This window comes from Bombus bifarius, unplaced genomic scaffold, assembly GCF_011952205.1.
Source record: "Bombus bifarius isolate JDL3187 unplaced genomic scaffold, Bbif_JDL3187 scf7180000009949, whole genome shotgun sequence".
NCBI classification, from domain to species: Eukaryota; Metazoa; Arthropoda; class Insecta; order Hymenoptera; family Apidae; genus Bombus; species Bombus bifarius.
The window spans coordinates 138,043-210,131 of NW_022885435.1; the positions used below are offsets into that span (position 1 = coordinate 138,043).

At 35.5% G+C, this 72,089-nt stretch overlaps 2 protein-coding genes across 3 annotated transcripts; one reads left to right on the forward strand and one right to left on the reverse strand.

Moving 5' to 3' along the window:
* The first annotated feature begins 2,101 nt into the window (after positions 1-2,101).
* LOC117215958 lies at positions 2,102-29,183 on the forward strand. 2 transcript variants are annotated; one of them, XM_033462513.1, is made up of 4 exons: positions 2,102-2,252; positions 18,780-19,039; positions 23,537-23,656; positions 26,616-29,183. In XM_033462513.1, the coding sequence occupies exons 1-4, from the start codon at positions 2,229-2,231 to the stop codon at positions 27,172-27,174; spliced, it is 963 nt and encodes a 320-aa protein (XP_033318404.1). In that variant the 5' UTR covers positions 2,102-2,228; the 3' UTR covers positions 27,175-29,183. The 2 variants fall into 2 exon arrangements, with proteins under 2 accessions (XP_033318404.1, XP_033318403.1); XM_033462512.1 differs by lacking the exon at positions 2,102-2,252 and adding an exon at positions 6,699-7,329.
* A 12,121-nt stretch (positions 29,184-41,304) lies between these two features.
* LOC117215968 (endocuticle structural glycoprotein ABD-4-like) lies at positions 41,305-45,135 on the reverse strand. Its single transcript, XM_033462525.1, has 4 exons — positions 44,933-45,135; positions 43,901-44,082; positions 42,322-42,583; positions 41,305-41,575 (listed from the first exon to the last, which is right to left on the reverse strand). Exons 1-4 carry the CDS (start codon positions 44,942-44,944, stop codon positions 41,477-41,479), a joined length of 555 nt encoding a protein of 184 aa, XP_033318416.1. The 5' UTR covers positions 44,945-45,135; the 3' UTR covers positions 41,305-41,476.
* Positions 45,136-72,089: the final 26,954 nt, after the last annotated feature.

Below are 72,089 nucleotides of genomic sequence, written 5' to 3' on the forward strand. Positions count from 1 at the left end.
TAATATGTATATATATTATATAATATATATATATATATTATATATATAATGACGGATATATATATACATATATATATATTATATATATATAGTGTGTGATTATTATATATATATATATATATATATATATATATATTATAATCATACACTATATAGATTAATTATTACATTGAAAAATTAATGCTGTTGTGAAAAGAAAATTGTAAGTATCTATATTTGTAAAATACATTCTGACGCTATAAAAGATACTTATACGTTACAAACTGGAATCTTAAAGTTACCGCAATCTTTAAAAGATCTTACGTTCAGAATAAAGTGAAATCAAAATTGTATGTACATGGTAAATTCACAATTATTTTTCGTTTCTGTTTCTAATCATATATACTGCATTATTTAACGATATAGTTAAATTGTTTTACGATATTTCAATCATAGGAAGTAAATATTATAGTGCTGTAGGATAAAGTAACAAGATTTTCTTCTGATTAAGGTTTCGTTACACGAAACGATCCACTTTTGGTAATGAGAGATACTTGAATCCTGCGTGGCAAACCGGTTGCAAAACTAAGTAATATTCGAACGCACCATACTAAATGAATCGTCGATTAATGGAAATCAACATTTTTGTAATTTTCATTATAACAATATTACTGACATTTCCCAAATTAAGAGAAATTCAAATACAACCTTATTTGAATTACACAAAGAGGAAAGATATTAAAATGAAGTACTATGCTATATACATGCATACATGTATGTATCGTTAAACACTAAACTATATGTGGAAAAATGGTATAGTATCGCTGGATAAAAATGAGAAAATTGGTGTTAAAAAATATGATCAATAAATTGTTCAATAATGAAATGCTACCTAGGCTGCTTTACCAAATTTTTTTTAGTTGGATCAAATTTTTATAAAACTGTTTGACAGATTATAGAGGCAGTGGAGGAATACTTTAATGAAATAACGAAAAATTTAGATGGAATAAATTAATGGACAGATAGGTGGAAATATTGAAGGCAAGTTAATATATATTTTGATTGAAACGATTACAAAACTTTCCGGAAAACTTACTAATTTAACTTGTTAATCATTTGTAATTGTAAAAATATGTGCAATACACGTGTATCAGTATTACGAGAAAACAATCCAGAAATAATTCAGATTTGCGTATAATTCTCCAAATAACAGTCACAAAGTATAATTATAGAATAAAATATTAAGAACTGAGCTTATAGCATTCTTCCCGAACATCGTCGCTTAAATAGGACGTTGTATTTGCATGTTTATAAATTATTATCCGGATTTCTGCTTCCTAAATCGCTTTCGTGTTCGAGTTGTAAATGTGACTCTTAGATTAATTTTATTGCGAGTACATTATTAGTTCGTAGAAATCAAATAAATGAATTTTTCCATAATTGAGATCCAATTAAATCGCTTTCTCGCACTCGCAAACGATAGATTTGCTGCATTTCTTTGAAATTCTTGGGCCTGATTTGAAAATAAAATTTACAAGAATTGCTCGTTTCATGATATCTGATACACCATTTCATTTATCCAAGAAAATAATTGAAAAAGTTTGTATAAAATAAGAGAATAGAAATTTATTTATATACTGTCATTTGTCACGTGTTTAATTGCGAGAGTATGAGAATATGGCACATAAGTTGTGACATTCTCATAGAATGATACTAATAGATACGTTTAATAGAAATAAATTTAGAACTTATACATAAATGTTCTTTCTCCTTATAATATTTTTCTACTAGAAAATGTTGACGTAATGAGCATACTAATGTATAGTGTAATGTAATAATGTAATGTACATGTATAATGTAACGTAAAAATGTATAATGTCTCTATAAGCGACGTAACATTGGAGTCAACAAAATAAAACAAAATTCTATTGTACGGTACCGTTTGACTACGTATATGTATTGCGCTGTAATACGAATATATGTGAAACACACAATCATATTGTAATCCGTAAAGGAGAATTGCGAAGGCGTAGGTCCGGTCTGCTCTCCCAAGTACGGATACGTAGGTTTATTTACGTAGGCCTTTAACTGTGATTCAACTTCAACTTGGCTGCGGTGGATCAGTAAGTGGTTGTGATTAGACTCGAGAGGATTGTTTTCTATACTTTTACCAATAACAACTAAGATTAGTATTTCATTTTTAATACATATTTCATTGATATCCATTCTATTCAGTGAAAATAAAAAGGATGCTGCTGTTATTGCTACATGTGGTAAGTATTTCCCATATCAAACATTCGTTAAGTATCATAGTTTCAATATTAATATAACGTAAATATAGTTTCAGATCTGATATTTTTCTTTCTATCTAATATTTAACATACAAAACGCTACTGTAATTGAATTACCCCTATTGTTAATGTTAATTCTTATTAAGAAAATTGCATGTTTTTTTGCTGAAAATTATATATGTTTGTTTATATATTCATTCAAGTTAGATACATTTCTTACTTTAGTAGTATCGATTTAAAATCAATCATTTTTGTCATTTTTCCAATTTAGATTTAAATATCCTTTCCTGAATTTTAATATACGAAAATCGTTTCTTCTCGTTTCTTGCAAAGTGTAAGTAAAAAGTTATTTCTCGCTTAACGACTGCGACGTGAGTATGCGTTGGATATTTTGTCCTTTTTTCGGTTTTAACTATTTGGTTACGTTAAATTAGATATACAGGGTGTCACCGAGCTGGTGGTACAAACCGAAAGGAATTGAATCTAAAACTAAATCGAAAATTTAGTGACAAATATGCCATAAAAATATCTGTCCTAGGTATTAGTAATATGGCTAATTATCGACTAAATATGAGCAAACGATCAGCAGGTTATTCTAAATGCGAAAATAAACGAAGCATGTGGAATAAAATTGTTTCGTTTAAGGGATCATCTTCAAGAAAGTACAGTATGAACATGTTTAGTTAGGAATTAACCTAGAACTTATTTCACACGTAGAATAATCTCCTATTGACTATTCTACTCCTGTCCAGTCGGGAATTAGCCATATTCAAGTATACCTGATTTCCAAACTCGATAGTCTCGAAAATGGAGCTCTGTACGAATAAATGTCACTGTACAATCTTGTTTTATCTTTTCATGTAGATCTTTTCGACTTGTACCGCCAATTCGGTGACATTCTGTATAACGCGAGCGATAATCGAAATAACATTCGGTTTTAAGCTGATTTTAAGCATTTGTATTGCATCTGTGAAAATTATACTATAGTTTAAACCTGATTAAACTGAGTACGTAAAAACTTATTGACATATTGTTTCACTACGTGTCTCTATTAATTTTAGAACGTATATATATCATTGGGATTATGATAAAAAATTTAGAGATTTAGTAATGTGTATCCATTAGGAAGTATAGCCACTTATACATACTTATTTCTTAATATCGAAATTTGTTCTTTCAATAATTTTAAAATATTCCAATCCAGCCAGTCCAAAGACAATACTTTTATCGGTTGATCTCAATGAAATAACGATATGATACATCCTAAACTCTATATGAGTGAGCGATTCTGATATTACTTCAAACTGTAAACGTTATATCAAAATCGTCCATTTGCCTATTCGCAAGTATCTTACTTTACGTCCGCTTATAATTAAAAATTTATTTTTGTGTTCAACCTTTTTCACATTTTCACAATTTTCTGAACTTCATTTCGATTAATACAGATTCTAAAGCGATTTATAATCTATCGTAAAGAATTACCTTTATTATACTTAAAATCGTCGATAAAATATGAAATAAATCGAATTAGCAAACGAAAGAAAAAGTTATATTTTCGCTACAGGTATTTGAATTTTGACGTATTATTATAAGAGAGCTTTAATAGAGATTGTCATAATTTTGATAAAGAGATGGAGATCTATGGATTGCTTACACACATACGTAAAATGATTAAAATATCTGTCAAGACGCGTGGTACGATCAGAAAACTTATTTATGTGGAAATAACGAAGAATAAGACAAAAGCGTAGAATAAAATCTTTTCATTTAAAGCCTTGTTTTCGAGAAAATCAAATTTAAAAATTCACCGAGTGCGCGTGTATCGGACTAATTCTTGATTAAATACGTTTAAACTCGATTTTCTAGAAAACGAGGTTTTAAATAAAGAAATATTTATTCGATATATTGGATTTATTTCAACTACTATGAAATGTTTGAAGTTAACAAACTGATATTTATCGTGGAGATGGATATTAAAATCATGGACAATATGTACAATATGTATTTTCGCACAAAGACCGACTGCGAGATTATGTTTCTGATTCTATCTATTTCCTGGCAATTGTTTATTCTTACTGGTAATGAGAAGTTTTCTCAATGTTGTCTTTTGTTTTCTTTATAAATAGACGGCATACAGAATAGAAAGAATACTGATCGCTGATCCTTACACGCTTCGTGAAAAGCTTGACAGGATTATTATGTCGATAATAATAATTTTTATCAAGAATCAAGAATCAAGAAGCGTAAAGATTGCTTATAAAATAAACATTAAATTATACTTTTAACTCGCTATTGTTTTCACTCATGTAGACAATTTCGCGATGTTACAAGTCAAAAAGAATACAAAATTCTGTAAATGACAGCTTTTAAAATCACGCAAATTTTATGATTTTTTCGTAAAGATATCATCTCCCTTGTTAATGAATATTTACCGTGGTTATTAAGTAGAACATACACGTTGCACGCACAATGACTTTCATATATGTTATTTGATCGAAGTTATTTCATGTAAGTTATTCGATTATATATACACCTTTTAAAACATGTTTTTCGTATTGTTATTATTTATCAGTAAATGTGTGCATAATTTAAGAAATATATTTTTCTATCATTCTTAATAAATGAATTGTTTTAATAAAATATAGGGTAATTTAACATTTTTTAAATTCCTATTATTTAGTTGATATCGACTAACATTACTCGCTAATAAATATTTGTAAACGAAAAGCAGATTAATTAGAATATTCTACTTTCTATAAAGTAATACATTGTCACAAAAAAAAAAAAACCAAATAGTAGCAGCAAAAATTCAAATGGAAGAAAAAAAGAGAAAATTAGAACATATGCAACATTAACACGATACACGTATAAAAGTTTCACTGACAAAGATGACGCTTCATATATACGCACACAGTTGTACCAATTCAACGTGTACAAGAGTCTCAACTCGTAAAAGTGAAAGCGATGCAAACGAAGGAGAAAATATGATCGTGAAACTCGACCAATTGATCGCTATAAAAAGATAAATTGGGCTTTCCTGCATGTAGCTCTGATAACCTTGTTCGACTTTCATTATTGGAAATTCTATAAACGAAAGAATCCTTTTCTTTCGTTGTACGTAAATTTAAAAAACTGTACATTATTCGTTTTATTATCGTATATTTACAATTTTAAAAATGAAATTTTCTGCAATAAATTCATTAATGTGTTCATTGGCAATGAACTTTCTTAAAATAAAGGATCAATAGGAGTTGATTCGTCGCATATGTACCGTATCGTGTAATTACGAGATTGTAACATTTTTTGTTCATGTGCAGCTCTGCACTTGACCACAGTGTCATTTTATCTTTCAAATCAGTATAAGTACTATAAGTACTTACCTATAAGTAGTATAAGTACTATTTACCTATGTCAGGTAGGCTCGTCTATCGATCGGTGATTATACACGTCATGATCGATCTTTATTCAACAGCAATCCGAACTTCCTGCACAGAAATATTTATAGTACTTCATCTGACCCTGACTAAACTAAACGCAATGCTATTAAAGCAATCATATAATGTAATACCTGGATGCACGTAACTATGTCGTTTCAACATACATAGTTGTACATCGTTTCAATTCTTGCGATATATATCGTACAATTACTTTTTGTCCTCATCAAATACAAAATTATAATCTAAAACTTGAGTTTCTATACAGTTACGAGAATACATATAGACCGCGTAATAGTATTTTATAATAGCGAATTAAACCTTGATAGACGCTTTATATTATAATGAACATTACGGATGAATATGATAATACGAAGATAATATAACGCAAGCTACACAATACAATATATAGTTGAACAATATAAATTAACACGTAAGAGAACAAACACATTGATCGATTTACACTTGTGATACCAACAATAAGTCATTCAGTGTCAGCGTAACGAGTATGTAATGTGATCTTCAATTTTCTACATTTAACAACTTAGGGATAGAAAATTAGTTATACAAAAATATGAATAGCGTTACGTGGCCATTGCAGTACTTACAAATCTATAATGTAGTATGAAAGCAAGGTATTTATTAATTATATTAACTACGTATTTCGAAATTCGAAATATCGAACATAAGTTATAAAATAGTTATTTAAATGTTATACGGGCAAATATAAAGAAACGATATGAAATATAAAGAAATATAAAAGCACTAAATCAACATTCGATCATACGAAACATGACGATATCTTGTTGCTGCCTCGTTATAGGTAACAAATATAAAATGGAAAAGATTAGCTATTGTGCTTAAATAGAAAATGAGATGAAAATGATTTTATGCAGGAAAACCCGCGCCAGTTCCTTGAAAGAGTAGGGGAATGACGGTAAAGCAAAGAGTGGAGATCCATAGAATGGTCGGCGATAGCTTTGAAAATACAAAGCATCCACATCGTCTCAGTCCCCGTATCGCGTCTGCTCCGCTCACTTCGTTCAAATCCGTGCGGATGATTCACTGTGGTACACATATATCGATTTCCTTTTTCTACTTCATTTTCACTTTTATCTATAAGTTCATTTACAAATAATAAAAGACCAACTGAATAGATCACACAAGCTATTTAAAGTAGAAGATATATTCGACAAAATTCAGATAAAAAATATATTAAAATTCCATTTTAATTTTTGCACTGCAAGGAAAATGAAAAATGTTGTTTAAATTTTATCGCTTTATGTTTGAAATCAAGAATGTCCGTTTTTTCTAAGTTTTATGTATCAAAGAAAGGATGAGCTATGAAATACTTTATATGATTTGGTTAAAAATAGTAGAGTCTTGTGTCATTTCACTTTCCTTTACTGAATTCTGAGAATGTACAATCTTTCAAAAAGTATCGTTAGACGACGAAATATCCATTAGCTTTGAACAATTTTATACGTGATTTATAAAAAAGAAGAAGAAACACGGAAAGAAGGGGAAGAAAAAAGAACAGCATGGTGATATAATTCTACTGTAGTTTTATAATCATTGCAACGACTATGCTTTTGTGGATATTGAGCTGCCTGAACCTGTTAACGGTAAGCTGAATTCTGAGACTTTTATAATTAATTGCCTTAGATATAACACGTCTCAAATGCATCTCTTGGCTGCATTCTTCGCATTAAAACACGCAGGAAAAACATAAATACAATTTCGTATTCGTATCCTAATTAATGTATCAGGTGCGCGTAACAAACTTTTATAGTATAGTTTAATAGCACATATACTATAGTGGATAGTTTAATAGAATTAAAACAATTATTCGAAACCTTTATTTCTGACCAACAGAAAATGTTGAAAACTATATTTCATGTACAAATGATGAAGCAGCGTTTCTTTATAAAGAGTGTATTTAAAATGCAAAACGAGTTCGGTAACTGAACTGGACTTAACTGTTTTTTTGATTGTAGTCAGGGAAAACTGTAAAGGAGAATTTTTCATTGTTTACCAAGCTCTATCGCCGTGCAGTGCGATTTTTTACAAAAAGACACTAGTACATTTGTATTGATTAATTCCACGTGCCAATACTCTTCAAAACATATAACTTTTATCTAACTTTCCAAAATACCTAATCATTACTTTAAACATTTTTTCACTCGTTTTTCTTATATTTTCCCTCATATCGATCAGCACTCATACTTAAACAGTTCCTTTAATTCATTCTCTTCCTATTTTTTAAAAAGTCCCACAAGAACAACCGAAGGAGATTTAAGTTTAAACGAGGGTGCGAAATCATTTTTATCGCTTTTTCTCATTTTGTACCTACAACTAGGCTGTGTATAATCTTTCCTTTTTTGCTCAAACCAACAATACTTTCTTCAATTGTGTTCTCTTCTCCTAAAATATGTTCACGGCAGTTGTACACGATTGGCGTATTCGCGACGATGATCTCTGCTGCAGGATTTGGATTTTTATCGCGCTTGATGAGAACAATAAACACATCCACTTTCTCGTTACTTGCAAAACCTATCTTTGCGACTATACACTGACGCGATCTGACATAACTTTCGATATTGCACTAGTTAATAACTGAATATGATGATAAGTCTAGATAAGTCTGAACACGAGGCATCATAAATGACACGAGAATTCTCATTAATATCACTGTTAGTAAACATAAACAACGACGCGACGTGACATTTCAATTATCGATGAACATTCTATAAAATTTGACATATCTGACAAAATATTAATTTCTTTGAAATTGTATTCTAATACTTGTTTATGCAGATTGCCAAGAAGAATCAGTTAAGGCAAAAAAATCACAGGGTTTCATCTAATAAAATGCAATTGCTCTTTGCAACTGCACCGGCGCAGTTCTGAAAGAATACGCTGCGGTAAAACCCGATAAACAATGCAAAATTCTCTTTTACATTTTTTTGTATTTGGGATAGGAACATATATGGCCAGCATATATGCCCCGTTATTAGACTAATCCTGTATCCAAAATACATGCAAAAAAGTAGAAGCAACCATTGTATATTTAGAACATATTTAATAACAAAAACGGTGAAAATTTGCTGTTTCTAATACGTATACGTATGCTAGTATCCTCGTATTTATATAAATATTCTACTTAAAACAAATTACTTTTCCATATACTTTTTTTAAATACCTTAGTTATCTACAAATCTTTATGTGTTTTTTCACATATATACATCGGTTGTTATTCTTGTTTACACAATTGATAAATCTAAATGCGTTTAAGAATGAAACATCAGCTAATTAATTCCGCGTTTTAATGCATTGTACTATTACATAGTGCTTCATTTTTATTACTATGGTATAGTATCATCGAGCAAATGTTAAGACGTCTTACGATTATAATAATCTTATTATAATTATTCTCATTATATTAATACATATTACATATTGTCATGTATGACATAAATTCCCACTCTTAATTACCCAATAATATCCACATAACATAAGTTTTCACACAACATTCGCTCCCATGTAAGCAGAGTTTGGTTGAACATACATGTGTTTATAGACCGTGAAAAACTGGCGAGTAAGGAAGAAAGGACATTATAAATACATATACATATATCATCTAACTCTGCCAACCTTAATTACTCTCTTATTTGTCACGATACAGAAAAATGTTTCAAGAGAAAGTTATTGTACATGCATTTCAGGAGGAAAATTAGACTGTAAAAGTGAATGTCATTTCAAGGTCACATTTTCTGAGATTTTGACTAGTAGTAATGTCACTTAAAGGATATGGCCTATTTTTTTGTTTACCACTAAATACGATGTCCCATGACATATCACTTGAAATAATTTGGGTCAAAAATTCCGCAAGCAATTCATTGAGGTACAAGTTCAAGGAAGGTGAATTACTGAAACAAAATGAAAGAAATTTTCGTCATTTCAATATTATCGGACATGGTTGCATACGTTCTGCTCTGATATTTTTGGTAAACGAAAAAATGGGTCGTTTCATTAAAAAAAGCATTACTACTAACAAAATCTCAGGACATACGACTTTCAGATGATTTTTACCTTCAGAGCTCAATTCCTCCCCTGAAACACAATAACTTTCACGCAAAATAATTTCTTGCATCGTGACAAATAGGAGAGTTATTAGAAAGGGTGGCGGAGATAAATGTGGCCTCCTGTGTATGCACGATATATCTGCGTACATATATATCTTCTTTCCTAACGTTTAGAGTTTCTTGTAATTTACAAGTATTATCGTTCCTTAACATTATATAACTAAAAATTTGTACATTTCTCCTGTCTTATATAAATCGCGAATAAGTAAAAGCAATAAATACTTTTGAACTTGAGCCTTTAAATATTATATTACATGCATCAACTATTACTCATTATTTTAATACACAATAGTATTTATTTATTATTGCTTAGTCTGTGCCTTTCGGCTTTGGACGAAGCAATAATTGGTTTTACACCTCTTATACCTATTTCGCTTCTTATATATCTACCTCCCCTCTTATCCACTCTATTATATTGCACTCCTTTAATTATTCTATCTCTAAAAACTAAAACTAAAAAAACTAAAAACTAATGACTAAAAACTATTTCAACTTTGGGCTACCTCCTTGCTGTGCTTCCTTCCTGTCGTTCCTCTCCGTCTTGTATTGTCCTTCTCTTCTCTATTATTGCTTTTAGTTCTGTTAGACCTTCTCCAGTCTCATTTGGTGTTTTTTTTATGTCCTTTGTTGTTATTGTCGTCTATGTCGTTATTTCACATTTTTCTATTACATGTCTCAGGTCTTCTTTCCTTTCACATAGTCTGCATCTTTTTTCTCCCTCTTCTTTCCAGTATTTCCTTGCTTTGGTCTCATTTCCACATCTTAATACACAATAGTAATTATAGTGTTTGCAATAATATTTCTTCTCGCCCTGTTGTAATATGTCGTCTCTTATGTAGTATTTACAATTTGAAAGTCATGAATTTTGGGAAACATGTTCCTCAATGTTTCTTATATTTTATTTTTAATTCCTTGCAATTGAGGCGTTTAATATATCGACAGATTTTTTCCTTAACCTTTAATTAAAATTAATATTAAAAAAATATTTATACCGGTTGTGTAAGAAAGTATATTTATAAAAATTTATATCACGATAATATTTAATAAAATTAAGTAATACAATAATGTAATTGAAAGCGCAAATAAACATATAAATATTTGCAATTATAATACCTAATATTTTTGTATTTTCCGATAAAATAAACATAATAAAATATTACTTTAATATTAAAAGTTACACATATCTGGTATGTAACGTATAAAAGGGACAACTTGATGCGCTTATATTCTTAGGACGTATGGCAAAACGTTGTTGAGTAAAATGCACTAATAATTAATGCAACGTGTTATGCATGTCAAGTTGAAATTGCGAAGGTCGTAATTGAATATGGAAAACGAATGGACTCTCGATGAATGTCAATTTTATTAATGAATAGGATTATTGCTGTGACACACATTTGAGTATAGAACTAAAATTGATCTAATTACGTACATACAACGTCCAATAATACACAATGAATACTATTAGCAAGTAATGTATATTCTAATGTAAAGCAAATTCCCTCTTCGAAATTATCAGTCATATTTTTTTTGGAAATTAATCATTAATTCGTTTAATCTAAATATTAATTTTCATATGTTTAGAAACGTACATTTAGAAACTTGCAAAACGTACAAAGTATATATCATTTATAAAGTTCCATAAATTTACAAATTGCATACAGTAGCTGTAAAAAGTGTTTGGCTATATGATATTGAAAAATTAAGAAGAGCTTCGTTAACCGCTTCCCGTGCCATTTAGTTCGACGAAACTCAGGCCCAAGCGGTAGACATCGACGCGCGCTAAACAGACCAGACTGATGCTCGTAAACAGTCGCAATACGAACAGAAATGTAGAAACTAACATTCAGTCACGATCGTAACGGGCAAAAAAAAAAAACAGTCCGCGAGCTCGGCTTATGTTATGTTATGTTTACGTTTGGCCCAAGTATCTGGTCGCTAGTCAAACTCGCGATATTTATGTTTGGCCCAAGTATCTGGTCGCGAGTCAGACTCGCGATATTCGTGTTTGGGTCAAAATCTTCATCGCGAGTCTGACTCGATAAAGTACGGGAAGGACTTAATAAATAGTTGAAATCAAGAGTGCCCTGATTTTAACGGCAAAACTTTGTTGGTATACTCTGTGGGGCAAAAGAATTAAAAAAACGTAAAGCAGATTATTTAAAACCTTATTAGAAAATAAACGTTCTCTAGTCTACTTGCATATACGAGCCATGTTTATTGTCTAAGATCGTCAAAGATAGCGTAACTTTCTTAGCATTTCCAGAGGTAACTGATACGTTGTCCCCAGTATCTCAAAATATTCATTGCCTTTGACAATATAAGATTGACAGCGATTGAAAGTAGAATTTATTACCCTGTGCAACTCATTTATATTTCGTCTTGTCTCAGTAAACGCGTTACTAATTCTCTTAATAGATTCATGGCGCGAATTCGTATTTCGTATTTTTTCTTAATTAGGCCCATAATATATACCGTCAATGTTCCACCGATATAACTTGGTCCCAACTTTTGATAGATACTAAATGTGTATAAACTCACAATTTTCCTTATTATAAATGGATGTATATTCCGTTCCACTGAAAGTAAATTACAATTTTAACCAATCATATCTTATAGTGACATCTAAAGTAAGCGTCGAAACCGCTAAATTACTGTTAGTAAAGCATTGTCTGTACGATCCCTGTCAGTTATTTTCTCCGTCACCTTTCCCTTGCTTCCGTTGTCCCCAATACTGCAGATCTCACTATTCTTTGTACTGCCTCGTTTTATCATTAACAATCTGTGTATACGACATTAAAGATAATTTTGCTGTTAGCAATACATTTCTAGAAGTACATTACAAAAAGAATCGAATATAATTGCGCACGCACATCTTCACATTTGTCTCATAATGTTTATATATTATATAAACACATATATATTAAATTTATATTAGTTATATTAAAAATATCTTCCATCCCACTGAAAGTAAATTACAATTTTAATCAATCGTATCTTATAGCGACATCTAAAGTGAATTTATTTTATTATTGATGATTTTAGTGTACATATATTTTATTATATCTCAGTTTTATAATAATAGAGGTAGGCTTCTTCTAATCTTGTAAGAATACGATAAGTCAAGATACAAAACACGAAAACGAGTTATTCAAATCGACATTATCTGTTTTCAAAGAAGAGAAGACTGCAAAATGTTGTGCCATAATTTAACTTGTGCATGTCGTTGGAGAAATGAAAATTTATTTCCATCTTTAATAATTCACAATAAATAAATATACATCTTGCTTGGTCGACAATGCACATTCACATATTTATACAAAGACATGGTCTTTTATTATAAATTATGATTGATATATTATTATATTTATTTTTCGAACGACAGAATATATTGTCCAATCAAAAAAAGTGGTATCCCTAAAGCATCTTGTTACCGTGATCACCAAAATAACGTTATAAATTGATTTGAAATTCTTATTCGAAACATGTTTTCTTATTATTGAGAACAAATTATGATTCCCTATTTTATCTCGAATCTCGTAATGGTTAGAGTAATTTTGTAAACTATATATATATATATATATATATATATATATATATATATATATAACAATTTCAACTACTATAGCTTTTGTAATTGTTTTACTTTCGATTATATTACACTGCATGTGCAGATCTCATTATAATCCTTTCGCAACATGATATTGCACACTCTAATATCGTATCCACACAACTGTCCATAACAGCTTGTAAGCAACAGTGTGAACGCGACATAAGGAATAAGAAACCAATAATTATTCAATCGAGACATAATAGAGCAGTTATAAAAGTATAATTAAATACTGGAATAATATCATGGTTATAATGTCACTTAATTGCTACTTGCAGCTTCCATATTTTCTTAATAATAATATATACTGATAAAATTGTAATTTTGAGAATTATTCAGAGCGCTTATTCAGCAAAATTATACAGTCTGATATTCGAGAAGAATAAAAAATAATAATACAGTAAATGTAACGATAACGATAAACATTAGCGTGCCATGAAAATTATCGGAAAGAAACAGTTCTTTTATAGCACAATACAATGTAACGATTATGTCTAATTTATTGGTCTTCTGAATAGAAAATTGCGAAAATTTCATTTCTGAAACAGCCATAGGCTATCTAAAAAAGCAAATGATTTTAATGCATTGTACATTTATTCTTAGGGTAAATATGTCAACTTTTATGTGATAGCAAAATCAATGCAAAAGATACTTTGTGTATCTCTATATACTTATCATCATAAAAAAAATATTAGAATTTTTATATCAAAATATGTTACGAACATTTACTTCTTATAAATGGAATCATGCGTATACGTACTTATTTGTACCAATCTTATAGTGAATTTGAAACAAATCCAACCGTTATACATGTGTCATAAAAAAGAAAGAGGAATACGTTAATTTTGAAGTGTTTGTTTTCTGATGAAGCAAATAAAATCCATCATGTTGGGAAAGAATAAAGCAATGATAGCTTTTTAACATAAATGTATGTTACTTTGATTTGTCCGACTTCTTTAAAATCATTGATAGATTATTTAAATACAAAATTTGGAATCTGTAGATCACGTTATTGCGTCATGTTAGTATACGTAATACTTCTTTAAATTAAATATCTTTTCTCAATTATATATTGGTAAACTCAACATTGTTGAAGATATTTCTACATTATTAAAGGTCTTAATATCGATGTATAAAAGTAATTCATAGTTGACAAACGATACTTATTCAAATATTACCTTAATCCGTTAGACTGCAGCATCACACAACATCCGTCAAATTTATGTATTATATTTTCGTATCTCTTTTATCCCATACAAAATATTTACGATAAAACATGTCTGTTGACAGTTTCGTCTTATAAGACAATCGCAAAGTCACAAATAATGTACTACAATGTCCCAACAATAACACGTTCTTTATCGGTTATATGTTGTGTTTATTTCTGCATAAAGCAGTTTGTCCCTCTCAAATTGTAAGAACAGATAAGCAAAGTAAAAAAGAAAATCACTGGCCAAAAGGTGCATTAAATAAATACATTATACGTAAAATAAAATACTTTTTTCTAAACTGTATTCAATTGATTTCCAATTTTATTTTCGAATATTATTTGAATAAATAACACTATAGAAGGTACAGTGAACCAAGCATGGGAATTTTCGGCTACCCGAGACTTTTATCCTTGTCAACATATACAGTATACAGCAACGCTTAATGATATATTGTAATATTAACACTTAAATGATTGACGAGTAAAAAATCAACAAATAAAAGAAACAATATCAACAAACATATGTGTAGTAAGAATATTGATTGTAATAGCAATATTACATCAAGAAATACAAGAGATGCATGTGCATGTATCACATTTTTCAAGAAAAGTAGATGTAGTATACGGAAAACTAAAAGTTTATTCATAACTTTTAAACAATAGACCATTAGAACATTGGAAATTGCCTCCTACATTAAAAGAAAATTAGAATATAATGCATTATATCAATATAAAATTAGAATATAATTTCCCTAAATCATCCGAAAGAAAAATCATATTGGCTGAGAGCCACAAATTCTTCCTATTTAGTTTCGTCATTGTAAGTATTGTAATTCGTGTGTATTATGTCAAGCTTCCGAAAATCGAGAATCAATCCACTGAATCCATTTGGGATGAAAGAGTAACACTTATTTTAACATATGTATATCTACCTATTTTTAATCCTCCACGAATATTTAGATATTTTTATATACAGGGTGGTTGGTAACTGGTGGTACAAGCGGAAAGGGGGTGATTCTACGCGAAAGAAGAAGTCAAAAATATAGAATAAACTTTTTTTTTTATTTTTCCATCGAGACAACGATCTACAGTGAGATCCGTTATAACGAGACGTGATAAAGTGCACGCGCACCGAGCGAAAATTCAAAATCGATTTTCTCGAAAACAAAGCCTCAAACGAAAAATTTTTATTCTATATTTTCGACTTCCTTTTTCGCGTAGAATCACTCCCTTACCGCTTGTACTACCAGTTACCAACCACCCTGTATATCTGTCTCAGGATAACGAGTCGAACCGGAACTCCACTTGAACCGAGACTTGCGCTTATTGCTAAATCAACAATACACCTACCTATCAAATCCGCAACTACCAAGAGTTGGATGAATTGCAGTATCGTCTTTATAAACGAATTTTTCTCTGGTACTATTTTTGCCGAATAGGCAACATGGCTATAGTAGTGCAACAGTACGAACCCATAGCCCGAAAAGGACAACCATACATTTTAGACGTGTATAACAGAAAAAGGATTATAAGAAATATAAAACAAGATCGTACATCAAGTACATTACAATTATCCGTTGATCTGTTACAATATCCACTACACGGTTGGCATTAGAAGAAACCAGTTATAGCGAAGTTATAGGAATAAAACTACAAGCGAAACTAATAGAAAGGAAAGACATAATATGTCTAAAATCTAGCAAATTCAGCTTAAAAAGTGACATCTGTTAAAATGATGTAATTTTTAACCATAAAAATAAATTTAACATTCTTGGTATCACTGGACAGAAAATGGTGTTGCGAAAGAAAACGAAAGATTCAAAGTTAAAGATGAAAACCATGGACTTGGAAATGTTCTTATTCAGAGATCTATTTCATCATTTGCGATTGAGGATTGATATTAATTACTTATTCATAATGATAATACGAACATAATGAACATGAGATCTCCTACTTGTATATGGAAGTATTGTCCTCAAACTCGATACGCTTATGGACACGACCTTCCACTTCCAGCATTCGCTTGCGAAATTTTCGACTCAAGTTATTTGAGGGTTGTGGCGTGGAGCATGAGTAGATACGTTTTCATCTTATCTTTTCAACGAGGAGCAAAAAATAAATCATTCTGTTTAAAACAGTTGTATTATCAGTAAAATCTCGGAAGATATGACTTTCAGATAAAATTCGTTTACATAAGCTAATTTGCCCCTGGAATTACAATAACCGTACAGTTAACACTATAAACCTATATATCTACCTAATCTATATAAACACTAACCTCTTTGCCTTTTGTTTTACACAAACAAAACATATATACATTATCCATATTCTTCGAATTTGTAATATTTCTTACATATCTTGTATATTCAAAGTAGTAATAATGCGAGAAAGTTTGCTTTTAAATATGTAGATTTCTACCAACGTGTTTTGTTACAAATATGAACGAAATATAAGTTATGCAACACGAAGAAAGGTGATTAGACTACACCAGCGGATGATTCGCATGCTTATTATAGCGTAAATATTGAAATAACTTTGCAAATTTCAAACTACAATAACTTCTAAATTAATAACTTTAGCTCTCCAGTTCCTATAGACAGTTGTACCATCTTTCATTTCATTTATTCTGCTTTATCTGTATTAGTATACTATTTATATCAATATATTGATTCGCAATATTGCTTATAGGATTCTTGTATTTTTTTATTTTTCAGTTACTCTTTTCGTATTGTGACATTGAACTTCTTTGCTGTTTTAAAGTAATGACATGTAATAAAAAATTTGTAAGCTTTTATTAAAAATGAGAAAAACAAGTATTTTATATATATATATAGCTCAGACTAAACTCTTGAATATTGTTTTTTGTATCGATAGAAATAGAATTGAATACAATTTCCCATATTGCATTACAATCAAAACTAGATACAAATAAATATTTTAATACTATTTTGTAAAGAATGGAATTATTGTCGCTACTGGTTATCGATTAATACAATCAAAATCTTAGTATCTTTTTGTAGCAAATGGCAATTTGAAAAATATCTGATACTCGGATGCATGAAAATGTGTAGAATAAATTTCAGAATATACTTCTTTTTTCCAACAACGTTTCTTTCCATTTCTAACTACTTTAAAGATGATCACACAGTATTGAGAATATTATTAATCACGTGCAATTTATATTGAAGGATTGATTCATATTGTAGGATTGTTCACGATCGTCTACTGGTTTGGTGACTAAGCGCCATAGTTCTGTGCTGAAATACATTGAAATCCTTTTTCCTGCGACGCGATCAACGCGCCAACAATAACATAATCGCAAATAATGCACACTCAAAACGACACGAATAAAATTCTACTGTGTCAATCTGAACATTATATCTGCGTCATATATTAATGCTACATAAATTAAAATACAATTAAATATGTTATTACTTCGCGTTATTAATTAAGTAATCCTACCCTGCAGACTCTCACAATACAAAGTCCTTTAGTTGCAAATTAAATACAAAACGCTAAAGTCGAAATTAAACAAAGTATCAATATCAGTAAATAATAGGAATATTAACAATGATGTTGACTGTATTATACCATATTCTTAATCAATATTTATGGTGTTAACTCGAAGAACATTCAAGCTCATGATGAACACTAATTTCCAAACTGATCAGAATATTATATAAATTACACGGTAAACGAAATGTATCCCAAATGTGACAGAGAAGATTCCAATATCGCATATTGACAATGCTATTGTTGATTGTATGCGGATCCTTGAAGCACCTTTTGAATTTATTAATCCTGATTCATTGTTGTATTTTGTAGACTCAAATTACAATTATATCTCAAATTTTTGTTCAAACAGTGCATCAGATTGTTTATTAAACGACCAACGATTAAACGATTCATCACTCGCTTTATGATCCCTATGAAGAATAAAACGATATATTTTTCATTTTCTAATAAAACCTTGAAAATACTGAAATCATCTTATACAGGTTTCTTATAAGAGGTGTTACCTTATTGTATTTCTCTGTTCACTTACCGACATAGCATAAAATAAAATTTACAATTTACGGGAAAACAATTGTTATTTTTCGATCGTTTCAGGTTTCCATCTTGTGTTTGTCTACGAGTGAAATAGAAGCTGAAAAAAGTGGTTGGAACGTTGATCCAAATACGCAATATCATATTCAAACCGACGAAGGACCTGAAAGGTACTTTCGTTTCCAAACATTAAATGGACAATACAGAAAGGAGAAAAGATTATTGGATGGTACAGTTATCGGCACAGAAGGCTGGCTAGACCCTCTTGGATATTTACGACTCAAAGATTACATAGCTGACGATAACGGATTTCGAATTCTCAGGTAACGTAAATAATTATAAAATGTGCGTGTCTAAACATACGTATATTATGTTACGTATGTAGTAAATCTCGTTGAAATTTTTCTATTACTCCACGCAATACGATAATGGGCTTAATTTTGTATAAAACTAGTCGTTGACACGTTTCATTCACACCTAACCCAGAGCCTCCTTACACTACGTTAATAGTGTTGTCACTCGGAACAAGCGAATACAGGTTGTTATCGGAACTTACATGGGGACAGGATACGTATAACTGCCACCTTTGAATGTTTGACCTTGTGTCTTATTAATAGTCATAGCGTAACAAGTCTAATAAGGAACTGCCACCGTTTACATTAGAATGGTAGATCCGATGAAGTCATTGGTATTCGACGTATCATGATTTTTGCTCCAGTAGCAATCTGTCAACACTGTCGTCTCTATTATACTATACTTATTCAGATTGTGTATTTACATCGTGTTCCATCGTATCGTTTTGATGGATTTACTTTACCATTAACCCTGATTACATCTATTACTATCTTCGACTTTAAAAAATAAATTGCCATGTCCGTGGAATTTAATGAATGAAGAGACGCGATAATGAACAGTGTCCTGCTCGTCCACTACTATATCGATCGAGATATAAATCTGAGAAGAAGCATCAACATTATTTAAAATGAAATCGTTGATACTGTTTACCGATTTATTTTGTTGGAGCTAATATTGCTCGCTCTTGAAACCGGAAAAAAGAGATGTGTTAAAAGAAGAGTCGGAACAATTCATTCATGCTCTTGGCCATATTACAAAAAATATTAGAAAAGTGGGTTATCGAGTGGAACCTTTCCGCTATAGTTCGCAAAACCTTCCATAGAGACGTTTATGGTAAGAGAAAGCTCCTGATTCGAGGAGCACGCATAAGATCTTTTAAGGCATTCGTTGACTCAGCTCACGTACCTTTGAATATTACGGGCAAGGTTTACCAAGTCTTCTAGCACACAGTGACATTTCCTATCAACTCTCTGTTATTATTACCAATGTCCTTGAAAGTTCTACCAAAAGTTTCTATTCCACTTTTACGAGACATTGAACTGTCGTCCCACACAATGACAGAACATGATAAAAGAATCTTGGATTTAACGCTTTGCTTTGAAATGTTGCACACGGCGTTTTCATCTCAACATATATTTGATGGTAATTTAGACATTGCGTGCTAAAAACGTTGCAACTATCCCAGCTGAGGCAACTGCAAGCGCAATTCGACCTTCGAAGCGTAGATTGTTAAACAGCAAATTGATCATGAAAGTTTTTCTTGTTCTATCAGGTGCGTCCAAAGGACGTTTCGTTTCGCGCACTGGTAAGAATCGCATTATATGCAATTCTTGATCGTCATTTAGGGTTAATCTAGTTGCAAATATCTTCTGTTCATTATAAGATCTTGTGCACTGTTCGAAAAAAGAAGGCTTAGGGTTCTCTCGCTCTTCCCTAATATCGACTGTACGATTTTATCAATTTCAGTAAGGGCTGAGATGAAAATTATATCGTTTGAATTCCAAGTCTGGCAATGAATGCTTGGTCCGGATGCGGTGTAAGGTACGGCCTGGCACGCTATCTCTGTGCTTCATCGACAAAAATAGTACATCGGATATTTGACAAAATGCTAATATCACAGAAAATAAAAATCCAACGTTCGAAGCAGAACTTGCGAGGACCGCTTCTATGAGAGTCTTGTCCTAATAGGAATCGTTTTCTAACAGATCGAATGTTTTACAGGCCGGCTGAAGAAATGGGCGCATCGCACGATTTACAGCGATAGACTTTTAACGACGCGGAGTAACATTCGTAGACAGTAGCATTCGTGTTGTTGGGGTGGGTGGTGTACACGTGACTGACTGCGTTTTTCTAGCGAGGAACCTAGCTTACGACGTTAAAACATATTATAATTTTAAGTACAATAGGAAGATATCTCGTTGCAGAGTAGCGTTTTGGCAAAATGATCAACGACATACAACTTAAAAAATGCCACCAATGTAGTATTTCGCGAATGTGCTGCGATATCGGCAGCGTTGTCGCCGGTAAATAGAACACGCTGTCCATTCTCAAAATAGTCTGTCAAGTGCATAATGGTAGGCGACGTCTCGTGGATGCTAAACGATTGTATTCTCCATTTCATTTTAAGCATTAATGCTGAAAGTAGTTTGATCACTTTCTTTGCTGATGTATTCGCATATATACAGGATGATTGGTAATTGGTGGTACAAGCGGATCTCGTTATAACGGATCTCACTGTAGATCTTTAAAAAAATTAAAAAAAAATTTTTATTCTATATTTTCAACTTCTTTTTTCGCGTAGAATCACCCCCTTTCCGCTTGTACCGCCATTTACCAACCACCCTGTATATATATGTGTGTGATCGATTTAACAAAGTTACAGAGTTCAACATTGATATGAGAGCTAAACGTTGTGAAAAGAGCGGTGTTGTATGGTCTGACCTACCGGTTGTCGGTAACCTTTTCTCCCCCCGATCCAATCTCATCGTAGGATATTTTTTACTGCATACCTCCATTGCCGAACGAACATTTTGCATTCAAGGGTCCGTACGATACCTGGGTCATTTATGTGACAATCGTTACGTGTAGTTCTGAATCTGAGAACAGGATCAGGAATTTCAACACTAATCGGAGAATCTATTTTGTCGGACCTGATTTTACTTTGCAGCCAAACCAAAAGTTGTATGTATTTGCTATTCTACGGTGTATAGGAAATATTTAGTAGTTCCAAAAATGTTGCCTTTATTAACCAAGTATATTTATTCTACGTAACTCCAAAAGAAACGTAATTGACCTTTATATGCCCCCAAAAAGACTAATAATACGAAATCGTAGTCTCCTCGACACTATTTAACCCTTGGCATCGTTCTATTTGTGATCGGTTATTTCACGTGCTAAGAAATAATTTCCTGTTTCCTCGTTAATATCATGTTACTTGCCTTTTATTTGACTGCGAAATACGAACATATCGTAAATGTTGTCAACACAAGAGCTAATAGAACATTAACGTCACTTTCCAGGAGAACGGTTGAGTTTCATGAAGCCTATAGTTTCTTTTGGAAAGTTAATCCTCGCTATGAGTAGAATACGGTAGAATAAAAAAATTTCACCTTTTGATCTTGATTTTGAAATTCAAGGTCAATATTGCGACATGTTTTTTTGTACCAATTTTCAGAAAACCGAGTATGTGGAATCACGCTATCCTGGTCGCAACATATAATTTCTTAACGGCCGATACACTTGAGAGCAGAACGTTTGAACAGTTTTACTCCATCGGTCGAACCAAGAGTATCCAAGCTTCGCATATCGCGTGTCTTGCGGATTAATCCAATCGTTTCAGCGCTAGTTTTTCTGAATCAATCGCCTAAAGTTGACTCGCGGCATGATACGCGAGTGGGTGAGACTTTTACCCTCACTGACACGATGCAACCCACTTTTTGTGCTTTTTTTATATGTAGCACCTCGTAATTTAACTTCCTGTTAAGTTCATAAAATAAAACTCCGTGTATCATCACCTGTTCTGATCTATAAGAAGTTTTCATGTCCATCATTTTAACAAAGTTTACACATAGTGCAGTATGTTGATATTTCTGCCAAGGACCCCATAAATGCAGAACAAACTCAAGATATCATCCGTGGCTGAAAACCTATTTGAGATTACATACGCGTAAGGGAAACAAGTATTCTGCATACTAGCCTCCACCCAATGTTCTTGTAATATTTCTACGTTGTAGCACACGCTGGCATTGGATACGATCTCAATAGTCGAATAATATGTGATTCCCAACTTTATTAAAGATACTTATTCAATCACGATTATTACACTTACTAAATCAATACTATATACTGTATACTATATCCAATATATTATTTATGCTTATTAAATCAATTATGAATACCGAGGAAATTTCAAGTTAAAACAATATGAAATTCAAACTAATCTTTTTAATTAAGATTAATGACAATCTGCGCAAAGTGGAATTTAGATGTGTTCATCAAAAGAATCTCACCAAGCTGTGTCTAGTGAACATTTTTTTACAATATACATATTAATAATTAACATTGTAAGTCTACGCTTACGTTAGTGCTTTGAAATTCGCAATGATTTATAAATGTGGTCATTTAGAACAATAAGAAGAAAGAGAAGACGAAAAGAAGACAGTTTTATTCTTCTACGGGCTTCTGAGGCTTCCTGGACGATACAATTATTTACATACCATTGTATTCATAATAACTTAAAAAATGAAATAAAATTCTCTTTACATAATTAAACAATATCACGTTTTTTAATAAAAGAGACGAGGAACTCCCAAAATCGAATATATGTATAATTGAATTTATTTAATTTAATTTAATCCATTCTATTCCATCCAATCCTATTCGAGCCCATTCCATACCATTTTTATTATTGCTGCGAATTGATCAAAATATCTAATTAATTATACGAAAATTTTTGTTTGTATTAGGTCGAAAATGATTTATGTGGGTAAAAACAGACCTATTTACGATGCTGTAACGGAAGCAAAACGAGTGCCTCCTCAAACTGGAATTCTTGTACAACCAGCACGTCCACCAAATCCTTTCAGGTAGTATTACTACTTTATAATATATAGTTTTAGACAGAATACAAGTTTAAAAAGCATAGGATGGCCACGAAAACATACAATTTTACTAGAATTATTACATACAAGTCTTTATGCATAAAATAATAAAATTTTTAAGTTATCGTTAAGGTTATCGTCGCTAAAATGATAAAACTCTGAACAAAAAGAAAAATTTAATGCCTGCAACGGATAATATATATACCTAAATTAAGTTTGAGCATTATGTAAATATATGTATTTAAAGAATTTTATGTTTAATTAAACTAAATCTTTTAGTTTGTCTTACAACTATTATAAAATAATTAGACGTTATTTTATTTTAAGAAGAGAATAATAGACATACTCGCAAATAGAGTCCCTGCTCTATTCATACACACTCATACACATCATATCGATACTCGTGATCTCTTTTACGATGTCCTCTAAAGCTACGTAATCGGTCTTTATTTATTTATTTATTTCGGTGGAGATAGACATCGACTTTTCCTTCATTGATTTTCAAGAAATCGCGTTTTCACCGAAGAACGCTACCATTCTGCTGTAAGAATGCCTATCATCGAGATCGAATGTCCAATTTACCTCTATCTCGTCATTTCCTTTTTTTGTCGTAGCTAAATACTTTAAAACTCTTTTGTCGTATGTTCGATGTATTTTTCCTGAATTTGAAACGAATTGTGGTAGTTTAGACGTAACATACAATACTATACTTGGTTACGTTGTTAGCACCATACACGTACCTATTATATCACGTACCTATTACATCAGAGAATCAACTATAAGGTGCCAAAGTATTTTCTATCTCCTTTCCTGATTTAGTTGATGGACCATCGCGTTTTCGCTAACTTATATCTAACTAAACTACAAAGTTCCTTTTTCATGGTTATCTTCCTTTCATCGCGTTGATACGACTCCGTTATTACTCGCTCACATACTACCGATTCTATTTTTTCAGTTAGGTTAATCTCAACGTCTTTGGATTTAACCATATATCCCAATAGGTTTCGTATTATTTCCCTGCGTTTCGTTTTCTACAAACTATAACTTTCTTATGTGTTTCCGCTTCTCATAAATTATATATATTACTATCTACGTCATTCTTATGTTCGTTAGAATCTTATAGATCTTGAAAGTATCGGGAAGATCGCGAAGCAGGAGTCTCCACACTTTTTTCTACGCCGTTGCTCCTTTCCCTCTAATTTTTCGACATAAAAAGGCTAGTGGTTAAATGAATTCACTTGAAGAACAGCCTGACGCACACTACGTCACACTAATGTTTTTTTGACACTATCCTTTGATGCCCGCTTTCGTGTTTGCGTAAATGCTTAGAAACCGCAGTCACTACTGATCAATTGCAACAGAATATAGTATACAGAATACAATACATTATTCTTCGCCATATAGCGTTTGTTCAATTGCAATATCTAATCCAGAGAACCCACAACGTACATCTTTGCCACTCGAGACGTGTCGATTTGTTAATAATATTACAAAGCTTGCAACTAAGGCTTTCTTTCTACGACTCCCAACATTAACCATACAAATGTTGGTCCCGCGTATCATGTCCCTGAGTTCCCGGTGTCAGCCGCACGATGCACAGCAGCGCGTTTCGCGAAAAGCTGCGAGCAAATTATTTTGTTCTTTTTCTATGTACTGCAACCTGCTCATTTGAAATATTTATACTGTTATTTTTTTAAAAAGTAAAAAGCGAAGGCGATATTGTACGGTATTGTAATACAATGGCATTCATATTATGAATTTTTATTTAGATAGTTAACGCATTGAACGTCACGTATGGTATACATTTCGTTAATATTTAGTACACCAAATACGACACGTACCCAATTTCGAGACCAGCGAAATGATATTAAAAGACGGCTTATATAAATCACATAAAAGTATGTCATCTTCTTTTTCAATCTGTCTCCATGCCTATAACTTTCTATAATTCTGTATCCATATCTGCCTGAACAGCCCTGTCTGTATCTTAATAATCGTTTAACTCCTTCTGGGATTTCCTTTCTTTTTTCGTTCTTTGAAATTCCGTATTTAGCTACTAGAATAGAAATAGAAAAGCGGTAGAGAAGATCCGTATTTGAATGTAACAAAGATTTCTTCTTTCCCCCGATATTATCTCGAATTTTTATCGCGGCATTCTAAGGCTTCGTTTGAATACTCGCCTACCGCAGGTAAATCTTTTCCACTATTTGCGGTCCATTAAAATTTGATACGCAGTTACCGGCATATAGTTATTAACTATAATGTTTTATGTATAGTACGACAGTGTTTCGGCGATAGCCATAAAATGCTATTTCATTGATTAAATAGATATTAATAGCTGTTAATATTATTGTTAAGGTATAATAAATTAATAACTTTATTGGCACACAACATCGATACATATATATTACGCTCTGAAGACCTTGATAACCTTCTTACACGCACGCGTGTTGTCAAACAGACTATTCTAGAAGCTTCTAACATCTAACAACAGTCTTTTGTCTCAACTAAGGCCTGGACGTCCTCTGACGCTTACACACACACTCCCATGTACAGTGTAAATGTATCATCTACCTAACAATTATATAAAGAATGGAATAATAAGTTCTTTATTAACTCCGGTTATATTTGCCGTTAAATGGTTATCGTTAAATATGCGCCCACCGTCGATTTGCATTCCTATAGGATTGTCTTACGTGGTCAACTTTCAATCCTAAACCCTACCCAACTATAATATCTTTGTTCAGCTACCTTGTGAACATGTTTCAAATTAAGCTTTCAACTTCTTTGTCATGGAAAATGTTGATTTTAATTTGTCACATTGTTTAATTTCACTCGGAGATTTCACTTTATAATGTTATTAAACGTGCAAACAAAGTTAAAATGTTTAATTGCAAAATTAATCGACTGTAAAAACTAATGTCAGTTAATGTCTTTTTTTCAGACAACCAGAAAGAGAACACGTTGTTCCTTTAGTTGGTAACGACATAAATTCAGGTTATTACGCCAGCACCACTATTAAACCTGAAGCTGATTATTCTTCTGCTGTATCTAATTCTAACAATTACTACTACAATCCAAATCGACCAAGTTCTTCGTCTGATCTTGGCAATTTAAACAACTATTCTCGAAATACCTATCAGAATTTTCCTGCTGCTCGAAATGAACATCTGAAACCAAGCTTTCAATTACCAACAGCTACATCACGAAGTAATCCAACGGCATTTCCTCAATTCGATGGAACATACAACACTGCTAACGGATTCCAATATTATTTGAAAAGGCAGTATCACGAAGAGGAACAAGATTCAAGTGGAGCAAATGTCGGTTCTTTCGGTTACATCGACCCATTTGGTATTAGAAGGGTAATATATTTCAAAACAGATCCGCAAACTGGTAGATTTCTACATCAGAAAAATAACAAATACGTGGGATTCGAATCAACTCCGTATGATCTATCGTTACCTAATACGTACAGACGTAACTCAAGATCAACAACGTAATATATTTCTCCAAAGTTCATTTTAAAATAATACGGGTATCTTGGACGACATCTTATTGGGATTTTCTTTCTCTGTATGCCTTGTTACTAATGTAAAACTGGAAGAAATTGTGCTAACTTTTAGTGAAATTTTAATAGACGTTAAATAATAATAGGCCACGATAATACTTATTTTACGTATAATGCGTATTTCTCACATTTTACGTGGATAACAAAATTAGCGTGAAAATAGGCTTTTTTAGCACCTAAAAACTTAGTCCGCAATATTTACAAAGGAATTGTAAGCTGTAAACGTTGTGCCATGTTAGGTTATTGTAGTACTTATTATCCTCCAATGATACTTTAAACTATGAAAATATAAGGAAACCTATTGCGTCAAATAGTTGAGTTAAAAACTCCATTACTATAAAATAGATAACAAGATACATCGTAGGCATGGTAATAAAAAATTAATAAATTTAAAAACAATACAGTGAAACTCATTTAGTTGCTGATTTATATACAGGATGCGTCACGCAACTGAGACGAATCGCATCTTGAATTTGATAAGAGACAGAAAAAGATTGTTTAAGCAGAAGTTGAAAGGTATGGTAATATCTTCCTACGACTTTGCTTGTTTTGTAAGTGCAAATACGCACACGAAAAATTTAGGGCACATCTTTTTTTAAATGAATTTACATACTCTTCTTACTCATATGTAAGTATTATTTATTATAATGTTTAACAACAAAGTCACGTACTTACTTTATTTTACTTTATTAAAGATGACGTTTGAGTGTCCTGCCTTTATACATGTAGTAAGCGCATCGCATAGATCGTCTCTTTATTCATTCGTAACGAAGTTAAAGTGGTCGCTGTTTATGTTTGAAAAATGTAATTTAATTTGTTCTTCCAAGTCTATCAATAAACGGATCCCATACAAGGAAGTCAAGAGAATTTAGGTCATGGTGTTGCATCTGCCAAAATACGACATCTGCCAATTGATGTACGCTGTATATAAGTGACTTCTGAAATTATACTTAATACGACTAAAATATTCTAATATCGAAGTGATGAGAAAGAAATGTTTATTACCTGTAACGATTAGAAAAATTCATAGTATGGATTCAATACAGAATATTTCGTGCTAATGAAAAGTAAAGGTTTTCTCTCCGTTTTCTTTTGTTAAAGGAATCTAAATCCTACAACAAAGGATAGTGTAATCCAGCTGGCTTTAACTTTATACTAAATGTATTCTAAAAAAATTAGTTAAACATTTATAGCAACGCTACGTCTCTAACAATTCTTCCGAATTTCTGTGCTAATTATTCGTTTGTAGTTGACTGTCTGTACTTGAGTTTTCACAATACGCTTTAACATCCGCAGCTGTGTTTGAGACAGAAACTTGAAAGTTTACAGTTTAATTTCTCGTAATTATTCTGTAAGTACTTCAAGTCGGAATCAATGTATGACAGTATATGACAGTGATGGAAGAGTGTAGGTGAAAGTAAATCATATTCGTTAACTTTTCATTATGCTTGTTACAATGAAAAATACTGAAAATATTAAAACAGAAATGGTGTTTTATATATATAGCAACATGAACGTGCGTTCAATAATTTTAATCAACATTAATTCATTACGTTATCTATTATGAAACTAAATAAAAACACGTTAAATATTTCAACTAATTTCAAAGATTCTGGTTACTTTCTAGCAACGAATATTTGTTATGTTATATATTATGATTTGTTTATTGGGATGAATAGGATATTTGTCAATGAGCGATTATTAAAACTATAGTAGATTTAAAGCAACCACAAAGACGTGTTTTAACGTAATCCGGCGCTCATTTTCGATAATAATGTTGAAATGTGTTTCCTGCTATTACTGAAACTAATTATTTTGTCCGTATAATACTATTCGATACAAATTTTTATTTAATTTATATATTAAATTATTTATAAATTAAGTAACCAAACTTCTATAATTATATATAGCGACAATAGGAATAAAACTTATCACGATATATATGATTGTCATAATTCAATCCTTTTTCCAATATGCAAGCGCAAGTATGTATAGCCATCTTCAGAGTTCAGTAAACACAATTGTACGCAAAACTTCAATTTCTACGAATTTCATACATTTCATACATACATATATACTGTATTATATATGTCGGAGATAAGAGGACACCGGTGCCTTCCCTCTGAAACCTCGGGAAAATCCATAAAAACATTGTAATTAAAACCTACAGTTGTAATTAAACGGTTTGCCGTCATTCTACCCAATTGTATTTGTTTGAGACTTGTGACAATGAGCTTGGGCTCAAGGCGACAATTAGTCGCCGAACGTAGCCGCGGTCAACGGGACGAACTCTCCATCTAACAAAGGCATTGAGTAACCCTATAGCTCTCCTTAAAAGAAAGATTTGTAGCAACACGTGACAGTAAACATTCCAACGGTTTCTGTCCCGTAGCTCGCCACACGCAGATCCTATTCTCCGGGCAGGATGTTTACCAGATGCCGACGCGTCTCCGCAGTACGTGATCGACTAGCCCGAGGACCGTTCAACACATACACAGTCTTCGTCCCAGTTACAGGAAGACAGGAGATACCTATTTTTCCACGAACGACGTCTTCCACTAGCAACCTTCCCTCAAGGGCGGCTAGCATCCTTTTCTAACTACCGATATGGAGATTGGCCAATTAGCAGCAACGTCAATTTCCTTTACTTTCTGAACGTAGGATATCCCCGACGAATCCGATGACCTCGTGTCCTTAGACACACCCCGTCATAGTTTTCCTTTGGGGTATCACCGGGACGGAAAGTCATTCTCTCTTGCGGTCTCATCGACAAAAGGATTAACGCCTTACGGTCAGCGAATATTAACACAGAATCCGACTTAGATTTTTGCGAGTGCGTACGACTACCGTCCCGTTGTCCGCGGATTCGTTATTGAACCTAGGATCATTGTCATTAGTTTCTCGAGTATCTAATTACCACGGTTACTTGTCCGGTTCTATGGTAATCGTATTTGCATTAGCCAATGTCTTCTCTATTGCATAACGACGACGTGTAATCCAAACGAAGATTCGCTTCACGCCCCTAACCCTAATTCTAATGTAAACCCGATATATATATACATATAAAATACATTTATATACATATAATATACACATTTATATAATTATATAAATAAAATATATATATCGGGTTAGCGTTACGTTTATGGGCGTGTAACGAATCTTCATTCGGACTAGCCATCGTTGTTATAGAATAGAGATTATATTTACTGATATAAATATTGATTTTTACAAAGTTTGACAAATAACCGTGGTGATTAAACACTCGAGATGTTAGTGATAATGTTCTTAGGTTCAATAACGAATCCACGGTCAACGGGGTAACTCTTTGTTAAACGTAGAATATAGTTTGAAGCACAATGTAACGTTTGCTGCGATGCTTAGCAGGCTTAGGCCCTAAAAGTGTGCGCGTCAAAGTAAGCAACCACACTCTAAAGGAAAAAGAAAAAGTGACAAAAAGTGAAAAATACTGCAGTGACATCATCGTGATATAAATTAAAAAAAAAAAAATAAGACAAAATAAAAGTATATAAAAAAAAATAGAAGCTACCGAGAATGATGCAAAAAGCAAGGCAACAAAACCAACCTTAAAACTAACAAGAAAACCCACCAAAAGAAAAATAAATCCGCAAAAAGCGGCCAAGGAAATCAAAAGCTTAAGACTGTCCGCGCAAAAGACGCGGAAACTCAACCCCCAACCAGACCTAGATGCCAGAACCAAAGGATTAGAAGAAATCCTAAAAAACACAAAACAAGAGTTCCCCTCCGCCCAGGACGAAAGTACCAAAGAAGACAGAAACATGAGACCCGTAAAAGCTGCCTCGTTCCCAGCGATCACAACACATAACCAATTCAGCTTGCTAGAATCCGAACCACACCTACAGTCACAGCCGGGACCAGCAAACTACCCAACGCCAAACACAACGCTAGAGCAAATTAAACAAAAAACCAAACCAATACGTGGCAAAATGGGAAAACACAGTCCCACCCCAGACGGACACCCCACAAGACACGCTGCAGAGGAGCGCACGAAAGCCCCATCCACCACAAGAGAATACAAACTGCCGCCTATCAACATAACGTTACACGACCCTAAGGACATAGTAACGCTCATAGAGAAAGTAGCCAAGATCAATCAGTTTTATATCAAAAGGATACACTCAGGTAAGCATGCTCTCTACCTCCGAAATCTATCCGATTTCCACACAGCGAAAGAAACGCTTCGGGTAGCCAACACAACCTTCTACACGTATACACCCAAAGCAGAGAAACACCACACATATTTGCTAAAAGGCTTAGACAATAGCTACACTGAAATGAAAATACTCACGGACCTACAAGCCTTGCAAATAAACGACGTAAAATTCACAAAAGTCATACGATTCACGACAAAAAAATCAAGGGAGAACGATATATTGCTCCCAATTTACATAATACAAGTATCCCCCGACAACAACATAAGCAAACTACTAAGAATATCTCAACTATTTTTAGAAATTTTAACTACTACAAAATAAAATGGGAAAAAATAATTAAAAAAAAACAACGATATAACCCAATGCCACAAATGCCAGCAACTAGGACACACAGCACAAAACTGTAACCTAAACTACCGCTGTGTAAAATGCACCGAGCCCCACGGCACAGGCAAGTGCAAAATCAAAAAAGAAGAAGCAGTAACCAAGGAGAAAATATTTTGCGTTAACTGCAAAAACTACGGACACCCCGTGTCTTACAGGGGGTGTCCAAAACTCGTGGAGCTGCGCAAAAAGCTAGCTGAAAAAAAGAAAAAAGACAAGGAAACAAAGATAAAACGAATTGCCCAAATAAGCCGTAAGTACGTCCCAGAACTAAAGTTCTCTGACGTAGTGAAACAACAAACAAAACTAAACCAAATAATCGAAAACACAACACAAATAACAAACTTAAATCCGCGATCAAGCCAAAGCGCAACTACAACCGATAACACCCCCCAACAAAGCATTATAAACGTTATCGAAGACTTCAAAAAAAGCATACTACAAGCGTTAAAAGATCAACAAACGCAATTAAATGAAATAAAAAGAACACTATCGACACACGAAGAAAGGATCAACGCCATCTTCAGCACTTCTAACAGTGCAGAAGATGAATAGCCAAAATCCACTAAACCAACAATTACAGCAAAAAACATATAAATTAAATTTGAAACACCTGAAAATAATAGCAATAAATGCCAACCCTCTAATTTCAAACCAAAAAACATACAGTATGCTAATCCTAATAAATAAAGAAACCCCCGACATCGTGCTCGTCTCAGAAACAAAACTAGATAAAAAACACAAAGTACACTTCAAAAACTACTCCATGATAAGACACGACAGACCGAACGCCAGCCAAGGAGGAGGAACAGCAATCCTCATAAAAAAAACCCTATACAACACAAAACAATTCTAAATGACAAAATAACAAGTTTCAAAATCCTAGAAACAACGATCATAAAAATAAAAATAAGCAATAAGGAAAACTTGTTTATCACTGCAGTCTACGCAACCCTCGGAAACCAGAAAGAATTTAGCGACGAATTCAATAAACTTTTCGAACTCTTACAGCTCAATAAAACGGAAAACTACTATATAATAGCAGGCGAGCTGAACGCAAAACATACGAGCTGGAAAAACGAAACAAACAACACGAGAGGCAACTGCATTAGAAACTGGATAGACAATAAAAACACTCACTACAAAACAACCTTATGCAGCTCCGAGCTACCCTCTTACCCAAAAGGACGCTCATGCCTGGACATATGCCTAGCAAATACACGACTAAAATTTCAAAACCTACGTCCAAATAACACCCTCAAAACCTTAGCCTATGACAGTGACCATAACGTCCTAATATTTCACGTAAGCAAGAACACATCTGACCTCCTAACACTCGAAGCACAAACCGAGATACCCAGGTACAACTACAAAAAGACAGACTGGAAAAAGTTCCAAAACATACTCGAACAAAACTGCGACCTAAAGATCTGCAACAACGTCAACCTAACAAACAGACAAATCGACGCATTCATAGACGAAATAGAAAAACATACACAAATCGCTCTCCAAAAATCTGTCGCAACATAAAACAAAAAAATTCATGCGAGCCCTATATCAACAACAAAATAAAAGAGCTACATCGAGACAAAAGCTACATAATCTCCAAGATAAACAACATAAAACTTAACTATTCTTACGACAAAAGAGAAAAATTAGAATTCCTAAAGTACCTACTATACAAAATAAAAGCGCAAATGAAACAAGAATTCGCAAACGCTATAAACCATTACTGGACAAATAAAATAAGAAACATCTCCAAAAACGACTCAGCCAACATGTTCCCACAAATAAATCAAATCTTCAGACCAAAAGGACAAAGCTCCAACACCTCTCAAATTGCCCCCAGAAGAAACCTCCCTCATCCAAGAAGCAGGTATAACAATACACAACACCACCAAAGACATCGAGGGTAACTTCATAATAACTAAAACAACAGAAAAACTAGACATCATCGGCACCCACTTTTCCAAAATACACACACAAAACGAACACATGGGCCGAGATTAACTAAACCGGATTATCATCGCTGAAACAAACAAACTCAAAAATGAAATGGAACAAGACAAAACGCTAAACAAAACAGTCCGCACATTCTCAAACGAAAACACCGCAGACAACCCCAAACAACCAAATCCAGAAATAAACTACTTCACAAATTACAATCAACTAAACACAATATTCTCCAAACTAAACAACAAAAAATCCTTCGGCTTCGACGGCATCCCAAATATTTTACTCAAGGGCCTACCGAACAAAATAAAATGGTACTACACAGTACTCTTCAACAATGCACTAAACAACACATATTTCCCCAGAAAATGGAAAGAAGCCAAACTGATAGCTATCACAAAGAAAGGCAAAGACGGCTCATCGCCCACAAACCTACGACCTATAAGTCTCCTCCCCAACATAAGCAAAGTATTTGAAATAATCATAAACAACCCCCTAACCTCCTTCTGCACAAAAAATGACATAATCCCAGAAAATCAATTTGGCTTCAGGCACAAATACTCTACAATCCACGCAATAAACAAACTTACGTCGGACATCTGCTGGGCCCTAAACGCAAAACAACGAGTAGCCGCCTGCTTAATAGACCTCGAAAAAGCTTTTGATCCCAGTCTGATTTGACAGTCTGGATCCCAGGTCTCATATACAAATTGATCAAGATAAACCTTCCTAAACACCTAATTAAAATAGTCTGGGACATCATGATCACAAGCAGAACATTCGTAATGATCGAAGGTGCAAACACACCAAGCAAAGAATTCTCCATAACAAACGGTCTGCAACAAGGTACAGTAAATTCCCCGCCACTTTTCAGTATTTACAACAGTGACTTACTGAACCTCTTTAATCTCAATACATCCACCCACAAACACTCCATAGCCTTCGCAGATGACCTACGTAACAGGCCGCAACACTAAGACAATAAAAACTGAACTGCAAGAACTTTTCGAAAAAATAAACGACTATTACCACGCATGGAAACTAAAAATCAACACAAGCAAATGCGAAACCATACTGTTGAGACCCAAGTTAAGTGAAATCGACCCAACAGAAAGAGAACGCTGCAGAAAATGCCAAGTAAGAGAAAAAGCAAACAAAGGGGCACTCATACCACACAAAAACTGCGTAAAATACCTAGGAATAAACATAGACGACAAATTAAATTACAAGCAGCACACCGAAATCCAACTTGCTAAGGCCAATAAAGCATTCTGGATAAAGCATAAAAAGCATAAAAAGCATAAAATAAATAAAGCATAAAAAGACTATTCTACTCCAAACATCTCGACAGCAAAGTAAAAATACTATGCTACCAAGCACTAATTAGACCAATCATTACCTACGGCTGTCCAATCTGGTACAATATATCAGCCTCCCAGATGGAAAAAATCCGCATATTCGAAAGAAACTGCATCAGGGCTTGCCTGAGCACATACAGATCCGAACACAGCGGATTCAAAAAATATGTAAAAAACAAAACAATATACGACCTAGCCAACATTCACCGCATCGACTGTCACATCCTAAAGCTAATAAGAAACCACTTCGCGCAAGCGGCAAAAATAAAAGAAAACAGCTTAATTTTCAGATGCCTATTTCCTAACAACGCATATTACAAAAGCACTCTGACAACAGGCCACATCCCCCCAGAAGCTTTCCTATACCTAGACGAAAAAAACTACCTCCAGGACCAAAACAACATCCCAATAATATATCACATAAAAAGAAAAACAGGGATCAAAACCATACTTTACGAAGAAAACATAAATGGACAGACCGCAGACTCCAGATGGAGATACAACATGGCCCTCCCCCGGAAAGACACCAAAGACAAACACAGAAAAAATACAAAAAAATACTGGTGGATACAGAACCCATAGCAAAATAAGAGAAAACATTAAACCGACAGAACTCAATTCTGACACCGCATAACACAGGTCTAAAATGTAAATATTGCAAATATTTGTAAATAATCCTATTTGATATCCCCCCGCCCCATCCCTCTCATCCCACCCCTCCCCAAAGAGGCATCATACAACAAAAAATGTAAAGCGCCGACACATAATACAGCATGGCTACGTCGTACCGCCGCGTATCGGTACCTTTGCATAACATACCATTATAAAAAATTCATGTTTATTGCGAATAATGCACTTAAAAACTATATTTCTGGACTCAATAGACTCCTTTGTAAAAAAAAAAAGACATTTGTCACTACTGTGGAGAGGGCAGGGACACAGCGCAGCATACGCTGGAGCTCTGTCCGGCGTGGGAGCTGCCCTGCTACACTCTGCGGCACGCCATAGGAGAAAGATTGACCCCTTCAGCGATTGTAGAAGCGATGTTGAGAGGGTCACAGGAATCGCGAAGAAGCGAGCAGAAAGGGGGAGAAAGAAAAACTCTTACCCTTGTAGGATAAGACGATGGAGGAGGATGGCAATCAGGCGACCTAGAGCCGCTCCATTGCCGTCCCAACGGACCATGACTAGAAGGAGCGACAGCGCTAGGGGCAATGCCCCCCCCCCCTAACGCCAAATTCAATAGTCAGGAATTATTAGGACTGGCTCGAACAAGAGGACAAGGGAAGGGGATGCAACAGGAGTTAATTCATAAGAGGTTCCTGGAGCACTCCTGCCATACGCGTAGGATGGTCATCGTGGAGCTTCGGTAGGAGTCCGACACTACTCTGCTGTTACGCGATTATTAGAACAGCGGAGTGTTCATGAGGATTTCTCCACGTACAAAAAAAAAAAAAGTAGATCCGCGTAGAGCTGACATTGCTCCTGATCGGGGTTTGTTTGTTAATACAACGTGTGTCCCGCAATATTGGCACTTCTCTGTTGGGTAAAAACTTTCATCCCGTGACCGTGGCTACGTTCGGCAACCGGTTGTGTCACCTCAAGCCCAAGCCCATTGTCACAAATCTCGGGCAAACATAATCGGATTGAATCGTAACAACTACTTCTAAGTTTTATTATTTAAGTACAGCTATAATAAATAGTCTAGACTAAAGTATTGGGGATCTTCCCAAAAATTCCAAAAGAAAGACCCTGATGTCCTTTCATCTCCGACATATATTTTATGTATACATATTTCCAACATGTACAGGTCGTGGTTGATAAAATATTACAAGCTGTCTCCTCCAAAGTCTGTGCTGATATCAACACTGAAATTTTCAGCTGTAAAATGGTGTGTTAAATGGTAAATAATGATAAATATAATGGGCAAAATGGTAAAGAGGGGCTAACATTTTAGGGTGTAAGATATTGTGTGCGCGAGTTTCTTAGAGGCGGAAACGGTGACACCCCTATTTTTTCAGAATGATATTAATATTAATATATATTAGTTTACTGGTAGCAGGCGTATCATTTATTCGATATTTGAACAGATGTTCGCCCTTAATTGTCTTCATATCTGTAGTAGCAATGGTGATACGTTAATTTGAGTATTTAAATCATTTTTTACAAAATTGCGCATTGTAACACACGAGATGAAGTGTAGTTCTGAGAGGAGACGACCTATATATGCTGCATTTGTCACTAGAAGCGGAGCTTAACGCGTTTTTAATTATCTATACAGGGTGGTTGGTAACTGGTGGTACAAGCGGAAAGGGAGTGATTCACCTCAAGCCCAAGTCCACCGTCACAAATCTCGGGCAAACATAATAGGATTGAATCATAACAACTATTTCTAAGTTTTATTATTTAAGTACAGCTATAATAAATAGTCTAGACTAAAGTATTGGGGATCTTCCCAAAAATTCCAGAAGAAAGGTCCCGATGTCCCGTCATCTCCGACATATATAATACATTTCATTAAACTATACTATAGTTATTATAAAAAAAAGTATTAATTTAAGAGCTAGTTAAATTTAAATATTGCAAATTCCTAATAGTAAATGTTACTGTGCTGTATGCGCTGAGGCTCGAGCGGCGTGGGAAGCAGGCAAGAGTATTTTGTGAAATACAGTTACAAACGTACGGTTGTAATGCAGGGACGAAGCTAACGCAAAATAGGAACACAAGAGGTTCGTAAATGAACCGGATGCGAGGATGGCGCAAGCGAACCAAATATACCAGATCAAAAATGAAGATTAAAATGTTACTTAAAGATCTTAATGGTTATTTCGAATGTGAAGTAGTGTTTGAAGAATTAAAAAGAGTACAACCTGGTAGTGTTTAATTCTCCTCTGTTCAACGTTTTTCAACAAAATGGTCAGCACGAGAAAGTAGACTTCTCCCTATATAATATATTGTACAGTTAGTGTCAAAAGGAAATATTTCTAATCTTCAACATATTAAATTTTGTATACATTCTATTGTCTCATGGAGATCCCTCAAAGATATAAATAGCGTACGATGTAAAAATGTAAAAAAATGTCGAAAAGTCAGTCATTCAACGTCATACTGCAATCGCTGATATAGACATGTGTAATGTGTGAAATATAGTGTTGTAATGTAATTAAATGTAATTAAAAATAGCAATAACATCCCAACCAGCATCCTACAGAGGATACGAAAAGTATTTCGAACTAAAGAAATAAACCAAGAGAGACGAGCTCTCACAAAGAAATGACCGCCCAGAATGTTAATGCAAAAGGCATTGACATCGGAAGGAATCGTCTTGATATCTACTGATAAGGAACGCAGTCCAAATTTTATCTTTTCCAGACTGTGTCTTCTATAATATTCGACTTTTATCTTGATTTCTGACTTATTACCTCAGTCTGCAATACATTACTTCCTATCGTACCGAACCACTTGTACAAATATTTTCTTAATAACTTTAGTGCCTTCTTACATATTTCACCGTGTTCAGTCCACCTGTGTTAATATTATATTTCTTGTATTTTAAAAGACCTAAGTACTTAATGAATTTCTTTAATTGCATCTACATATTTCCTATAGCTGGCTAGCTGACTATTCGAAACAGATTGAAAAGATTGGATTGTGAATCAAAATCTAAATTAAAATTGCGTGATAAACGTCAGAAGCATGTGTAGAGTCATATGTACACTATCTTTCAATTTATTAAGAGAAATACTTACACACCTAACAACGACGCATCGATCTCATTCGCTAACGCTGACTGTATGGCCCTAAGACGCATTTATCAACTACGGAGGAACGAAAGAAGAAAAGAACATGACCTTCGGATACTTGCGCAGAGTCACGGGCGCCATCTACCAATCATCGATCGCGGTGGTCGACGATGCAAACATTCAAAACGATCGATAAGCGAGTGCATGGAATACATTATTCACTTCCGTCAAATACATAATACATTTCGTGCAAGTGAGTGTACATGTAAATACTCTACTATGTAATGTTTAATATTCAATGATTTCTGTATTGTATGCGTTGTGTGCATAACGTACTTTGTGTTTATTACTTTATTTCTTTGTTATTATGTGAGAAATTTCTTGAATCGACATTAATCTTTTCCATTTGGAATTTGCATAAAGTGGGTTTTAATATTTTTTTATAGATTTATGAATGGACAGGTTTAATGTTTCTTCTTATACAAGGTAAACCGTCCTACGTGTCTTGTTGGATTGGTTGTAGGTAAGAATTACTGCACCTTCCATCGCTTGGATCGATGTATATTCGTTCGTGTAAGAAACTTTACCCAACCTCGGGGGTACTTTAATTGATTTCGAACAAAGTCTCAAATTCAGTTTTCGATTCTCATTACTTAAACTTTTTATCGTTTTCATGCAAACACTGGAAAACAAATACGATAAGTTTCACAAAATAAAAATTAATATACCTATTAAACTATCAGTTTTTCGATATAAGTAAATTAATAATTTTTTATAGACAATTTCAGGCTGCATCGATTAATGCATTAAAAAGTATATGAATCCATTCGGAAGAAACAAAGTTCACCTCCGCATAACGTTTACGTGTCCACCTACAGAAAAGCTAATAACATCGAAATATTTCTTCTTAAAATCACTCAACTTTCATCTCAACCTTTTTTCGACATAACTAATAGTATGGAAAATATTTCAACTTAAATTCTTAGGTGGTTCATCCTGTATATATGTATGTATTTAATAAAAATTCTATAAGAGTAGAAAACAACATATTTTAATGTAGACGATATTCAAAATGATGTTTATCGGTTGCAATATAATTGCATAGACGACAAATTAATCACTGTTAAATAAAATTGGACTGTTATTTTCCTTTAATGTTTCTTTGATTTTGCTGGAAAAAAATATTTTCACAAAATCTTACTATACATAATCATCTTATAGCTCTCTTTCAGCCGTGTTATACCTACCAGACAAAAGAGTTTTCGAGCGATCCACTAACAACAGAATAATCTGAGCTGATCGCGTTTCGTGGATCATCCTGTATATTCCATTTGTTAAATGTCACAAATATAACCGTTCACATATTTTTTTGTACCTGTGTAAGTAAGTATTTGTATTTCTACATTCCGTTACGGAATAATTACGTAATTCGTAATGTGAAATTCTTAAACAAATAAATTCATTTTCAATAAATATTTACTTTTATACGCATTTTGCAATGGTACAATAGCAGGAAACGTTCAATTTCTACAAAACTACCATTTCCCTAATGAGTAAAAGCAAGATATACAATAATACAAAGATTCAAAGTCGCTTCCCTATGTAGCATTATAAATAAATGGCCACAAATGTAAATACATATCGAGAAACATGTATACATAGCTTGAAATATATCAATAGTTCTGAAAGTAATAAATTTAATAAAAATGTACTCTGACTGACATGGTACATCATTCAATTTCAATTATAACTATCTAACTGTTTACTTCGCTGTTTAACATAATAATCAAAAGACTATTACCACGGGCGAGATGCCCGATCCTGAGTTTATAGTGTTAATTGGATGTTGATATGTCTATTTTCTTAAAATTCGTTAGATGATCATACTGTTGAATGTAATTCGTCTATTTCGACGAAATTTATAACAAAGATCCAAAGAAACAGTTGCCTTAAACATTTTTTGGAAAAAGATCATTCAATAAAAAGTAAGTTTTGTTCAAATGGAAGCCAATATTAGCCAAAATCTTTTAACGAAGGATATTAATTCTCATACCACAACTTCAAAATTTATCGTATAATAGTTATGATGTCTGATTTATAGCCTTTGTTCTAATAAGAAAAAAAATAATTTCAACATGGACAATCAGAAATGTCGTTGAAATCTTGCAAAATGTAGATGATAAAAAGAAGTTTACAGAGTCCATCCAGATTCCAACCTAGATCAGGACAAAATATGATTTAATAAAAAATATAAAAAATAAAATCTATGTTAAATTAATTTTATGGATGGAAATAGTATTCCCCATCTGAGATAAATGTCAAACGAACATTTATCATTTTATATGTAGATATTTTTATTACCTTCTTTTAAATATCATCGATCAACGAAGCTTTTAATTTGTTTGCTACTAAACTATTTTACTCTACAATTATTACTTTTTTAATATTTGAGATTGTTAATAACGACAAAGGAAAGCACATTTACATATTTACATATTATTAAATTTATTTTATTAAAATAGTCTTAATTTAAGGACTTAATCGTTTGTTTTTATACTACATGTAGAACGTGTCTCAACAATATTTATTTTTTATTTACTTCATTTCCGAAATTTTCTATCATAATTATCTCGCCGTTCGATTTGCTGATTCAAAGGTTGCTGTTGCCCCTTTTGAGCTGCTTCACGCGCATCTGCTTCCTGGAATATAATAATAATATAATAATAATGCTATTACTCTCAACTCGCTATACCAACTAATTGCAAGACATATAACTTTACTCTAAATTAGAAATTGAAAAAAATATATTTGCGTTATGTTTCCTTATTCGCGACGTTTCAATATTATTATGTATGATTACATCCTCTTACGTGTACTCGCTATATAGGATATTATGTAATTGGTAGTATTACTGGGAAGAAAGTTCTGCGATTTAGTTCTACGATTTCGTAATTCTACATGAAAAAGTAAATCGAGGACACAGAATAAGATTTTGTTATACGAGGTATTCTTCTCGAAATAATCGTACATGCCTTTATTTTCTCATTTCATTTAACACTCAACGTGATAAACTAATTAAGAAAGCTTATGTTTGCAAATTACGATATTGAAGATATATAGTCTGGCATGCAGTAACGATATTTAATGTTTATTCAAATGATATTTGTTTCGTGTTTCATGTACTTGAGAAGCGTATAAACCCGCGTTATGAAAGTATTTCTAAATCTATTTCTACACAATAGACTTGGATATACGCATATTATCTCATCTGCTAAACTAATAATTCGTATAATTAACATATGCACTCTTGTTAAATATTTCTTTCGAATAAGAATGAAGATAAAGAGAAAAAGATGTATCGGATATTGGAATACACGGCGACGCGTCAGAGCGAATGGAGAAAAGAATCAGAAAGTGAAAAAAGGAAAAATCGTGGGACGTGTACCTCTTGCTGACGAATGCCTGCAAAGATGAGGTCGAGGCCTTTCTGAATCTCTTCGCTGACTGGCGGTGGCGTGGGAATGTGATCTCCGGTCGCGTGAAAGCCAGTCTCGTCGGCCGTATAATGGATGGTGATCAGCTTCCCTTCGGGACTCGTGTATGAGAAGCTTCCTTGTTGGACCAACGCTTCTCCTTGTTCCTCGCCTTCGCCTACTTTCTTAATGTAACCGCTCTCCTCAGCGATAATATTGTTTCCCGTTTCATAGCTATGAATAATTTATTCACATCAGATTTCAAATCACATTCTTTTGGATTACACCTCCTCTTAAAATGCATACCCGTCGTTATTGTTTTGTGTTGAAATAGAGCTTTCACTTACGAATACATTTTTAAATCTCTATTCTACTGTACTGTAAGAAAATAAATAACTAATATACATACATAAAAATTGTTACTTTTGTCGAGAGTGCTACAAACTAACCAAATTTCGATTCATAGAGTCTATATCTTGAACTCGATTTAATCGTCAAACTATACTATACACATAGATGATTATACGTCATTTAAACGGTTCATTTCAAATTTATTATTTCAAAATTGCAAATATTAATTCAAATTATTTTCGTATCACGTTGTAAATATGTTATCGTAAAATTTACACTTACACAAGCTTAAAGATTGTGAAGAATTTAGATTCTTTATTCTTATTATACATATTTCGTATGTATTTAGTGCATCATACATGTATCATACATGTTATATGCAATAATATATCTCTTTAAATGTAGAATGAAAAATGCTTACATAATTAATGAAGGGTGAAAGTGAAAATCTTAATTGAAGTAAAACCTTTTCCAACTTATATGCATACGGAGATAATATCGTATTTAATGTCACTTCGAACTGTAATTATTTAAACATTACTCAATAATAAACATTTAATTATTATTGCGTAGAATACTCAATCCGAAATTGTCTAATTTTAAATAACTAGTACCGAATACAGGAAAGTAGAAATGAAATATTTCTTCAAGTTGCACAAGCAAGTTCAAATACATTTCACAATTTTGCTAAATGTAGTTATTTTTACTATGGTATAACTATTTTACTAAGCATAATATTCAGTATAATAAAATATAAATAAAATGTACTGCGTAAAAAGGTGTCATACAATAATTTATCATTTCTATTATTTATTTAACTTTCAACGTTTTATTGATTTATAAGTTTCGTAAAGTATTTCAAGTATAATCGTAAATAAAAGAAATAATCATAAAACGTAAAATAATAAAAGTAATGCAAGGAAGTAATAATTTAATAAATCTAAATTATGTAAATTTCATTGTATTTGTGCGTTACTAAACGCCATGGTGACGCAACGTTTTATTACTATTAAAATACATTAAACATCAACAAAAACTATAACGAAATTGAAAGAGATTCTTCTATGTCGAACACACACATATGTATAAGTATTTTCTATTTTAAACTGCAGATTTAAATGCATATGCTTGGAGTTGTATGCAATAAACGAACAACATATTAACTCATCGACACAAGAAGGTAATTAACAATTGTGATACCTAGCTTTATAAGTTCCATCGTGCTCTTGCTGTTTATTCCAATGTAAAATTGGAATAGGCGTGGTCGTCAATGGACCCCTTCTTTCGTCAGTCGGAGGATTCGATCTATCCTCGTGGTAATTGTTACGAGCATTGTAATTTGAATCTTGCGCTGCTGCTAATCCCACAACTATTGCTATTACCTAACGAAGAGAATCTTTAGTTAGTCAACCTAGTCAACGTAACTATATTTAGCACTCTTATATTTAACAAATGTCATATTGTCTATCGAAAGACGAAGCATTGATAAAAATGGAAGTCCGTGATCGTCACCATCCATGTAGTGTTAGTGAGATGAGTGAAAGTAAGATGCCAATGCGGGTCATTTAACTCCTGACCTACGACGGGTTTGCGGACTCGTCGTCGATTTCGTTTGCTTGGTATTCTTCACAGTTGCTCGTGTCGTAACACAGATTAAAGATCATCCTACTTGTAACTCGAATTTTCAAAAATAATATATACGTTACTTTCGCATGCAAAATGCATACTATAAATATAATAACTTTATGGAAGAGAAACGACGCGACGACTCAAAATGCATTTGCTTTTTGCTACTAGTGATTCACGTTTCTAATATAAATTATTATTTGATTTAATAGTAGGCGCTATTATTCTTTCGTTAGTTAAGTGCCGATTTCTGATAATATCAATTGATATTTTCGTCAATTTAAAAAATACGTGACCGTAACTCGGAAGATCAATAACAGTTTAAAAATCTGGCGATTCAACTAACGAAGGATTCGTATTGGTTGATCACCGAACATCGATCATCGATAATAAGAATTTTAGCACTACAATTTCGTTTAACATTAACGACAACATATCTTAATGACAAGATATATTGACAAGACAAATTATGTTGTACGAACACCATTTAAAAAAGAACATTGTTAATAAAAATATTTCAGCTGTATTATATTGGTTTAGAGTTATACAGAACGTAAACGAGTGCAAACGTAAAAATTAAAAAAAAGAACGTAAAAAATTACTTACAATTGTTTTCATCTTGATAAAGGAAACACTTTTGAATGAAGAAGATGAGTACTATTACTTCCAATCGTTTATGATCCTAAGGAAATAAGGAATTCACCTTTTATACTCTCACCTCATCCCCACTCAACAAGTGATGGATCTCTAAAGATGTTCCACGTAGTTTGTAACAACGATCTTTACATACATGCTACCTTATGCATGTGTGTAACGATACCATTTATTACCGTTTTACGCACCCCTTTAACCACTCCTTCCTTGTCCCTTTTTGCAAGGAAAATCAGAATAATCACCAGTACTATTAAGATATTAATTAATTATAAATTTCTATCATTTGGATAGATAAAATTTATGTCTATTATTACAGTTACATACATGAAAGTTACATCAAATAATGTTTCCCCTTTATCATTTGTATTTTATTTATATTATATCTATAATTTAAATAATTGTCTCGGTACAAAATAAGTATTATAGCAATGTTAGCGACGTTAATATCTGCTTTTTGTATCTAAGACATATCTTTTTAAGACATAATTACAACGTTAATTTTTAATATTAAACATATATATATCTTATTATTACTACTCACTGGAAATTTTTTATAATGTAATTACATACAGACAAAGATTTCACTTCTTGAGAAAAATTTGGAGCAAGGATGTTGCGATAACAATAATGTAACAATTTGAGATTATGCGCTTAGTAGTATTTAAATTTCAGCCTATTGCGTCATATGTACAGTCACGACTATCTAACCCGTTTCTAAAGCGTAAATCAATAGAAATTAAATTGCTTATCGGCTAAAATTAATATCCTAAATAAAATAAATTATAGATGAAAATTTTTAAAAAGTAATTTTCAATGAATTACGGTTAATCATATGCGTCGAACATTGTAATTAAGCATCTCGAAAATTTTGCACTTTTATTGCCTCTATGTACTATTAAATTAGTGATGATTCTAGGAGTGACACAAAAGTCATTGTACGTACATGTCGGAGATGAAAGAACATCGGGATTTCCCGTCCGGAATGTTGGGAAAACATCATCTCCGACATACATATATATACTTTAGCATAAATAATGTTTCTAGTTTTGAAACTATGACAGAGTGTCTCGGGAGAAGGATATTTTATTGAATACACTGCGTCGAATGTCTAAAATGAATTTCATCTAAGTTTCACATTTTCTAAAGCTTCAGTGTAAATTTAACTTTTTCAAATAGAATGCGCGATGTTTTTTTAATTATTTTACAATCTCATAGATGATGCAAATTTTTAAGAAAATTTATACGTAATATATATCATATGTTATACATATATATTACACACACGCGCGCGCGCGCGCGCACACACACACACGTGTATATATATATATATATATGTGATGTATGTATCATCTCACGAATACCTTCCTCTAGCTAGCCTTATTTGCAGTATTTAAAAAGAACGGAACAGTGCCTGCCGTGCATAATAAAAGTTTGTGTTCAAACAAAATACGAATAATAAAATAAAATAGAGTACAATATACAGAAATAGTTACTATTTTTTATTTCCAGGGGGGGGGGCGTATCCTCTGACGGAGCCTGTGACTCTACTACTGATAAAGGATGTTAAAACAAGGATGTACAAAAAAAAGAAAAGGGAAGTTTACTAACACGTCCGTGCAACTAACGATCGACGAACAGTCTGGCTCTAATTTCGCGTATGGATATTGTAATTAAATTTAATAAGAGCTACGTGATTTAAGGAATATTGAAAATAATATAACGTAGCAAACACTGACTTTACTGACCACATTGCGTAATTACAAAGATTCTCTAAAATTAAAAAAAGCGTATTGGAAGAAGTGGATAAGGAAAGTAGAAAAAGAATATTTTACATATTCTTCTACCTTTCTCTATCGAGTGTTTGTTCGAAAATATAGTTTTTAGTAATATATATCAACATGTGTTATAGGAATAGAAAATGTTTGTGTAAGAAAATGTATCTTAGAATCAATGTCAATGTTATCAAACGGCTGTCTCCGTATCGGCCCACACGCCTTACTGAGGATGCCTGGAATGGACGTGTATTATGCCATGTAAAGGCATCCACGTGCAAGATTATATAAACAGGTCTCGACACTCATATACCGAAGCATAGGGGAAATCGTCTGAAAACTGAGTCGGAACTAGTTGCAAAAAATCAACATGAAAGAGAAGAAGGTTCTTGTTCTTCGCATGCCTGAGATGCTATGAATGTCTGATACAGAGACAGAGGCACTCTATCCCTGTCGATTTCGTAAGAACGAGAACTTTCTTGTCTTCCATGTAAATTTTTTACAACTCAATTTTCCGAAGATTTTCCCTAGCGAGTGTCGAGACCTGTTTATATGATCGTGCCTACGCGGAGGATCAAAGGGACGAGATCACGGAGGATGGCAAGGAGACCGTTTCCTTCACCAGTCTTTTCCAAAACGGCGAGCGAGTCGTATCATTTTGTATTCGTCGACTATCGTGGCTGTAGTAAAATAGATCATATAGTTACTTTCGATTATATATGTTTCTTACATTTGCAGGTAATTAAAATTCGTAAACATATCCAATTTGTTCATACAAGTTTAATGACGATATTAATAGAAAGAATTCGTGACTGAAATATAACGGGATATGGAAGTTGGATGAATATAATAAAAATTTCATCTATATTATTCACTATTAATAAACCATATAATTGTTTATAATTTAATCATATTACATATTAGTTGAATACCTTTTACGTGTAAATCAATAAAAAACTGATATAACTGCATACGTATGTTACTGTTGACTCCTCTATAAAGAAAATGCACGTGTCAAGGCTGACGCATTTTCAAGAGTATTGTATGAGTCGATAGCTGGAACCATAAATGTGTCATCAAGGTTCAGACTTAGGTAGTGACTTTAGATGATAATACTCTAGCAGACTGAATCTTAACTGTACACCACGGCGACCGGTATAATGAGATCTGAACTAAACTCTATGAAATACGATATCTAATATTGGTGATATTTTTCAGTATATGTAGGTATATATCAATCATATATATCATACATATCACATCAAGAATTCATGATCCTTCCCGCAAATTCGTTCAATTTTGCATCCATCAGTTTCTACGATTATTCCAAGACGACCGACGACGTATTTGCCCATCGAGGGCTACACATTCGGCTACAGGTGTAAAAAAAATTGAAGAGGTGATCCATGGAGCTAAAATACAATGAAAATCAAGAATGAAGAAATTGCGCTTTTGGCGTCATTTTTTAGTTATTGACAATTAAATATTAGCCGAAATATCCCTGTGCGCGACTGATCCTTCTTACATGAACGAAAATAGGTCAGCTTAAGCAGCAGCATGCACAGGGATCCTCAAATCGAACGTTACACGGGCAGCAGCTTACCTCGTGCAAGTCGTAGAGAAGAAGATTAGTCATTTGAAGATTTGAAGACGTAAACCATCCTGCAGATGAAGAGAAAAATCGCAGATTAAACCGTCGTTGAATTTTTGAGTAGAGAGGATTAATGTTTCCTCTGATCTTTTGCCTTCATAAACAATTAGTAAATAATAGCACATATAAACAATGTTTATACAAATCTTATATACGCACCGCGATCGTCCCGTGCGCGGGTGTCCATAAAAACATCACGCATTAATTATTCTTGAGGTGTTATTAAACGTGGTCAAACGCTATCTAGCATTAACTACGTACACTTTCTACGCAAATTACTGATCACTGTATATTACGATATTCACATAGATACACATGAAATAAAAAATGAAAAAACCAAAAGAAACTATAACAAAGATTGCTGTTGTATAGTACAAACTTTTCTACATAATGAAATCTGTCCATAATTTTTTCAGAAGAAATTGTTTAGCTATCGATCACGTTTCGTTTGTTCAAAGGAAACCGACGTGCAAAAGCGTACGTTATTATTAACCAGTTAGCAGTCTATTTTCACATAAAATGCACAATGTGATATAATATAAACTAGATAATAATAACAACAATGTATTGCATACTACTGCAATATGATCATATTTCTCACATTTGCGACATCGAAACGGGCCTAAACCTTTTTTTTCTTCGACACAGATCACTTGTTTCTTGTGTTTCACACACCATTTTTTTCTTGGAATTTATTTAATATCCTAAGTCATTCAATTGTCGTCTCGTGATCACTTAATTTCTTAGCAAGGGAAAATAAGTTTATACGATCCATTTTAATCCTTGAATGACCTATGTATATATACAGGGTGGTTGGTAACTGGTGGTACACGCGGAAAGGGGGTGATTCTACGCGAAAAAAGAAGTCGAAAATATAGAATAAAAATTTTTTTTAAATTTTTTTTTTTAATTTTTCCATCGAGACAACGATCTACAATGAGATCCGTTATAACGAGACGTGATAAAGTGCACGCGTACCGAGCGAAAATTCAAAGTCGATTTTCTCGAAAACAAAGTCTCAAACGAAAAATTTTTATTCTATATTTTCGACTTCTTTAAGCGAATTCAATTTTATGTTGACTAGTTTATAATATTTTTATATTTCATAGTTTTATCGATAAAGTAAAATATAATATAAAAGTATGAAAGAAATAGTTAAATAAAGACTCAACTAATGGATTTAACCCACAGACTTAAATAACAAATTCAAAAAGTGTATGATAAATATAAATAACGCGTACTACATATAATCTCTGAAGGTACAGTTCTAAGCGAATACACATAAAAGATAGAAAATAGGAAACACGAATGAAATATAGCATGAACATTTTGCATGTCAGTAACTTGAACAGTTCTTTAGAAGTATCTTACAAAGTGTTTGCGAAGGCTTCTGTTATTTTAACCAGTATTGTAATCTTATTGTACGCTATGTCGGTAACACAGGAAGTGACATTACAATAGTAAAACGTTTTTTGTAATATTTTTAGTCGTAACCTTTAAGCCACCAAAAATCCTTCTCGTAAATATTGTTTTTGCTGTCTTGGTTCTAAAAGGTGCCTATTTTCAGAATTTCAAGGAGATCAAAGCATGGAAGTTTTCAAAATTACAGAGAGCAGCGCTAAAATAGTACATCATGTTTCACAAAATTTTACATCTTGGCTTTCGAATCGCCAAAAATCCTTCCAGCGAACATTGTTTCAACGTAAAATGAAGCTATTTGCAAAATTTCGGCCAGATCGGGAGAAATAGCAGATTTTGAAGCGATAACGTTACATGTGACATAGAAGTGGTAAGTGGGTAACACCCAAAACGTGGGACACAAAAAAGCATTGCATGTCATGTCTATTCTGTACCGCGTCTAGGAAACAATCAGCACAAGGTTGTGCCAGAGAGGAAATTTTCTCTTTGGTTGTACTAAGTGTCCATTTGAAAGCAAATTCGATAAGTTTTACTCTCATGTGGTCAATACAAATTCGCAGAATCATGTCCATTCGTTTATGCGAGTCACATGAGATTCTTTGCAATTTACATTGAAATGCAGATGAAGTACTGTGTAATCATGAATGATCAAAAAATAAGTGCCCTTATTATTGGTCAAACTGTTAAAAAGAAAAGCAAAACTAACGCACAAGGGAAGTTACAGTATCAGGATTTGAATTAATCGCAAGGAAGAATTAGGAGAATGTCTATCACTTACAAAATTCAAACAACAAGTTCAAAACAAGAACAATTTCAAATTCCAAAAAGCTTCAAATTGAAGATACCCAACAATTTCAGAATTTTATACGCATGAGTGCAGTACTTCAATTTATAATAAACTAAATTGGACCAATAATTACAAGATACGAAACGAAGCAAAACTTAATTTCTACCGACGAACGGTGTCATTATGATCTCTAGTTCTTGAAGTTCCATGCATTTTCAAGTGACGCATCCGATTCATGCTCGATTTATTGCACTATAGAGACTTGCATGGTGAAATAAATCCGCTCATTATTACGTGATTAAACAAATTAATTTAATGATTCTATAGCGAAAATTACCAAAATCTTACAACAATTAAAAATAACAGTTTCGAAACCACTCGCTACTGTTGCTAAAACGAAGAAAGAAGGAAGAGTTTTTCTCGAATAAAAATCTGAAAAATTACTGTTTTCATAGAAAAACTAAGTCTCATGAACGTAAGGTAAACTAATTGAATATAAAATGACTAAGATACTACAAAAATACATCAAGACCTAATTTTTGTAAAAAAAAAAGCTTTAGAAGATGAATTTCCATTTTATGACATAAATATTACAAAAGAGTCAAAAGAAAGGTCTCCAAATTTGTCGAACATTGTACAGGACATTCTGTATACAGAACGTAATCGTAAAAAAAATTAAAAGAAAACACACGTTGGATTTTATGAAATTCATACGTCCATATTACCAGATTATGGAAATCTGACAACATCAAACAGAATCACCATCAAATCAAATCAATCAAATCACCAAACATCGAAATCATACAACAAGTAGTACGAAAAATGATGATTCAGATGAGTACATAGATTGACTTGCCAAATTTTCGGTAAACACGTAACATAAGTCAATATTTAACAAATAAAACCATATTCTTTTTAGTCTTAAAATACTAATAGCAATCTTTTGTGTAACCAGTTTCTGCGTGTATTAAATGTAATAAATATAAATATAAATTATTCTTCACGTGTTAATTAGCAGTTACTTTCAACATTTCTTTACAGTCCACTCTATAAACAATTAATGATCTCCGTTAAGATATTTTGTGATTTACACTGATTGGTTTCTGAGCCCTCTATATATTGGATCCTTTACATTAAAACCGTTTATATTGCAATCCTTTAATCACAGTAGCACGTTACTATAATAACATGTATTAACTTATAAATAAAAGAATTCGATTAATATGTCACACATTTTCAATAATTTACAACAAAAAATTGAGAACTGTCGATAAATAATATTCTTATTTGAAATTTTTCAAATAAATATTTCAAATAAACCAGAATGTGAGCGCTGAAGGAAATTAATACCAAGAATAGAAAAAATAATTCTTCGTGAGATAATAATCTTTTTATATCTACACATTGGTACATTGATCTACAAATTGGTATCATTGATTATCACAGGCTTTAGAAAAGAAGTACTCTCCCGATTATACCAAAAAATTTTATTGAGATACAATAGCTATGTTAAGAAAGAGTCATGCATGAGCAAAAGGAACAGATTGCCGTTATTTATTGCATTATGTATGTATATCCACAGTAAGAAAACAATCTTTTAAAACTTTCATTCACCAGATCTCCTTCCTTCCTATTGTTACGCTCTCGGCTCTAGTTAATTATATACAGCAATGGTGTTAGCTGACTTTCTCTTTTTATTTACAAGGCAATCCAAATATCGAAAGATTTGAGACAACATTGGCATTGATACAATGAGCGACGATTAATGCAAAAAATTCTTGAAAATTATTTTTTACCAATACGTTTCGTATATTCTGTTGGAAACTCCATACGTATTTTGAACTACGTCATATTGAGGTTTTCAGAATCTGATTCCTTAGCGTTGTTTCAAGCTTTCAAATTGAATACTTTTCCTGGAGGTACTGCTTCCTGACGTTTCGACAACATTACAGACTCCATCAGGGGTCTAAAAACGTACTGACATTGATGTGCAGTCATGCGTATATATTCTTCATACATTGTATATCCTCCCTCATAATTCTACAAACAGCTCGTATTGCGCATCAGTAATCCAGTAACGAGAATTTGAAATTGTTCAGATGAATAATTAAAAGGTGCTCTAAGCGAAATAGCGTTAAAAGTCAGCGCATCTCTGTCAACTGTTTATGTGCATATCTGGGGTTTTTAATATTTCTATGGATTCCCTGTATTTTCACAAGAAATGCCCTCTAGTTTTCGAGATGAAATAAGATCTTGTGTCTGATATTCTTTTGATGCTCTACTATGGCCGAATGTATGTAGCCCAGTCTAGAGCACCTCTCATGTTCTTCCAAGCGTGTACTTACATTTTTACCAGTTTTATCGTTGTATACTTTTCCACAGGAACAGCGTATTTCGTATACCGATATCGTATATCGGTAAATTTCGAGTAAAAGTTAATAAACAAGAGTGTTTGCATGAGTGGTACTGTTTAAGCGTTCCAATTTCCACAAACTGAAGAACAAAATGATCTGAAACTTAATATTTCATAATTTTGGAATAAAATTAACAAACTAAAAGGTTCCAGTGGGGGAAACAAAGAAGTAAACATTTCCAGATTGACAATTTTGTGTTTGTCTATGCCCGATTCTGATACAAATATAGGAAGATTTTTTTCTTTTCAGTGAACGAAATACAAACGAGAGGTCGGAATAAATTAAAGCCAGAAATAGTTACTCCATTAAGCAAAATCCAATTAGATTTCAGAAATACTAATGCATGTTGTTATAACTAACTCAATAACTAACGAAGTGCTACAACCTTTCAAGAATAGTATGTACAAAAAGGAACCAATATTACAGGAACACGTTCATGTTCTTAAACTCCATGAAACGGATAATAGTGATAATACCGTCTGTTAAACTGGCCTTATATTTTATTTGTATTTTGCATTTTATTAATTTTCTATACTTTGTCAATATTCTACATTTCATTCGTATTTTGTATCTTTTTCGTATTCTGTATTTTTTTCTTTGTATTCTATATTTTATATCTATAAAATTTTAGAAACATAAAATATTTGTGCAATTACCCACACTAATAACTTATGAATAAATGAAATTGTTTACAATATATGCAATAATTATATGAATAAATATCCTTTTATTGAAATTTATTTTATTAATTTAATTTTTAAATAATTTTATTGAAAGAATTTAATTTATATTAAATGATTTATTATTTAGTTCGTTACAAGAAAGTGTTGCGCAAATTTCACCACTGAAATACATTTGAGTGTGCGTGTAACTGTGAGTTACAGACTGATTAATCTACAACCTACGACCTACAACCTACGCTGTGTCACTCATGTAACGTATCGCAACGCAACGTAACGCAAGCGATGTGGCTGTAAAATGATAATAGGGCAACCCTGGCAGGAAAAGAGTTGGGTAAGGGACTAGGATTTAGAGGCGTAAATACCTGGAGAATTTCAGAAAGCAATGAAACACCGTGTGCTTGTCCTTTGCCATTCCATTTAACTCGGAAGAATCCAGGAAAGTTGAACATTTAGATTAATTTAATGTGCGGCCACATTGAATATTTAAATAAATAGAGATTTGAATCAGTTTATTTAGAACGGAAGTAATCAATATTACTAAACTATATAATGTTTTAAAAGCATAATTCTGTTACTTACCGATTAACTTTTTATTCAATTTTTTAGTAAATTAAATGTTGACTAGCTTACCTTGACATTAAGCTTTAACAGATGAGTAAGAACGTTCCAAATTTAAATCCTCAAAATGTATATTAGTACTTGTAACATGATACATGATATAGTATGTATGGGAATAACTTATATACATTAGTAAGTTTCATATTTTAAGATAAATATTATTAGAAGTAACAACAAGACAGGCTTTAATATAATACCTCACTCTTTCAATTTAGATAACTATGCAAGTCTTTATACAAACCTTTTCTATGTGTTTTATAGGTAAAAATGAAACAAAAATATCATATAAACATATAACTGCACATATCTTATCAATCATAATAAAAATATAAAATATGGGAAGAACCATAATGAATTTGCTCTTAATATAATAGAATACAGCAATAAATAAATAATTTACAAATTTTATATTAATTTACTGAATTAACTTGAATAACAAGTTAAGTTGAGTAAATTATATTAAATAATAAATTGTTTTCCTGCATAACAATTTGATATTATATTAATCCAGTCTCTTTTTATTATTTTCGTATTTCGAAATTCCATTTGCTTCCTTGCGATACAAAACTCATTTCAACAATACCTTCAATTTACTCTCAAAGGAAATTACCATAGAACCACAAATCTCAGCAACAACAAAAACCACTAAATCACGTGCTATCTATATGGATGCACAGATAATAGAATTATCTCTTAAAGTCAACCCCTACATGACAATGCAGAAATCGACAACTATAGCCTAAAACAGCTAAAATTAAATCAACTCAAGGTACAGACAAGTATTCATGACATATTTCACAAAGTGACTCAGGTACTTAAAGATAAATATGCTGGATATAATACATATCAAATTAAAATTGAAAAGAACTGTAAAATTATCATTAGAGGACTTTACTTGCAAAATTATTTCAAAAGCATAGCAGAGGAACTACAAATGCTGAACCATCAGGTAAAAACAATAGCTGATATGACCAAATTTGACACAAAGCAACCATTGCCATTACTACTGGCAATGAACTTGAATCTAAAAGCAACAATATTGATATACAACGTGAAACCATCATACAACATTGCCTTTGTCGACTTAGTAAGAATTATGGTCTTGCTGGATGAGAGGTAGTTGACTGAGTCGGGCTTGTATGATAGGTGCATGTTTGAGGAGGCTGTATGTGCCGTATGGCAGCATTAATTGTAATTAATTAAATTTATGTTTAGCCTATAATACTTTGTGTTTGAGTTTTCTTTGGTTGTTTCTTCTCTTCATGTCCTGATTCAGGAATAAACATATAACCATTGAACAAATACACAGAATAATCTATGAAATATATTATGGAATAGAAACTAAATGATATTTCTCAACACTGTTTAATTAAATGTGTAACCTACTTTTGTCATATTTGTACAGCAGATCATTCTGCAGCAAGTGTTAGACACACTCACAAATTATGGATATGAAGAAATAAATAAATATAATAAATACAAGAGTCTTATGCGCAATATATAAAACTAACTATGCCATGGGGTAATAGATGCTTTCTTGAACGTGCAATGGAATCAAGTCCTGTTTAAGGAATGCATCCCCCAGTGCAATGACGCGTGCACATAACATACACCTTCCTTACATATTATATTTTGCCCATAAGTTCTTTTAATACAAAAAATATGTGAAGTTGAAGCAACTGGACCATCCACGAGCATGTAATTTGTAGTTGAGCCACCACTAAGCACCTTAAGGTTGTCTCAGAAAAATTAAAATAAAAAATCTAGATTAGTCGAGGAAAATTCCTGTCAAATTAGGAAAGTCATTAAGTAAAAAGAATAAACGCATTAAAATCTGATACATAATAGCTATTCAGGAAGCAGGGAATTCCTTTCTTCCACTTCTTGACAGCTAGAGGATACCAAAGAATAACAAAAACCAAAAATGACTCAAAAATACAAGAAATAAAATAAAATGTAACAACGTTTTTAAGAAAATAACTAAAGAAGTAAATTAATACAGTAAGAAGTTAATGAAGGTTCGAAATGAATGAAGAAAAATAATTAGTGCTGTTAAAAACCAATGAGCTAACGACTTAGAAGACGGAACAACATTTTATATAGTTGAAAGAACTAAATCAAATATGTTACGCCGGGCCTCTCTGCCTGGCCCAGGTCACACACCGCGGGCCAGACGGACACCAGATGTCCGCTCTTCCGTACGGCGTACCCTCAATAGCCTTAAGCACCCGTCATAAACCCGAGTCACTTGCCTGCTAAGGTCCTTCAAACCAAACAAACATCTGTTTCCGAAGAATTTCTAAAGACTATTGTCTACCACGGCGGGACAAGGGAAAGTTAGTTTTTCTCACGTACGCTGCAACTTTCCTCCCACTAACCACTTTCTCTCGAGGGCGGTTAAGACCCTTCGTTTAACCAATTAACAACGAAGCCTATTTCCCTCACTCTCTTAACTAACATCGGCACCAACAAATCCGATGGTCCCGTGCGCTGGACACGCCCATCTTTAGCTTTCCTCCGACACAGCATCGTCACTCGACTTCACTTCTTCTACATCGTTGGAAAAGTCAACTACTAAGTCTACCGCTAATGCCCATCGGGCAGTCTAAGCATAACGCGAGAGTCGGTCTCGGTATTGTCGAGCCTACATTTCCTCTCCTAAATATCTTATAGTGCTACGTCCACTAATACATTGAATCCAATTACAAGAGCCCTGCTCTAACGTACATATCTATCTTATCTTCGTGCGATAAGTGATTATCTATCTGTTACGCCGCGCGACTCTCTGCCTGGCCCAGGTCACACACCGCGGGCCAGACGGACACCAGATGTCCGCTCTTCCGTACGGCGTACCCTCAATAGCCTAAGTACCCGTCATAAACCCGAGTAATTTGCTCGTTAAGGTCCTTCAGACCCAACAAATGTCCTTTTCTAAATCAGTTTCTAAAGACTATTGTTTACTACGGCTTGGCAAGGGAAAGTTGGGTTTTTCCACGTACGATGCTTCCTAATAACAACTTTCTATCAAGGGCAGCTAAGACCCTTCCTAATCCACCAACCTTCGTTTAACCAATTAAAAACGAAGCCTATTCCCTCACTCTCCTAAATAACCTCGGCTCCAACAAATCCGATGGTCCCGTGCGCTGGAGGGACCGATCCTTAGCCTTCCACCGAGACAGCATCGTCTCCCAACGGCACTGATTCTACATCCTTCGAACGGTCAACATCCTTCGAGCGGGTATACACACCCGCAGATCAGTCACTCACTCATCTCGTACATACGCACCAGTGTAACTATCCTCGTTATAAGTTGTGGAATAAACGGTGACCTAACTTACTACTGTGCACTTCAATCAACCACCTCTATTAGCCTAAACGCAATAGGGGATCGATCATCTCGCGGCGTCGATTGAACAATCGTAACAGGAATTTACGACTCCTGTTGATGCGCTTCTACACGATCGTGTCTCCCCGCGAGTGAAAGAACATTTTGGTCCTTCGAGCCGGATCCGTGTCAGTGAAAGAGTGCACCCCAGTTACCACGCAACATCAAGGTAAGCTCGCTCAAATTGTCGAAATCCCTCATGGCTCCCCCTCAGGAAGAACGCGTCCGGCAATTGCTGCGGAAACGCGAAGGATTCAGACAAGAATTAGAAGCGTTTCGCACATTGCTCAACAATCACGAGGAAGGGACACCCGTGCATGCTATTCAGCGTAATTTGCAAGACTTAGAGGGAGAGTTTGCATCGTTCAAAAAGAGCCAATGCGAATTAGACGACAGAGACGAGGGTCAAACACTGAAGGACCGGGTTGACCTACAACAGAAGTTCTACACCATCGCCGGACAGGCGTCCGCCATCCTTGAGGAGGCAAACAAGCAAGCAGAGCCAACCTCCACAAATCTTGCAACAAAGCCATCGGACATGTCATGGCCGGAACCCGTCGATTTGCCTAGAATTCAGCTACCCACCTTTTCTGGAGCCTACGAAGATTGGCCGGGGTTCGCGGATCAATTTCGCTCCACGGTCCACGATAACCCCCGCATAGACGACTGCAAGCGACTGATGTATCTCCGTTCTTGCCTAAAGCATGGGGCAGCTCTAGCGATCGCGTCATTAAGCAATGCGGCAGCTAACTACGCATTCGCCTGGGAAATATTAGAACGACGGTATAACAGACCAGCCAAAATTGTCGAGAGACACTTGCAGGAGATATTTGACGCAGCCTCCTCATCACGGATAGCACATCGCGATTTGCAGTCCTACACGACCAAGTTGGAAGCTCATTACAAAGCCTTGGCCGCCATCGGACAACCAACCGCAGATGCCCTGCTTTTGCACCTATGTACCGCCAACCTTGATCGGGAAACCGATTCAATATGGAAGGAAAAGATCAGGTCCACACCATTCCCCACGTTCCCGGACTTCTTGCAATTCTTGAACGATCGCTGTCAGGTCATAGAACCTGCAAGAACGACACGCCCACCACGAGGGCAGGCATTTGTCACGTCACGATCACCGCCACTCTGTCCAATCTGCCATGGACCACACAAAATCTGGCGCTGCAACACCTTTAGGACGAAGACGATCGACGAACGGATTCTAGCCGCCGAGGAAATCTCAGCGTGTACGAATTGCCTGCTACCAGGACACAAATTGCAACACTGCACCTCTGGCTCTTGCCGCATATGTGATCAACGCCATCACACGCTCCTACATCGATCAGACGCGCCAATGAGCAATCAGACGCCTCCCACCACGCCCCCACGCACAAGGAAAGCTCCGTCATACCATCCAAACAACCCATCAACCGGCCCCGATCTGCGCCTGCAAAAAGCGCGATTCGGGTGGGTCATCGGGGGGAGCCCACCTTCCCCAGGACCTGCCAGGGTCTTCCATGCCTCCACAACGGAACTAGAGACGGACCTCACCCGCTTTTGGGAACTCGACGAGGGACCTCAGATAAAACACTTATCGGAGGCGGATCGACGATGTGAGGAGCATTTTCAAAATCACGTCCCACGCACCAGCGATGGGCGATACATCGTCGCACTCCCCTTTAACGACAAAATCTCGTCACTCGGATCATCCATGGCAATGGCGATGAAACGACTCGCCTCTCTCCAGCAGCAAGTCAGACGAAATCAACAGTTCGAAACAGCGTATCGGGCGGTCATTCAGGAGTATCTGGACTTGGGCCACATGACCAAGGTTGCATCACGCCACGAACCGGAGAACGAGCTAATTCCAATCAAAAATCGTCTGGAAACATATGAGACGGAGCTCCGCGCCATCCAAAACGAGATTGTAAGCATAGATGAGGAAGAGATCGAGCGCGGCCTCGAGATAGCCGACGAGTACGAGAAATCAGAACTCCGAGTAATCACTCAACTGAGCAACCTACGACTAACTACGACGTCACAATCGACAAACGACGGATCAGCTGCTGGTCGCGAGTCTGCTTCGCTTAAATTACCGGAGAATCATTTTCCTGGACATAATGCGAAGACGCCACCTTCGCCATTGCCACGAGGGCCTACGGATAAGGGAAGTAACAAGGACTTAAACAAAACACGCAACGCTATTCAAACTCCGCGGACGGAGAAGATCGCATCGACTCGAACGCCGACCTCGCCGCGAGTCACGCGCAATTCATTGCACAATACTAGCAGCGTGTCACCTAAACGCGACTTGACAACAATCACGCTAGCATCGTCGCTACATGAACAATCTGATTCAACGCTGCCAAACGCCTTAAATCAGAAAACGCTTCCCATGCGGACCTCATCGCGTGACACTCACAACGTGTCATCCACCCGAGACCCAACGACAACCTCGCTCACATCATCAGCATCGCAACAATCTGATTCCACGCCATCAGACGCCTTGAATCAGACAGCCGCTCAAGAGTCTCTGGATCAACAGACGGAGGAAAGCTTACCAGCCGACACGCCGTCTCCTACTACATTATCGCCGAAATGGAGCACACCGACGAATGGGCTGAAACAAAACACCATACTCGTCGATGTCAGTGCAGCCTACAAGGTGGACCACTTGCTCCCAACGCAACAACCCTTAGGCCTGGCCATCCATTTTCCCTGGCAGCTACGGCACCTACGGACGGCAACGACTCATACGGAGCCGAGCCTCTTGGACCGAGATGCAAAATCTTCCCACTCCAGATCCAAACCTAACCAAACGGAAGGTATGATGTCTCTAATTCTGTCTTTCGCAGAAAACTGGACCACGCCGGTCCAACCATCAATCATCATCAAGAAGGCGCGATACGAATGGGTCAGCGGGGGGAGCCCTGTCCCCCAATCCACCGAAGACCTCCTTCACGTCTTCATTGTGCAACCACACACGCATTTCACGTGCCTTTGTGGAATCGGCGAGCTGTACAACGACACCTCCTGGGACGAGGTGTCTCACGATACTTCATGGGCCGAGCTGTTTCATGACACGTCCTGGTTCGCGAACCGCAATAGAAAATCGCCAGGCAATGCAGATGACCACGGCGATCCAGAACGCAAGGAAGACAACATATCCTCTACGCACCGGACTTTCGACCGTATCTTCGAAGTCACCCTGGCGACAACGGCCTCATCCAGACTACCACAAGTCATACGGCAACGAGCATCTTGGAACGACGTGCCACGCAGCGCGTCCTACCAACGAGCCAACCCGATCACGCAGAATAAGGACAATCAGCAATCAACAAGGAGTCGGGCGGCTGCTCCAATTAACTCCACCTTTAATGAAATTTTGATCGGTACCCTCTCAACGGGGGGAGGATGTTACGCCGCGCGACTCTCTGCCTGGCCCAGGTCACACACCGCGGGCCAGACGGACACCAGATGTCCGCTCTTCCGTACGGCGTACCCTCAATAGCCTAAGTACCCGTCATAAACCCGAGTAATTTGCTCGTTAAGGTCCTTCAGACCCAACAAATGTCCTTTTCTAAATCAGTTTCTAAAGACTATTGTTTACTACGGCTTGGCAAGGGAAAGTTGGGTTTTTCCACGTACGATGCTTCCTAATAACAACTTTCTATCAAGGGCAGCTAAGACCCTTCCTAATCCACCAACCTTCGTTTAACCAATTAAAAACGAAGCCTATTCCCTCACTCTCCTAAATAACCTCGGCTCCAACAAATCCGATGGTCCCGTGCGCTGGAGGGACCGATCCTTAGCCTTCCACCGAGACAGCATCGTCTCCCAACGGCACTGATTCTACATCCTTCGAACGGTCAACATCCTTCGAGCGGGTATACACACCCGCAGATCAGTCACTCACTCATCTCGTACATACGCACCAGTGTAACTATCCTCGTTATAAGTTGTGGAATAAACGGTGACCTAACTTACTACTGTGCACTTCAATCAACCACCTCTATTAGCCTAAACGCAATAGGGGATCGATCATCTCGCGGCGTCGATTGAACAATCGTAACAGGAATTTACGACTCCTGTTGATGCGCTTCTACACGATCGTGTCTCCCCGCGAGTGAAAGAACACTATCTATCTATGCTCATCAGTATAATCTAAGTGTTGGAAATATATAATTTATAATTCTGTGAATCACAGTGTTATACAACCTCAATCACCCCTATTATCTCAACGGAAATCAGGGGATCGATCAATTCGTGGTGTCGATTGTTATAATCGTAACGGGGATTTACGACCCCCGTTGACGTCTCTCCTCGCGATTACGTCTCCCCGCGATTGGTCGAATAAACAAAATATATAACAAGAATTAATAAAATCTTTAATCCAGAGATGAAATAAAATTAATAAATGAATTAAGAATAACAAATAAATGAATAGAGTTTTTAAAAAATAAAAAATTAAATTCAGACAGTGGTGAAATTGACTTCTTACCAACGTTAATAATTTAAAAATATGTAAACATTTACTTAAATTAAAATAATTTAATAATAAAGAATTATTGAATTTAAAACTAAATTAAATAAATTAATATTTTAATCCATGACTTAAAATTATTTAAAATTCTAACGGCCGAGGTACCCGATTAATAGGCAAATGTTTTCCTCTCACGATAACAAAGGAGGTCGCTGTGGCAGGCATTGACTCAGGTAATGACCGAAGACCCATTAGCGAACAAATAATATACGAAATAACTTTAGAAACAGTTAACGAAATTACTTACGGAAAATTCGATGCACCAAAATTTCTGAGATATATTGGACTTCCTTGTGAAGATAAATTTCTCCACGGAAAATGCTATCACAATACGATGAAAACGTGATAAATTATGAATAATGATAAAGAAACGAAAAATGAAGCGGAGTTGCACAACGCACTCAGACACATAACACTACATAAAAATACTCATTTGAGGAACGACACTAACGTCACAAACACGTCTCATTCTGGTAGGAAACGCTAGTATACTGCCCCACAATGGTGGAAGGAATGCTAGTAAGCAGAAGATCTTGGAAGCCTCCCCTCCGCGTATCCTGAGACGCGGCAATCTGAAAACACTATCGCAAGACTAGACAAAATATATATTTTACTACAATCACTTTGGAAACACATACATCTAAGTACTTACGGATTTACGGGCCTTTTAAAATTATAAGATACGGCACATACAACATCCCATCACTCGACGCCACATTGTCTTCTAGACCATGGCCATAGGGAATTGGCTGATAGCGGAGCTGTAATGATGCACCGATTGGTTAAAGGCAAATGTAGTAATTAACCATAATTGGTCCACATACTGAATATTTCTGGCTATTTTCTACCAATCATAAAATGTTAGGCTATGGCATACATAATGAATAATTAAGAATCGAATCGAGCTTAAATTTTATTTATTTTATAATTATTTAGATCATTCTTTTAAACAATCATATAAATTAACTTCAACAACTTAATTAATTTATTTAAATAAACTACCAATATATGAAATCAAATAAGTATAAACACAAGTATATTTATATACGTTAAAATTACTAGTAAAAACGAAAATGAATATTGATATTTTAAACAAATAATTATAGCCAGTTGCGATGATTTTTTAAAAATCGTACTACTTCAGCCGATCAGTAACAAATCATATCTTGCACACCGACTCGAGCTGTTACTAAATCACTAATAAAGAAATAATTAAAAGTAGTAGAAACACGAATTGACGTTTTGTCTACGTTATTCTGTATTACCTTATATTACATTACGTTATATTGTATTATGTTATATTATATTACGTTATATTATATAACGTTATATTGTAATACGTTATATGATATTATGTTATATCATATCATGTCACGTTATATTACATTACGTTATATTGTATTACGTTATATTATATTACGTTATAACATATTACCTTATATTATATCACAATACGTTATATTATATCACGTGGTATTGTATTACGTTATATTATTTTACATTATATTATACTCCACTATATTAGGATACGTTATATTATGTCACGTTATACTATATTTCGTGGTATTTTATTACGTTATATTATATTATGTATGTTACATTATATTGCGTTATGATCTATTACGTTATATAGTATTACGTTATATATTATATATATGTCGGATCAGGATTCGAATTGTGGGCGCGCGACGACTCTTCATGTGGACTAGCCATCGTTTCACAAAGCCGAGATTTTATTTACACGTATATACAGGTCTATCACTAAGCTTAACAAATAATAAGTACAACTAATAATAAGTCTAACAAACACTAAGCCTAATAAATAATACGATCTACGAATAATTAAATTAAATAATACTATTAGCAATGTTTGAGTTCAAACGAATCCACGGTCACCGGGATAACTCCTTACTAAGCGAAACTAACTTAGACGCAAATGCGATCCTCGAAAACGCTCGATGTATCACTCTCCAAGGCAATCGCAAGAATGCCAGCCTCGTGGAGATTTTTCTCCCTGTACGATTGCATTTTGTTTTCTATCCCCGTTTGGAAGCATCGAGAAGGTTCCAAACGTCGTTGCTAGGCACACTCGTTGGAAGCATCGAGAAAGTTCCAAACGCCGTTGCTAGGCAGTTTCCGCCTGGAGTTTTGATTACTAAATACAATGTATGTCCCATTGCATCGGCACCTCCGAGGCAACATCACACGTGGCTCGGCCCGCTCTCGAGGCCGCATGCCGCCACAACCACACTTCTCGGAAAACACATACAACCACTCCAGACCTCCGTTAGATAAAACATCCATCCCGTGACCGTGGCTACGTTCAGCGACCGATTGTCACCTCGAACCCAATCTCGCTTATTACAAATCTTAAACAATTACAACTATAATAAAATCTAGGCTAAGGTACTAGAGGATGTTCCCAAAATTTCCAAGGAAGGGCTTCGGCTTTCCTTTCATCTCCGACACGGCCATCCTGACTATCACACGTCCTCGGGTGTACCTTCGTTAACAAAACAAGAGGAAACAAGATTAGTGTCATTGTGATTAGCATTCAAAGTGCCAGTTGCATTCTGCGTGCTTTCAGTCGGGTCGTAATGACATGACGGACCATTCTCGATTTCACACCCAAATGGGTCTCATCCTTCGAATCGCACATACTCTCAAAGTTCGTTACATAACCAGCTTCGTAACACGATCGCTGTCAACACTAGACCGCCTCCAGCCTCGTGACATTGTCACTGTCGGTACTAGACCAGCTCCAGCTTCGTGACATCGTCGCTGTCGGTACTAGACCAGCTCCAAATCCGTGACATTGTCGCTGTCGGTACTAGACCAGCTCCAACCTCGTGACATTGTCGCTATCGGTACTAAACCAGCTCCAACCTCGTGGCATTGTCGCTGTCGGTACTAAACCGGCTCCCAGCTTCGTGACATCGTCGCTGTCGGTACTAAACCGGCTCCCAGCTTCGTGACATCGTCGCTGTCGGTACTAAACCGGCTCCCAGCTTCGTGACATCGTCGCTGTCGGTACTAAACCGGCTCCCAGCTTCGTGACATCGTCACTCCCAGTGCCTGACCGCACTGAACTCCGTCCCATGGCCGCACCTGGGCTCATATAATTCTACGATCCTCTGGGATCGGGGTACTCACATCGCCATGGTCACTGTTCTCGTCATCACAACAGACTTCCAACTCCGCAGGAATGCGACTATCCGGCATTTTCCTTAACCTGTCATGACTGTACTTGTATGACCTTTTCCCATCCAGTGTTTTCAAGGTATATCGGTCTCCTTCCAGGACCTCCGATATCACAAACGGACCCCTGAATTTTGGATCCAATTTTGTCTGGTTCCTTTCTTCATTTTGGCGTAGTACCAAATCACCAGGATTAAACCTAACTACTTTAGCTTTGGTTTTATCGAATCTCTCTTTGTCATACCTAGCACTAGTTTCCATCTCTTTTATTGCCTGTTGTCTTACACTAGAGATATCTATTTCTTTTTCCTCGATGTTATCAGGTAGTAATAAGTCATACGGTCTTGCTGCTCTACCAATCAATAACTCTAAAGGACTCGATTTGGTTACGCGGTTGATGGTGCAATTCAAAGCCAATTGCATCTCCCCGATCGCGTCTTGCCATGAACGCCCGGTCGTTTCTACCGTTGTGAACATATTTTTTAACGTGCTCATAACACGTTCTACTTGCCCATTGGCCCTACTTGCACCGGTCGCGATCAAATGAACTTTGATTTGTTTGCTTGCACAGAATTCTTGAAATTCCCGGCCCGTGAAACATCTACCCTGATCTGCTATTATCCGACAGGGACTACCGAACAAAAACACGGCGGACTTAAGTGCCTGGATAACGCTGAGCGAATCCAATTTGCGTGTGTGATATAAGTGCACGAATTTCGTAAAGGCATCGATCAAGACGACGACATACTCTTTCGAGTCATTCTTGCCACTCAGCTTGCCCGTTATGTCCATATGCACCGTATGCCACGGTATGCCGGTCTTAGGTATAGGATGCAGTTCAGCCTGTATTTTACCTGAACTAGCCTTCGAAACTCTACAAGCATGGCAGTTCTCGACAAATTTGCGAACATACTTCGCCATTCCCTCGAACCAATAATACTCATAGAGCTTCTCGAGCGTTTTATCCCACCCTAAGTGCATAATTGACTGATGCACATGGTTGATGACGGACCATCTAAAACCTCTCGGAACAATGGGTAAGCAAAGGGTTCTGCCCTTTCGTTGTACTTTACGGTAAAGTGTACCGGATCGCAGTTCGTAGGTATTCGCGATATCTTCCGCGAGCTCTTCGTTCTGTAATTTATTAACGATTTCGGAGATTTGCGGATCGCGACGTTGTTCCGCTAATAGCCAGTCTTCGGAGATCTCGGCCAGATTAATCTCTTTCTCTGCGACCTTGTCTATCATACGCCGATTCAAGTCTACGGGGTTTCGCGAAAAGAAATCTACGTGGGCCATTCGTTTACCCTCTCGATACATGATGTCAAAATCGAATGTTTGCAAATAAGCCCACCACCTATAAACCCGGTCGTTTAAGTTTACTTTGTTGCTGGAGGCTTTCAAAGAATTACAGTCCGTAACTACTAAGAATTTCCGTCCATGTAAGTAGTGTCGGAAATGCTTAACGGCGCTTACTACTGCTAGTGTCTCCAGTTCGTACGAATGATACCTAGATTCCGCGGGACTGGTCCTTTTACTATAATATTCGATGACTCTGTTTTCCTTTTCGACTCTATGCATTAAAATAGCTCCATACCCCTCCGAACTAGCGTCGGTATGTAGCTCTATGGGACGATTGGGATCAAATATCGTTAACACCGGCGCGTCGGTCAGAACGGAAATTATCTGTTGTCTTATCTTTTCGTGCCTGTCCGTCCAAGTTATGTGCTTGTTACTAGAAGTGAGTGCGTACAAGGGTTTCATCACTTGCGAAAATTTAGGAATGAAATTTTCGGAAGTAAGAGGCCAAACCTATAAACTGCCTAAGCTGTGTGACGGTCGACGGTGCAGGTAAAGAATTCAAAGCTTGTATTTTTCCCGGGTTTGGACGAACTTCTCCGTTACGAATTACATATCCCAAATAAAGTACCGACGTCTTCAGAAAAGAACATTTAGCGAAATTGAAAGAAAATCCGGCGTTTACGAGAGTGTTTAGTACAGTGTGCAACCTTTCTAGAGCTTGATCTATTGAGTCGGCGATTATTAGAACGTCGTCCAAATAAACAACGACATACGAATAAGCGAGGTCGCCTAAGGCCTTGAAAATGGCTCTCTGGAAAACGGCTGGTGCATTTTTCAACCCAAACGGCATCGTCACGTATTCGTATTGACCGTCGGGGGTAACGAACGCAGTATATTCCGTCGAGTTAGGGTGAATGGGGATCTGGTGAAATCCGCTAGCCATGTCCAGGCTAATGAAGTACCTCGCACTCTGCAATCTCGCGATTTGGTCAGCAATAAGGGGTAAGGGATACCGATCCGCGACCGTATTTTTATTCAGCGCTCGAAAATCTACGCACAATCTGTCTGAGCCGTCCTTCTTCTTCACGAGTATTATAGGGCTCGCGAACGGCGAATTACTAGGTTTTACAATTTGTGCTTTAATTAACTCGTCTATCCTCTCGCGTACTATTCTTCGCTCTTCCACGCTAAGCCTGTAAGGGCTTCTCTGCACGGTGACGTTGGGATCGATTAGCCGTATTTCCAACTGGCCAGTACTGACGCGAGTACGCGGGAAACCCGTAATGAATGATTCTTTAAATTGTTCGAGAACAGAGATTAATCGATCTTTATAGTTACCGATCACATCAGTGTCAACCTCGTTAATGTTGACCGCATCTTCCGCGACTTTACCACAAGCGTTAACGACCTTTGTTTTACAAATAACAAGGCTATCTTGCGCGATATTTACGTCGAATCCCTGGCTCAAAATCTCGCGACCAATCATGATGTCGTATTTTAGGTAATCGTCAGCAAGGACATGGAAAACTATCTCCAATGTAAGATCGTTAATACGAACAGTGGACAAAATCTGAAGTGTACTCTTAACACAAGTATTCCCGATCCCCCGCATCACTACCACATCGGTTATTCTTTTACCCGAAAATTTCGAGGCTAGGGACTCTTTGATTAACGAACACTCGGCCCCAGAATCAAAGTAAAATGGATACGACTCACCCAGATGGCTTAATCTACCAGCCGGAGCTTCTACTACACAGGAGTCGATCCGGCGTTCGTCAATGGAATCGTAGTTTCTTTTCCGCGATGATGGGCAATTAGGCGCGATATGTCCCTCCTCGTGGCATTTGAAGCAGGTCACCTTCGACGATGCGGCTGGTCGTTTTTCCTTCGGGTTTCGTATATCCTGCTCCTTCCCCGTTTGTGTTTGCAGGCGACACTCCGTTCTCCTATGCCCGTGAGCACCACAGCGGTAGCACTTAATCCGAGGAACTGATAGCCTGCTGCGTTTAGCTTCAGGTTCCGTTAGTGAATTTCTTGGCGAAAATGTCGGCTGATCGTTGTAAGGGAGAATCCTCATTTCATCATGAAATTGGTCCTCCGTCCTGATATTATTCGCGAGCGTTAGTCGCCGAAAGCGTCGATCTTGTGAACTCAGCATATAAAGGGCGAGGGCATTGATCACTTCGGGCATCGTTAGATCTTGCAACTTCATCTGCAGCATGGAGCGGAGGCGACTACCGTACGCTCCCGGAGATTCAGTCTCCGACGGTCGTTCTCTGGATATCCTTATTAACGCCGAAGCGGCTGTCTCTCTGCCACCAAAACGCGAAAGAAATTGTTCCTTGAACGTTGGCCAGGTAAGCTTTCCACCGCGTACCATTTGTGAAAGCCAATGCGCAGCAGAACCCCTTAGGGCGCGATTTAGAGCGGAAAGTAACGCACTCTCTTGCATCGGGTGGTCTTTCAAAATCAGATCAGCATGAGAGCACCACGCGGATGGATCGGCGCCCGCGCCTTCGGGGTCAAAACGTGGTAACGTTGCATCCTTAGATTCCGTACTCGGTCGTTGCTCCCCCGCTTTGTGCGCTAGCGTCTGAATTAACTCGCGCACAAGGTCCATTTGCTCTTGTAGCACTTTAAACGGTACTGATCCCACTTCTGATGTCGGATCAGGATTCGAATTGTGGGCGCGCGACGACTCTTCATGTGGACTAGCCATCGTTTCACAAAGCCGAGATTTTATTTACACGTATATACAGGTCTATCACTAAGCTTAACAAATAATAAGTACAACTAATAATAAGTCTAACAAACACTAAGCCTAATAAATAATACGATCTACGAATAATTAAATTAAATAATACTATTAGCAATGTTTGAGTTCAAACGAATCCACGGTCACCGGGATAACTCCTTACTAAGCGAAACTAACTTAGACGCAAATGCGATCCTCGAAAACGCTCGATGTATCACTCTCCAAGGCAATCGCAAGAATGCCAGCCTCGTGGAGATTTTTCTCCCTGTACGATTGCATTTTGTTTTCTATCCCCGTTTGGAAGCATCGAGAAGGTTCCAAACGTCGTTGCTAGGCACACTCGTTGGAAGCATCGAGAAAGTTCCAAACGCCGTTGCTAGGCAGTTTCCGCCTGGAGTTTTGATTACTAAATACAATGTATGTCCCATTGCATCGGCACCTCCGAGGCAACATCACACGTGGCTCGGCCCGCTCTCGAGGCCGCATGCCGCCACAACCACACTTCTCGGAAAACACATACAACCACTCCAGACCTCCGTTAGATAAAACATCCATCCCGTGACCGTGGCTACGTTCAGCGACCGATTGTCACCTCGAACCCAATCTCGCTTATTACAAATCTTAAACAATTACAACTATAATAAAATCTAGGCTAAGGTACTAGAGGATGTTCCCAAAATTTCCAAGGAAGGGCTTCGGCTTTCCTTTCATCTCCGACATATATGTCGGGTTTACATTAGAATTAGGGTTAGGGGCGTGAAACAAATCTTCGTTTGGGTTACACGTTGTCGTTATGCAATAGAGAAGACATTGACTAGTGTAAATACAATTATTATAGAACCGGACAAGTAACCGTGGTAGTTAGGTACTCGAGAAACTAATGACAATGATCCTAGGTTCAATAACGAATCCGCGGTCGACGGGATGATAGATGAACGTACTCACAAAATCTAAGTCGGACGCGTAATATTCACTGGTCGTAAAGAGTTACTCCTTTCATCAATGAGATCGCGAGCGAGAATGCCTTTCCCGTCCCGATGATGCCACAGAGGAAAACTATAATGGGGTGTGTCTAAGGATACGAGATCATCGGATTCGTCGAGAAAAGCCTTCGTTCAGAAAGTAAAGGAAATTGACGTTGCTGCTAATTGGTCAATCTCCATATCGGTAGTTAGAAAAAGATGCTAGCCGCCTTCGAGGGAAAGTTGCTAGTGGGAGACGCCGCTCGTTGAAAAATATGTCTCCCCTATCTTCCCGTAGTTGGGACAAAGACTGTTTGTCTGTTTGAAGGACTTTAGTTAACTAAACCTTAAGATTAATAACGGGCCCTCGGGCTAGTCGAACATGTACTGCGGAGACGCATCGACATCTGGCAATCATCTTACTCGAAGAATAGGGTCTGCGTGTGGCGAGCCACGGGACAGAAACCGTTGGAATGTTTACTGTCGCGTGTCGCCACGAATATTTCCTTTAAGGAGAGCTATAGAATTACTCCATACCTTTGCTAGGCAAAGCGTTCATCCCGTGACCGCAGCTACGTTCGGCGACTGACTGTCGCCTCGAGCTCAAGCTCATTATCACAACTCTCGAACAATTACAATCGGATTGAATAACTACAATTGTTCAATTACAGCTATAGTAGACTCTAGGTTACAATGTTGCGGGATTATCCAAAATTCCAAAGGCTCCGGTGTTCTTTCATCTCCGACACGGCCTTCCTGACTATCACACGTCCTCGTGTGTAACTAAAATATCGTGTTTTCTTACATTAGATTCGATGCAACTGACATTATTTACGATTTAACTAAATGTCCAAGTAAGTCAAGGGTCCAGTGCAATAACAAAGTTTCGTTCGGAGGTTTGACAACAGAAAAATAAAAGAGAATAGGAATTTGTAATGTTATAATTTGTATTCAAAGTGTTAGGTGCGTTCTGTGAGTCGCCAGTTAGGCCGTAATGACACAACAGATCATTTTCGATTTCGTACACTGGTGAACCTCAGTTTGTTGGATCATATTGCCACGTTGGGTGCATTACACCCAGAAAGCACATAAACCCACTCAACGGGTTACAACCAAAAGCACATCAACCCACTCCACGGTTTACAACAAAAAGCATATAAAACCACTCGGTGTATTACTATGACCACAACGCAGTGTTAATGATCCTCTGAGGTCAGTGTACTTGCATCGTTATTATCACCGCCGTTGTCATCACCGCAGACGTCTAACTCAGCAGGGACGCAACCTTCTGGCATTTTTCTCAGTCTGTCGTGTCTGTCCTTATATGATCGTTTGCCGTCTAAGGTTTTTAGGGTATATCTATCTCCTTCCAAAATCTCTGCTATCTCGAATGGACCCCTGAATTTCGGATCTAACTTCGTCTGGTTTCTTTCCTCGTTTTTGCATAATACAAAATCACCAAGGTTAAACCTAACTACCTTAGCTTTAGTTTTGTCAACTCCACCTTTATCGTATCTAGCACTAATTTCTATATCCTCTATTGCCCGCTGTCTTACATCAGGGATACCTACTTCTCTTTTTTCGATATTATCGGGTATCAACGAGTCGTAAGGTCTTTGCTGTTCC

Excerpts from the sequence above, each read along its gene's own strand:
- LOC117215958 (XM_033462512.1), top strand. The coding sequence starts at position 7,291 with ATGCTTTTGTGGATATTGAGCTGCCTGAACCTGTTAACG. Across the intron at positions 7,330-18,779 it reads GCTGCCTGAACCTGTTAACG|GTTTCCATCTTGTGTTTGTC; the intron begins GTAAGCTGAATT and ends CGATCGTTTCAG. Across the intron at positions 23,657-26,615 it reads CGTCCACCAAATCCTTTCAG|ACAACCAGAAAGAGAACACG; the intron begins GTAGTATTACTA and ends TCTTTTTTTCAG.
- LOC117215968 (XM_033462525.1), bottom strand. Across the intron at positions 42,584-43,900 it reads GATGGAACTTATAAAGCTAG|CTATGAAACGGGAAACAATA; the intron begins GTATCACAATTG and ends AATTATTCATAG. Across the intron at positions 41,576-42,321 it reads CAGGCATTCGTCAGCAAGAG|GAAGCAGATGCGCGTGAAGC; the intron begins GTACACGTCCCA and ends ATTATATTCCAG.